Below are 60948 nucleotides of genomic sequence, written 5' to 3'. Positions count from 1 at the left end.
TATTTCTATGTTAAATCACATCCAGGTGAGAACAGTGGGATCTAAATCCCGAGGCCAAATTTTCTTGTACATATGAAGCAGGTGTAAGACGAGGGTGAAAACTATTTTTACTTGAATTCTGCCTTAAATAAAAGGACTGAAATTCTTCAGACTGGCAGGGCATTTTACTCTATCAGCCTTCAGACCACTGTCTGTCAGACCACACACAGGGCAAAATGTCCTCATTAAAGGGCACAAGTTTCCTGTGTTTTCCATGTTTTTCCGCTCAGAAACGCAGCTTTAGAGGAGGTGATGGATGATTTCTCTGCAGGTTCTCACCAGGCTGAATCACAGAATAACATTATGAGTGACTTAAAGGCATCGCGGTTCAGTGCGCCTGTTTGTTTGGACTCTGCGCATTCACCTGGAGGTTCAAGTACTGGACTCCGTGACAGAAACTTTCCGATTCCTGCTGCTCATTTCCCGGCGGCTTGTTATGTTTTTAAAGGACCATTTCTCTGTTTTTTCCCCCTCGATTTATGAAATCTGCCGGAATATCTGTGAGCCTCCAACAACCAGCTGGCCTCAAATTTAAAACATGACATTTCATAGGGGGAAAAAAGGCTCGATATACCAGCATCTCATTTACCTAAACAAAGAATGCGCTATTGTTAAGTTATTTAAATGTTTATGGAGAAAATAATTTCCCTACAGTATGAAAATCACCCGGCTCAAGCTGTAAAACCAGAAACAAACACATGTTGATTCAGTCCTAAAAATAAAAAAACAAAACAGACAACCAGCTGAACCCCCCCCCCCCCTAAAAAAAAACCAAACAAAAAAACAGAGGGATGGTCCTTTAATGTGACTTAATGCTAACGTGGCGGTCGAAGGCAGGGACTGCAGGTTCAGTAGTAATCTTACTGCTGTTTTTGTGCGTGCACACAGTTTGTTTGTGTTTACCGTTGACTCGTGTGCAGATGTTTAGATTTACACTCCTGGTGGAAGAGAACAGAAAGTCTCAGAAACCAGTTTAATCAGTTCAGGCTACTTCACAACAATCAGGAAACCTTCAGGCAAAGGATCACAAACACTTTCAGTCTTTATACGGGGAAAAATTAAACCGAGCTTCAACGCTCTGATTTCATTTCCTTTAAAGACAGCTGATCCAGTATCAGGTGGTGGGTTTTTCAGGCTTTGACCTGAATCTCGTCTGGCTGCTCTCGAAGCGCCAGTTAGTTCTTGTCCCGTTCATTAGCAGATATGCTCTGATGTTTATCACATAATGTCCTCCAAATGTGCAATAAAAGGTCGAACACCACACAGCAGCCAATGTTTGGCCCACACCTGACTCTGAAAATCAGCATCTGTCTCTGTTGTGCCAAAGTTAGCCCAGATTAGGCCCAAACACGCCTGCTGTGTGCTCATTTCATTCCATAAATTTAGAAAGTTTGAGGACAAAAGCTGATTAGTGCCATCCTGCAGGGACAACAGCAGCTTAAAAGAAGGTGGCAATCGTTTTAGAACCAATTCTTAATATTCATGTAAAAGTCCACTTTTTTTTTTTTTACTCCATAAAAACCCCAATCTGCATTTTAAAACTGGTTTTATTTGTATAGTGCATCCAAGTCCAGAATGGAAGCTCATGTCAGGACTGCAACAGTAATTTTTTTTAAATGTTTTTTTTGAGGACTTTTCTACCAGGAGTGTTTTTACACACCGAGCGCTTCGTTAATCTGCTTATCTGAACGGAGCCTTCGAGGACCGCGTGGAGATGTTAAACGACAATTTTCACTCAAAACGACAATACGATCAGTTTCATAGTGGACTATCCCATCACTCTTATTTTGAAAGGTCAGTCACTGCCCCAGCCGTTCCTGTCGTGTTTCCCACAGACTCGCTCAGCTGCTTTCCAGAGACTCCATCACCTCATCTCATATGGATGCCTGCGGATCACCGCTGATGTGGGCAGATGTTCTGAAGCTGCGGTGAGCTGGGAGGTCATTCCACCTTGAACCTGAAGCAGGTTTAGCGAGGTCACCGCGGCTTCAGAGCAAGAGGACAGCCAGCTGCAGTCCGAACAGTGGGATGAGGAACTTCCTGGAAAGGCAGCTGGTTTTCTTACTCTATTATTTAAATATTTATTGATCTAATGAAGAAAGTGTGGTGTTCCCACCCGTGAATTCAGTCTGATCTGTGGGAAACCCCGGAGGAGCTCAGCTGCACGGATCAGCTGACTCAGCTGAATTGCAGAGCATCCGAGCAGGAATGTGGCCGCTTACAGGAGCTCTGAACACTGTGTTTCTTCATCGTGCTGCAATGATTCAACGGCCAGTCTGTGTGTGTGCGGTGCTGACAGGCTTCTCTCTGACAGCGTGAGAACGTGACGCGGTCGCCAGCCTTCTGCGACTAACGCCAACACGTGGTGGCAGCAGGAAGTGGTCGGCGGCTCACTCTGCAGGCTTCGTGTGTGTGCGTGCGTGCGTGAGACTAGTGGTGGTTGGCGAGCAGTTCGTCCAGGTCGGCCATCCACTCCTGCGTGTTCTGTCCTTTCAGCAGCGAGTCCACCAGGTCGCTCTCCGCGGGGAAACTCCCCGACGCCACGTTGTATCCGAATGACACCTGATGCTGCTGCTGACTCACTGTTTGGCTCACCTGGTATCCTTGGTTACACTGTAGTCCCTGGCGACCGTTGCCTTGCGGCTGTCCGAACGCTGCCAGGTTGGGGAGTACGGCCTGGTTCTGGGGGCCCTGCTGCTGATTGGTCATTGGCTGGCCCTGTCTTTGGGGGTTGGGCAGTGCCCTCTGCTGGGGCGCTGCCATGTTTGTCTGCATCATTTGTTGTCCGGGATTCAGACCACCCATCGGACGTCCACCTGGGTTTCCGCCAAAGGGGGCGGAGCCGGATGGCATCTTGGGAATGCAAGGCTGCTGCTGCGGCGGCATGTGGAAGGCATTGGGGGGGCCGCTGAAGGACAGGCCTGCATTACTGGAAGGCGGCTGGTTGACAAGCTGCTGCTGCCAGGCGGTGCTCTGACCGCCCGGCATGCCGCCCCCCATGTTGCCCTGCATGGAGGCTGGGAGACGGGCAGCTCCGGCCACATGAGGCTGCTTCAACATAGCTGCATTGGGCGGCGTCTTCAGGTGCTGCTGCTGAGGCAGGAGGTTGTGCCCGTACGGAGCGCTCATGGTGGTGTTCAGAGACGTCTGGCGCTGCAGACTGGTTTGCTGGGCCAGGTGGTTGGGGTGCATGCTCATGGTGTTGTAGAGGACGTCCACGCCGGCTCCACCCCCCTGACTAATGTCAGCCTGACTCACTGTCGGGGGCGGGGCTACGCCACCTGCTGGACCACCACCCTGACCCATGTTCATGCTCATCATGCCCTGGTTCTGAGGGAACATACGGGACCCGGGGGCGGGGCCTCCCATGGAGCTGACACTGCCCATTGGCTGAGAGGAAGCTAAACAAAACCAGAAGAACAGAAGAAAACAACAATCAGGAAAACGTGCGTCAAAATCTTTTTTCAGAGTGGGCCACATAAGTGCGTCGCCCCAGTGAAGCTCCTTAGTCGCACATTTAATCCCTGAGATCTCGTAATAGAAAACATAAAAAGGATTTTGTTTGTCCCCGTAACTCTAACCCTGCTGGAGCTGAACCGCTGATCTGTTCAGCTACTTTCATTTCCCATTCAAATGAGCGGCATTTACACAGTCAGCCTGAACCCACAGAAACCAAACTCACTCTGGTTTCACTTGTCCAGGTATAAAACACAGCCGCTCGGAAACTTTTAGAACAAACACATTTTTAAAGATATTCACCATAAATCTGTGGTCTCATGTTAAATATGAATGAAGGTGAAACCTGTAAGAACGCAGGCTGTGTTTTTATTTCCATGAGGAAACTCGTCACTTTGGAGACCAGACGGTCACGAAATCCTGAACTTTGATAAAAACTCTGCTGGTTTTACAAGGTCCTGATTCTGGCTTCTCTGTTGGCTCCCTGAACGTTTTAGATGTCATTTTAATATTTAATCTTTTGTGTGCTACGACTTTCTGCAGTAACAGATCATACCATTTTTAACGGGCTTTATCCTAAGGCCGGAAAACAGAACGAACCTCTGCTGTGCGTCTCCATAAACTCTATCATATTGGAAGCTTCAGCCGCCCGAGCTGCAATCTTACGGTCTTTAACTGGTTAAGGTTTATGTTTGATGCCGAATTTGTTTGTTCTGTGTTTTTTTTAACTGGAATTTTCCCATTGGTCAATGATCAACTCTGCATTTTGAACCTTGAAATTATTCTTGAAAAAAAAAGAAGAAGCATGTTTTCAAAACATTTCATGGTCCGATCTTTCGAAGCACACGCACAACTTATACCCAAGTGTCGGCACTTTGATCCTCCTTCCTCCCGCGGATGAGGAAGGATACCAAACCAAAAAGTCCCATACCAATCCCATACCAAAAAGATGCAGAACACACATTCAAATAACTCCTACTTCCTGTTATGATTACTTAAGTGCTTTTTTGGTACTTAATAATTCTGCATTGGAAGGTGTCTGCTTCTTCTTATATTTTGTGGCCTTTGATTTTGTGATTCTGAACTGAATCACAAAGCATTCATTATGAAATAAATAAAGCAAAGTAATAAAAAAAAAAGTCCCAGGAAAGGCTGTGATCCTGCTCAGGAGCGTTTCATCTTTTTCCACCTTTTTCTTTCAAAAAAATTATCACTTTTTTGTCTTCTGTGTATTCTCCCTGAACAACCACATGGGGCAGTAATGAGCTCATTCCACATGTGAAGAAGCAGTGGGCAGTTTTTTAGAGTTGCAGCTCTGTCACAGAGGTATTCATGCCTGAGAGACCTGAGAAATGCATTGTGTGAACACTTCCTGTAGGCGTACCTGTAAACTGGTTGGCCGGCTGCTGTGGGTAAGGGTTCTGACTGGCCGTTGTTCCCGACTGGTCCTGGTACTGTGGAGGAGGTCGGGTCAGGTGTCGCTGCCGCTGCTTCTCCTACACAGACACATGGAGAGGGTTACTGTGTGGGCTTCAGATTTAGGACAGATGCGAGGTGTAACTCATTATCACGTGGCCACTGAAGGTGAGCAGTGCAATGACAATAACGGAATAAACTGACCCTCTCAGTGTTCAAGCAGGTTGGAAATGTTGGAATCACCTGCAGATGAGTCTTACCTGTTCGGCTAAAATCTGCTGCTGCCTCTGAATGTACTGCTGCTGTTTCTGTTGCTCCAGGATCTGCTGCTGATGATGTTGTTGCTGTTGTTTCCTCGCTGCTGCCTCTTTACTGGTCATGTACGCGTTACCGTGGTTACTCGGCATGGCGTTGTTTCCAGGCTTGGCCGTCATGGCGTTTGTGGGCCCCGGGCCGTGTGGAGGAGCGGGGTAGCCGTTCTGATCCTGCAGATGAAGTTTTGTGTTTTGTTACTGAAGAAGAAGCGACACTTTTTTTTCTCTGCTCTAAAAAAGCTTCATGTGACTTTGGTAACAGCGTCAGGCAGTTCTTCATGACTCCAGCGCAGAGCTGCTGTCGAGCAAAAAGTTTAACCAGAGCATCTCATAGGTTACCTGCTGCAGCGTTCTCGTTTAATAACTTCAACCACTTGTTGAGTGATCCTTCCATTCAGAAACTTACCGGTCTTGTCTGTATGAAAACAGACAACTGTTTTTCTTTGTAAAGTTCCTGATTTCAGATCTTTAAAGTGGTGAAGTTATACGGATATTTTTCAGTTGATTAATATTGTGTGTTCATTCGTCTGATTCTATGCTGGGATCATTTAGTGTGTCCTAAAGTCCTCTTGAAAACAATCTTTATATCTGAAATTATGGAACTTGTCTTAAATGATGTTCTTTCCTGACCAGCTGTCCTTGAACAGCACATTTTACTTTCAAGAATGAAATAAAAGCAAAATAAATTAAAATAAACTTCATCTTGGTTAAAACAACATTTACAGATTAAGTGGGACAGCTTTCAAATGTGATGATCAGAGGGTAGTGGTTCTGAAATCCTCACTAACTATAAATGTAATTTTAGTTTTTGACAACACTACTAATTGTTCATTTTTCACTGCACAGAATTTACCTGAAGGCCTGCTAGTGCCCCCTTGAGGCTGAGGAGGGAACTACAGGCTCATGATGGCTGAGAATGCACGGTGCACCCTGAGGGGGGAGCTACAGGAAAGGTTATTCCATTCAGGAAGACGTATCATTGAAATTAGCTGGGAATGTTCATCTTTGAACAAAATGCAGACAGACAGCATCGCAGGAACAGTGTGTCCTGTCTGCTGAGAGGAAAAGTACAGGCAGGAGCGGCTAAATTTAAATACACAGACAAGGACAGAGGGGGGGAGGGTGGGGGTATAAAGTATGAAAGGCTGCTTTGTCATGGCCTCCCTCCCTCCCTCTGTCCGTCCACCCCCCACCCCCCCCGCTCCCATGGGAGGGTTAGCAACCAGCTGCTCGACCCAAACAAACACTAACAAGCTGAACAAAAGGCTGCTGCCCGATTTTACCGCCCCCCCATCCCAATGAGGAATATGGGGGGGATTTAAGTTTTTCTGTCACTGTTGGCTCTAAATCAAGTTCGGATCACGTGTGATGGCTGTGTCTCGTGGGTGCTTCTCACCTGTGGGTGTGGCATATGAGGCCGGTAGGGCTTCTCTTTGCGGCACTGCTGCTGGATGAGTGAAAGCAGGCCCACCTTCTGGTTCTGGTTAGTGGGTCGCGGTGGTCCGGGCCCCGCCTCATAGTGCGACAGAGGTTTGGTGTTGTTGTAGTTCAGCATGACGGCCGGGGCCTGAGCACCTGTTGCCGGCGCGTGGCTGAGAGGCGGCCCTGAAGTCGGGTGACCCAGCATGTTGGGGTGTCCGGCGGAGCCCGGCATGAAGCTGCTGGCACCCGCCTTTGGAGAGGCCTTGTTGGGCTGACTGGATATCACCAGCTGCTTCTGGGCATTGGGATTGAAATCCTGTGAGTAAAGGGAGTTATTTGTGGATTTGTCCATACCAAATGCACTCGCTTGTGAGCTTTGAGAGGTATTGGGCATCTGGGACCATGGAGAGGGGTGGGTGGGGAACTTGGCTCCTGGCTGCTGCTGCTGCATATGTCTGTGGAGGTGCTGGACTCTCTGCTGCCGGACAGCCAGTTCCTGGAGCTGCTGGGCAGGGGACAAGTCTTTGGGCCCCTGAGGGAGGAGGTGGTTGGGTGGAGGCTGGATTTGCCTGGGAGGAGCAGGCTGGGAGGTGGAAAGAGCTGGGGAAGAGGCAGAGGAGGAGGCGACAGGGGAGCTAGTGGGATGAGGAGGAGCAGTCCCGGAAGGCGTGGATCTGACTTGGGGGGAGCCAGTGCGAGAATCCTGCTCGAAGACGGCAGAGGGTGGGGAAAACTCCGCCTTCACGCTCACCAAATCTGGAGGAAGTAAACCCTGGGAAGACTGTCCCCCCCCTCCTGCCCCTCCCCCGACAGCACCACCACCAACCTGAGTGGCTGCCAGTTCCAGAGGGTCTTTGCGGTCCTCAAAGCCATCGTTGAGGATCTCCTGGATGTCTTCGTAGTCCACAGGGAAGTTCAGCTCCTCCATCAGCTCTGTCCACTCCTGTTCGTTCAGTTCAGGGAACAGGCTGTTGTTGCCAACCGGGGGTGGCATGATGGGGAGGATGTCGTCTGGCTCCTGCTTCATCTCTTTCGGATGGAAGTCTGGACCCGGCTCTCTGCCACCGTCTCCCGACTCGCACATGGGCCCGTTAGAGTTGCTGATATCTGGCTTGGAGTCAAGCGGGGAACCGGCGGTAGCGCTGTTGTCCTGGCAGCCTTTCTGGCTCGACGGGAAGCTTTCATAACTGTTGACTTGTCCTCGCAGGTCAGGGGGACTGAGGCTCTCCAGCTTCCTCTTTAGAGTCTCCTGCAGTTGGAACGACAAAAAGAAGCATCAAGAGTTACTCAAAGCAAAACCCCAGACGGTTCAAACCTCAAAGTGAACCTCTGAGTTTAAAAAACAAACAAACACATAATTTACAAAACAAGGATTATTTATATCTGTAAAAAATACATTACTACATTTTATCTGACCCAGACCCAGCATGTTACACAGGGTCTGAATTCTGACCGGCTGACAAATCAAGTTTAAAAAAAAAAAAAAAAAAAAGTGCCACTTTGTTTGGGAAAATAAAACCTAAATCAACGAAAGGCTTTAAATAAAATATTCCAACACAAAGCTGAAAGAGGAGGGCAGGGGTGATTTGGGAATGACCAAGTTACCAAAACCTTTGTTGCACAAAAACAGGATATAACATAAATAATTGTCAATTGTCAAATTGATACTTTGTGGTGCATTAGAAACTGATACCCTGTTCAACTGCTTCTGTTTTTTGTGTAATTTGAATTCTTTCTCACTTTGGTATCATCACCATCAGTAGGCACACGCGCAGCTGAGCTGCAGGGGGTGTGCAGCAGAGAGACAGGTGCTGCTAAAATCACCGGCAGGCCGGCTTACATAAGGATATAAAGGGCAGTCGGCAGGTCTGACGGCTGCGTTCTGTCAGCAGCTCGACTCGCCCGATCGCAGCACGTCAGCTGATCCTCACACTACGCGATTGCCAAACGCTCTGAACACCTGAGGTACCCGTGATGACAAGCAAGCAGGTGGACACAAGCTCCAAAGTGCCTCCTGCTCTGGAAAGTCAAACAACAGTAGCGTCCCTAACAGATTTATTTAAAAAAAAAAAAAAAAAAAAAAAAAAAAAAAAGATCACACTGCTTTTAAAGGGGATTTTCTTCCTACAACAAGTCCTGGATCAAAACTTCACAGATGTAAAAGAGGCAGGGTTTAGCCTGCTCTGCACCCACTGGTCCAGCCTTTGCTTTCAGATGAGCAGCTTTGGCCTTCCTTTTCAAAAAAAAAAACCCCCAAAAACACGTCCTCGCCAAAAAATGCTGAGAATTTCCTGATTAGCCAGAGTGAAGCCAAAGTGGCAGCATCCAAACATTCAGAGCAGCTTATCTCTGACTCCTCAGCTCCTCCCGCGACCCTGACGCTTCTCCCGGAAGCTCTGAAAACAGTCTGAAGGCCTCACGTTCACCTGTGTGGGCATTAGGGCTGCCACGATTAGTCGACTAGTCACGATTACGTCGACTATCAAAATCGTCGACGACTGATTTAATAGTCGAGGCGTCGTTTGAAGCTTTGTAAGATCACAAAAGACGCAGGAATAAGTAGTAGGATTTATGAGTGTAATAACGGATTGAAACAGAAGATGGCAGCACTGCATGTACAAGGATGCCAGCTGCTGTTAAACCCCGAAGAAAAAGAAGCAGCTCTGTCCCAGAATTCATAGCGCAGCCCAGCTCAGTTTCCAACAATGGCGGCAGCTAGTTAGTTTTAATATTACTCTTTTTATTCTTTCTGGGTCACAAAATAAATGTTTAACATATTTTCAGGCGAGAATGCATCTGTGTAAACTTCAAACATCTGTTCAGTTTATCAAGACACCACATATTTTCAAAAGCGCTCCAACGTTTTCGGAGACGTCTGTTACCCACTAGCTCGTTAGCTAGCCGGGGGCAAGGCTCACTAGAGCCGGTGGGAACACCGGACTCCCGGCAAATCGTTTTCAAACCCACCGCCGCCTTTCGCTACTCAGGTTAAACATATACAAATCACTTAGATAACTTACAAATGTTATTTTTTGGATTTTTTTAGTATTTTATTTGTTCCTGAGTAAATCGGTTTGGCTGAGATTAAAGTTATAGTTTTTACACAGCTGAATAAACGTCAAGCAGACAGCTGATTATCAGAAGTGTGAGATGCTCCAGAATATACTCCGTTGTCCTGTTATATTTTAGATAGCAACGAGTTTATTAAACTCCACCGAAACAATCTGCAAATTTGATTAAAATTTAAGAAACTATCATCACGTCTTTAATTTTAGTTAGCACCTTAAACACTTAAAGCTGTAAGCTAATGATAGTTATATAAGAGCAGATGCATGCTGGTGCAATAAGCTGTACGTTTTACGTCCAATGAATGCATGATCTGATTAGTCAACTAATCGCAAAAATAATCGGTGACTAGTCGACTATCAAAACAATCGTTTGTGGCAGCCCTAGTGGGCATGCCAACACTCTCGGTTGGTCATGGCATTTGAGGTGTGTGGCGGCATGTAGGGCTGCTCAATTAATCTAATTTTAATCACGATTACGATCTGGGCTTTCAACGATCATTAAAAATGACTGAGCCGATTATTAGCCCCTCCCTCATTTATCCGCGACACCTTAAAGGCCGGTCCGTGAAAATATTGTCGGGCATAAACCGGTCCGTGGCGCAAAAAAGGTTGGAGACCGCTGATTAAGAGGACCCGAGGGAAGCTCGGAAAGCTAAGCAGAAGTTATTTGGAGAGTGACTGCCGTTGGTTGAAAAGAGAGTTAAAAAAAAAAAAAAAACTTCAGTGGTGTTGCACACTATTTTATATTATTTTTTTAAAGTCATTGTTAACCCTTTAAAGCCGGTCAGAGCAGCATGCTCCGTTTTGCGTAACTATTGTTAAATCCCTGTAGAACCTGAACCGTGTAAGCTAGCGCAATAATTTGTTTTGCATATGAAACCGGAGGAGTTGTACTTACATCTGATGCCATCAGCTTGTCCTCGGTCACGGTTTCGTTCCACATATAGCTTTGCAAAAATTGCATAAAAAGCACTTGCAGGAACAAAAACATAATATTCCAGAAACACGCTTTGCCGTTCCTATCAGCTGTTCGTAACACTTCCCACAGTGAAATGATGCACATGCTGTTTTCTTTGCAAATTTGCATCATAGGATTGTTTTTTGTTTTTCCTGCAGTATATAAAAATTGCTGTATCTCCAAAATAAAACTATGAAGACACTCAAAATAAATTTCCTGTGGTGGGAAACTATTTTTTGCAACTTTATTGTATTTAAAGTTTTGAGGGATAAACCTCTTAAATTTCTCCAAGTAGAAATATATGTAAACAAAACAAAAGCGATTTTCAATTTTTTTTGTAGTTTATTGCACTTTTTTGCAATTTATGTAATTACTATGGACTTAATGCATACATATTATTAAAATATGGGCTATAACAGTTGTATTGATGTATAGCAACTTGAAATGCTCCCACAAATGGCACTACAGCATGTAAAAAAATAATATAAGCTCTGGTGGACTTTGTTCTATAGTAGGTCTTAAAGGGTTAAATAAATATCGTCAAATAATCGTGATCTCAATTTCAGTGAAAATAATCGTGATTATCATTTTTGCCATAATCGAGCAGCCCTAGCGGCATGTGTGTGCATCAGAATCTGAACACAGATAAGTTTCAGTTTCCTTTAGTCACGTTCGCCCACACACTCCCTCTGTTTATAAAACTCATGATGCCTTCACTGGTGTCCGAGTCAGACAGGCTTAACATTTTTTTTTTTTTAAAGGCAACCATTTTCAGTTAATGGTTTTTATTCTTAGATTCTTCTGAGTAACTCTGCATGACCCTCAGTTCATAATAATCCTTCTTTGTCTAACACGAGCCTCTGTGAAGCTCATTAGTCCAAAATAAGATGCTTTAGCCCCTCCCCCTTTGGGAAAACTTCTTCCGTTTGGCAGGTGGGTGAGAGCGTATGCCCTCTCTGACATCATACCAATCAAAGTGTAAAACAAAACAAAACTGAAATCTACTAAACTGATACCTGAACTTCTGAATGACACATTTTGCCTCATTTACAGTTACTCTGCTCTGATCAGCTGACCAAACAAAGCACCTGTCGTACCGCAGGTGTACAAGTTTTTATGTTTCTGATGCTAATAAGATGACCATGTGAACGCCTTTAAAACCTGAAATACAGGTCCCACTCCACCCATGTTGCTATGGTTACAGACCTGGAGTGAGACTAACGAGAGTCCTTTCAATGAGACAGCCTCAACTGTCAGGTAACGGAGTGATATAACAACACATGCTGACATTACAAATAACAGAAAGTCATCATTGTGCTCCTGGGCACAGACTCAAACTGCTTCTTTTAAACACAAATCTACGTCCCACCCTCTGACCTTCGTAACTAACAGTAACACTGCTGAAACTCTTGGGACGGTCATGGCCACTCTGTGCATTTTTTCTGAGAGAAAATGACTGTTTCCAAATATTTACGGGGTGATTCATCCTGGAATTTTTTGACTCAGCCTTTGCCACAAAATTCCGGACTATGGGCCCCATTTCTGTCGGCCTGCAAGTGTTTTAAGGGGAGAAATCCTGACTTCACAGAGTAACCACTTTAAACAGGTTCACTGGAGTTTGGTTTGTCCACAGTCAGCTGTTCATCAGGCTGGCCAACATACTCTAGGTGAAACCATCCACAGCTCGCTTTCTACTTTTAGATCACTGACGATGTGACAGCCCTACAGCTTCTGCTCCATCATCATCATTATTACCATTATTGTTATTATTATTGTTATTATTGCAGATGAATTGCTTTTTTGGGCAAAAAATGCTTGACAATTTTTTTTTTTTTTTTTTTAAATCAGGAGTGGTGAAAAATGTACTTTTTTTAAATGGGTGATATCACTGTGTGATAAACACAGTTTTATTGTTTGGTTTAAATATGACAAAGAGCAACATGACATGCAATTACTGTATGTTCTCTGACACCACATACATGACACAGGAAGGAAGGAGGGAAGGACAACTAAAGGTTTGTGTGACAGCCAATTAGAATACGATGCTCAGAACCCACAGGAAAGGCTTCGAGCACAGAACACTTTCAGGTGCTGCTCCTGCTCGTTAACTGACGGACAGAAAAACGCTCAGAGGATGCGATTACACTGAAACATCAGTTCCTCTCTGACTCAGACTCTTATCAGCCAATGTGTTGTGAAAACACTCAGTTTCACTCAAAACTTCTACACGCACACTCGGTGACATCAGGGGGAGCCAGTTGTAGCCCCGCCTCCTCCCAGCCTTTGCTGAGCGAGGCATTTCCTAACAGCGGGAGTTTCCTCTGTGATGAGTCAGCAGTTGGGGGGGGGGGGGGGGTTCTGCTCACACTGAGTCACCTCTCAGGGCTTTCGGGCCGCCTCACATTAATGTATGAGGAAATATGAGAACACACACCCCGAGCCTCTACCGCAGCGTCACACCTTATTGATCCTGCATGTAAGCGATCAGCTGCAGGAAACTTCTAAGTGACTAAAACCTCCTCTTCATTTCATCTAACCAGAAAACGGCTGACTGACAGGAAAACAAAAACTACACTGCTGTTTGTTCTCAGGAAGCTCATCTGATCTAAACCCTTCAAAAATCTTTCAGAAGAACAAATTTATTCCATCATCCACAGGCATTTTTAATTCAGCTCGAAATTACTGCAGAAAATGCAAATGGTCAAAGGTCAGAGCTGAGAGGTGCCTGGATTTTCAGAGGCACTGAACAGAGAAGTTTGTCAAAGCGACCACAGGCAAACTTAGGGGAAACACGTCACATGACCACACAGCAACGCCACAACACACACACAAACACTCGAGTGCAAGCGGCTTCACTGATCAGCAGCTTTGTCGTGGTCTCATGTTATTGATTTGGAATTTATCAATGGCGGTGATTAGAACAGACTGATTAACTCGGGTATTACACCTAGTGAGTGATTTCAGAGGGGGTGAGGCTTGAAACACTGGCTCATTCTCAGCGCCTTAATCAATAAACTGATCAGCTGGGTATACTGTCTTTCAGCCACACCCGCCCATCATGAAGAAGCAGCTGTTATCCCAAAAGAATGTGTTTCACACCTGTAGGCTTCTTCCAGTTACTTCATTTCACAATAAATGTCCTTGTTTTATGTACTGCTGATTGGCAGATTTCATGATGTAACAAAAAACAAGGTTTCTAAAAGAAAAAATACAGTGAATCATTCATTCATTAAATTTTGGAAACAAGTTCTTTTAAAAAAATCTTACTAAAAAGAGTTGGACTTAACTGCGTTTTTGGTGTTAAACACCAATTAAAATAATGTTTGCAGGGATCTAATGAACATGTCAGGAAGTGATGCAGTCCCTGGCTAACTATGCTTATAAAAACGTGTGGAATGACACTGGTGGATGAATAAAGACTCTTCAGTATCAGTGCTGTTGTCTCTTGTTTGGACCCTCCAGCTGCTTATGTTGATTTTTATGAAACCTGTGGGTGTGCTCACTCACCAGGGTGCTGCTCCTGCTCTGCTCCCCCGTCGTCACCCCGCTCTCCCCGTGCTCCCCGCCGGTTCCTCCTCCGCCTCCGGGCGCTCTCTGCCCGGCCTGATCGCCGCTGGGCTGGTGCTGCCGGTGCTTGTTGGACCGCTTGGCTTTGGACTGCAGGCAGCGCTGGTGCAGGGCGTAGGTCTGTTGCCGGTCCATCTCCTGCCGCTCCATCATCGCGGCCAAGTAGCGCTCCTCGCAGTTGTTGTGATGCTGCCGGAACTGCTCGATCCTCCGGCGGAGCCGCTCCATCACCTCGCTGCGTCGCGGTGTAACAAAATCCGCCATCATCAATAAAGCCTTGCAGTAAACTCCCGGCTCAGGTTTCGTCCATATATTGCTGAATCTGGCGTCTACACCCCCCCTCACTCTTTACAAAGACTCCGGTGCTGGCTCCATGGAGGCGGCCTTTGTGCTGCTAACGGCCTTCAGTCACACTCACTGCCGGAGAGGAGAGGTCAGGTTTTTGGGGGCAGCACCATCCAGCCTCCTCGTCTACCTGGTCTTGTGTACAACAGCTCGTTTAATTAGCTGTGTAAAGCTACCGGAGTCCTGCTAGAGCCTATCTGGTCCTCCCTTTACTCCCCGAGCTGCCCCTGTCCTTTGCTCCTGATCATTTATACCCCAGTCTGAGAGACAGGCTGCTGCCTTCAAACTCACTCCCGCTGGGCTAACTTCGGCTAGCGCATTCCTCCACTCTAAATCAAAGTAGGAGCCTAAAATCCTCCCACCCCACCCCCAGAAAATGAGTTAAGCAGAACCTGGTCTGGAGCTAGCCTCCGTCTCCTCGTCCACCTGCCCGTTACCGGCGGTGCTCCGCTCCCGACAGCCTCCTAACGGCTCCACAACGCCCCTCAAACTTTATTCTCCTCGGCTGATGGAGGTTAGCTCGGGTAGCATGGGATTAGCTGGCTGGCTAACAACTTGTCAGCTAATGGAAATAAAACTTCACGCGCTTGAAAACAAACTGCCAGACTTTCAGGACATCTGAAGCACAGTTAGAGTTAAAGTCACTTACTGTGAGAGTGCTGCTGTCCGCTCTCCTACAGCATCTGTCCCAGCATCTGTCCTCCGAACAGCTGATCCTCCCGCTAGCCGTTAGCCGCTAGCTACTAACGCTGTTTGGGGTTCGGCTAGCTAGCAAGATAGCTAGCCTGAAACGTTTAAATGAACCATCATACTTTAAAACTATCTCCCCAGAGTTACACCCAAGGATAATCTTTCCCTCGGCTGAGCCCACGTCCGAGATGAACTGTTTGGGAGCGAATTCCTGGGAAACAGTGGGATAAGAGTCCCTCTGCGCCTCTTCTATTGTTTTCCAAAGAACAAGTTACACCGCCGCCATCTTGAAAACTTTCTCTTTTTCCCCTCCTTCATCTGCGTTACAGGAATGTCCCCGCCTTTTCCGGTGACGGACAGTAGAAACAGCCAATCAGAAGATGAGACTGAGTGTTTAAATCAATGACTGTAGAACAATACATAACAAACACACACGCGCACAGAGTGTACGATCGGTAAATCTGTTCAAGGGAGGGTTATTGGGTTATTGTACCACAAAAAAACAAACAAAAAGAAATCCAAAACAAATAAACTCAAATAAATTCACTTTTTGAATATTAATTTAACATGAATATAATTTTTTTTTAATTATGAAAACCACTGGCAGCTAATTTTACTGGCAGCAGGTTAAACACTCATCAGCAGTTTGACCGCCACAATAAAGATTATTTGGGGTCATTAGCGGCCCCTGAAGGACACTACTGGGGCCAGTATTCCTGCCTCCCCCCTCAGAAAAAAATTAATTAATTAATTAATTAATTAATTAATAAATCATAGATTAGGAAAAATACAAAAATAAATACATTAATTAATACTATGCAAGAGTTACATAGAAATTAACATAGAAAAAGAAGCCAAAAAATAGAAAAAACCAAGGTTGGACATACAAAAATACATTAAACTATAAATTAGAAAGAATAATATAGATATATAGCCCCCGTGAGAAATGGCACGCAGGGGTAAGTATACTTGTAGAGGGTGTCTGGTTCAGTGGTCATAGGATCTAATCTCTGCTTTTTTGCACATGATGTGATTCTATCAGCTTCATGAAGTGGTATCCCCCAGCTCGCAGCCGTGGAAACGAGAATTAGCGTTATTCAAGAGTAGCTTTGCATGATTTACGGTTCATAATAATCCTTCATCTCATACCAGGACTGCCCTGCAGTTCAGCCTCAGTTTGACACAAACTGACTTTATGATTGGCTGCTTTAAGAGAAGACAAATGTTAGATTCATAAGAAAAAATGGGGCTAAGTTTACATGAAAAAAAGTGGGGGGAAAAGTTAATTTGAGGGGAAAAAGTTAATTTCAAATAGATAAAAATACTGTTAGAGATGGCATGTTTATTTATGAGCTAAAAGAAGAAAAGCACAATAGTAAATAACCACGCTGCTGCCTCTGCTTCTGTTTCCATTTGATGTTTTTATTAATCAAATCGAGTGTTGACCACGTGTCCGCTCACACATAAACACAGAGCAGGCTCCATTATCACAGTATTTCCATTGAAAGCTGGAGCTTCCTGTCAGCAGGTCCACTCAGCGTGGATGTGGGGACGGCGGCCGGGCCAACCGTTAGTACAAACACAGAACAAAATAAAAAGCAGAGTTACAGAGGCAGAGTCTCCCCCGCAGGTACAGTGTTCAGTCTACAGTCTGTTAGCGAGGCAGCTTCAACAACGCCGTGAACAACGTCATCGTGCCTAAACAACAGCATCTTCACGGCCACTACAAGCAGCAGAGCCAGCAAAATCATCCTACGAGGAAGAGGAGATGGTCGCCTGACACAAACTTTCAACACTTGCCATAAACCACCAGGCAATCACAAGCAGCCTGTCCCGACTGAAAAAAGGATCAGGCTCAGGATTCACACTGGAATCATTTTCCACCTGCTGATCGCTTCAGTTTCACCTCAGACGGGAAAAAAAACAAAAGAAAAACAAAAGGTCCTGCAGGAAGATTAGCACATAAACAGGTGATCAAGGGTTTGAGAGCATCAATAAGTTTCACAGATATTTGAAATCATTGTTACCTGCCAGGCACTTTTATTTTGGCAGTGGAAAGGAAAATATAAAAAGAGTGAAGGTTAAAGTCTGTAAAATTCAGATTTGACTGAATGAACAATAACGATTTATAATCAGAATAGTCAAAAATTACAGCAAATGATTTGATTTGAAGCATTATTAGTGAGAAAATAAATCCGGGTTGTTCTGTGATTCCCATTGATCCACCCAAACTCTGATAATCACACAAACCAAAGATGGAGTTTCTCCTTCTTTATGAAGTTTGATTTTCCACCAACAGCATTACCTCTGACACCTGCTTCATATAAGATGACTTCAGGCTCAAAAGAGAATCAAGTTAGAAAATGAAAAACAACTTTTAAATTTATTGATTTTGTGGCCCACCAGAGGGCTGCAGACGGGACACTGTAACAGCGCGTTACACGACCAGTCTATATGCTGATCACTGGTTTTACCAGTTTAAGAACGATGGTTGTTTTTTGGTAAGTTATCGCAGACAGATGAAAAATAAGTCTCACTCTATGAATAAATAACTTTTTTGCGCTACACGGCAGGACTTAAAACTGTTGGTTGGACGGCCACCAGGCATTTTCCCAGCCTGATGCTGAGGTCACGTGATTATCTTCCAGGGGTATTGGTTCTGAATTTGGCCCCACCTGTGTTCACACATGGCAACTGCTTCAGCTCACAAGATCCACTTACTCACACCACCTGACCTTTGAGCCACGCCTATGCTCCACACCCTGAAAACGACCACCAGGCGGGTTGACTCTACAGGTGGACAGCTGAGGTGTTAAGTACCTCATTGTGGTAGTGTTTTTGTGTTGTCCAAATGTTCAGAGAGCGCAAATTGTTATAACAAAAAAACAAACAAAAAAAAAAACAACTTAATTTTAAAGATTTTTTGTGTGTGTATGAGCTGAACCTTCATTCACACAACGATCATACCCGAGATCAGCTGACTGTTGCACGTACGTGACCTTTGACCTTTTTAAAAAAAAAAATTAGACGAGCTAACATATGCTAACATTTACATAAGAAAAACAAAGACGAAAAATGGAAGAAAAGGTGTTACCAGTTTATTATTTCAGACGTTAGCATGACTGATAGCTAATCAATGAACTCCACAAGCTGTTAGCAGCTAGCTGCTGTAAGCATTGGTGGGCTGACTGTGTTATAGCGCCACACAGTTCACTAGCTTTACTAGCACCTAGCTAACACCAGGTTTGAGGAGGGTGAAGAAACAGCCTAGTAGTTTCTGAATAACATCCCCAGCTCGACCGATTAGCCAGCAGGAAACTGTGGTTGTTAGTAGGATAACCACCAACAGGCTGATTTACTGTAATAAACAAGCTGTTAGCTTATAAGTTTGCTAACACGGGTACGGTTGCTAAGTTTCTTGTAGCATTCATTAGCAGCCTGGTGGATCAAATTTAAAAACAAAACCCGAGCAATGATGGCAAGCTGATCCCAAAGCTAATTAGCAGCATGTTGGTAAGCTAATTGGGCTTTTTCGATGCTTACTCACTGACTGTTGGTAACGGTTAGTCTAGCTAGCAAGTTACATTGTGTTAGCTAGATGACGACATATTGGATTAGCCAACTGTTTATAAGCTCTTTAAGGAATGAGGAAGACTTCCGGTTGGTCAAAAGATTTTAAAGTCATCCTGACTGTTGGTGTCGTGTCAGCAGGTGCTTTCACCCAGACTGCCACGACACAAGGCAGCAGGATCACGGTGGCTCAAGCAGGATGATGCTGGGCTAAGCCCGTCCAGGGACCGATTTAGAGTGTTCTCATTGGCTGTTTAACACCCTGGTTACCTGGAGACTGTTTGACCTGACTTATGTTTTGGCTGCTGGAAGGCTAGAGACTGCTGGAAGCTCAACAAAAACAGCGTCAAGCGGGCTCTGAGGGTGGCAATGGCGGTGGACAGGATGTTGGTCCTGCAGGTTCGAGTGTTCAGGTGTTGTGAAGGAATGACGCAGCAAGTTTTAGTAAATCTCTTTGAAAAACAAAAATCCTTTGAATCTAACTCGGTACTGTTCATACACATAATCATTATTATCATCATCATCATCAGGTGTCCATGTTGGAGGTCTTGATTAGTTTCCCGTTGCTGCTTCCACTGGTTCCATTCAGGCCTCATCGCCTCAGAGTGGACGGGAAGAAGAATGAGGAGGAGGAGGAAGGGGAGTGGGGATGAAGGGGGTGAGCTGTTGAGGTCAGGGCTGCAGTCAGATTTCACTCCTTCCTGGGCTTCCTGCTCCTTGGAGATCTCCGCAGAACATCGTCCTCGAGCTTCTGCAGAGGAAACGAAGGCAAGATGACGAGTCAGTTTAAGTCAGAGAAGAAGCTCGATGTTACTCGCTCAAATCAAATCATCTGAAACAGACTGCACAGCCTCAGACGGAAAATTCGATTCAGTTTTATTCATACAGCGCCAAATCACAACAACCGTCACTTCAAGGCGTTTTATACTGTAAAAACCCTACAACAGGGGTGTCAAACATACGGCCTGTGGGCCACAGTCAGCCCAGGAAAGAAAAATGAGGGTTTTAAATGTTTTGCAGCTTCACCTACTGATAAAGACCTCTCTCCACCCCCCATGACCATTCATACTACAGCAAAGTAATTACGTAATAGATGATCAATGACATGACAGAAAAGCTGTGTTTACAATCTACTGTAGAAAATTCAGGGTTTTTTTCCCCCAAAATCTACAGGTTAAAATAGAAAAAGGCTATTTTCTGTTAACAAGAACCCCTTTATTAAAAAAATTTTTTTACACACCATTTAAAATGTAAATAATTTATTTACTACAGCAGCACCTGTTAATCATGTAGAAAAACTAAGAAATACTCATCAAATTGCTCCTCTTTTTCTAATATTCTGATATCTGACGGATTAAATGTGTAGTTAAACTTCTTTATAATAACACCTGTTTGGATCTCTCTCTCCCTCTCTCTCTCTCCCCCAAATATCGGGCAAATCAACTTGTGCGTAAAATGTTTTCAGCTGGGCGTCGTGTAAAGCCAGTTCTAACGTTTGAGTCTAAGGTTTATTTTGTGCACCTGACGGCTCTTTTTTGCGTCTCACCCGTAAACTCTCTCCACACACCGTCACATGATTCTTGTGTAGGTGGTAGAAGAGGTTTGTTGTGTTTGAGTCTGTGGTGGGGACTGGACTGCATTATACGGTTTCTGGTCAGTGTCAGACTTTTCATAACCAAACCATGTCCATGCTACAGGGGTAGCCCCTCGTTTAGGAATAAGGTCCTGGATTTGCTTTGACTGGTCTTTCTGTTTGTCATCATTTAGGTTTATTTGGACAAATCTCAACAGGATATTGAGCTTTATTGTGAAAAGTTTATGTGGAAAATAAACAAACGGACAGTGGAGCCACACGTTGGGTTTATCGTTATTGTTGCTAACGACAACAGGTAAAAACAGTTGCTTGTCTGTCCGTAGTGTGGTTATTTTAAATATAAGAGAACTTTATGAAATTAATATAGCCAATACAGTGACCCTCAAAACCATGAAACAAATATTGCAGTAAGCAGTTTATTTTGCCACACCATGAAACAAACAATAGTGTAATATGAAACGATAGACATTTTCATATCGCCATCCAATATATATACAGTGGGGCAAAAAAGTATTTAGTCAGCCACCAATTGTGCAAGTTCCCCCACTTAAAATGATGACAGAGGTCAGTAATTTGCACCAGAGGTACACTTCAACTGTGAGAGACAGAATGTGAAAAAAAAAAATCCATGAATCCACATGGTAGGATTTGTAAAGAATTTATTCGTAAATCAGGGTGGAAAATAAGTATTTGGTCAATAACAAAAATACAACTCAATACTTTGTAACATAACCTTTGTTGGCAATAACAGAGGTCAAACGTTTACTATAGGTCTTTACCAGGTTTGCACACACAGTAGCTGGTATTTTGGCCCATTCCTCCATGCAGATCTTCTCGAGAGCAGTGATGTTTTGGGGCTGTCGCCGAGCAACACGGACTTTCAACTCCCGCCACAGATTTTCTATGGGGTTGAGGTCTGGAGACTGGCTAGGCCACTCCAGGACTTTCAAATGCTTTTTACGGAGCCACTCCTTTGTTGCCCGGGCGGTGTGTTTTGGATCATTGTCATGTTGGGAGACCCAGCCTCGTTTCATCTTCAAAGTTCTCACTGATGGAAGGAGGTTTTGGCTCAAAATCTCACGATACATGGCCCCATTCATTCTGTCCTTAACACGGATCAGTCGTCCTGTCCCCTTGGCAGAAAAACAGCCCCATAGCATGATGTTTCCACCCCCATGCTTCACAGTAGGTATGGTGTTCTTGGGATGCAACTCAGTATTCTTCGTCCTCCAAACACGACGAGTTGAGTTTATACCAAAAAGTTCTACTTTGGTTTCATCTGACCACATGACATTCTCCCAATCCTCTGCTGTATCATCCATGTGCTCTCTGGCAAACTTCAGACGGGCCTGGACATGCACTGGCTTCAGCAGCGGAACACGTCTGGCACTGCGGGATTTGATTCCCTGCCGTTGTAGTGTGTTACTGATGGTGACCTTTGTTACTTTGGTCCCAGCTCTCTGCAGGTCATTCACCAGGTCCCCCCGTGTGGTTCTGGGATCTTTGCTCACCGTTCTCATGATCATTTTGACCCCACGGGATGAGATCTTGCGTGGAGCCCCAGATCGAGGGAGATTATCAGTGGTCTTGTATGTCTTCCATTTTCTGATGATTGCTCCCACAGTTGATTTTTTCACACCAAGCTGCTTGCCTATTGTAGATTCACTCTTCCCAGTCTGGTGCAGGTCTACAATACTTTTCCTGGTGTCCTTCGAAAGCTCTTTGGTCTTGGCCATGGTGGAGTTTGGAGTCTGACTGTTTGAGGCTGTGGACAGGTGTCTTTTATACAGATGATGAGTTCAAACAGGTGCCATTCATACAGGTAACGAGTGGGGACAGAAAAGCTTCTTACAGAAGACGTTACAGGTCTGTGAGAGCCAGAGATTTTCCTTGTTTGAGCTGACCAAATACTTATTTTCCACCCTGATTTACGAATAAATTCTTTACAAATCCTACCATGTGGATTCATGGATTTTTTTTTCACATTCTGTCTCTCACAGTTGAAGTGTACCACAGGTGCAAATTACTGACCTCTGTCATCATTTTAAGTGGGGGAACTTGCACAATCGGTGGCTGACTAAATACTTTTTTGCCCCACTGTATATATCATTATATCGGACAGCCCTACGTCAAAGTGGGTTGTATGGAGTCCACAATGTAAAACCAGTCTGACATCCTTGCCCTATGACTATGCAGAGCAAAGCCAAAAATCAGAGGACCCCATCTGAGCAAGCACTTGGTAGCAATAGGAAGAAAAAACTCCCTTTTAATATGAAGACACGTCAGAATATGAAGTCACCAGACTCCGTGAGGGGCAGCCATCTGCTGAGGCTGGTCAGGGGTTTCAACTCTCCTGGAAAGCAGCAGATGTTACACCTGCAGCACATTTACAGCACTCTGCAGACTGAGCTATTCCCACATTTTTACTGAATTGAAGCTTTTTCAAGTTTTCTACATTTTATGTTTCAGACTCCTTCAAAACAAATCTGAGAAAATAAAATGAAATTAAAGTTTATCTTTGCAACAAGCTTTAAAGACCGGTGTGAAGACATTTAGAAAAACAAAAAACTTATTTTTCTTGTAAAATATAAATGACTAAAAATACAAAATGAACCTTCATTTATTTATTAATTTTTACATCTTTTCAAAAGTTAAAGGAGCAGAAAAGTCACGATTGAATCTGCTGTGATGAAACTTTGCCTCACCTCATCAGCTGTGTTCTCTTTTTCTTCATCCTCCTCTTCCTCTGCAGGTTCTTCATCTTCACTCTTTTCTGTGTCTGAAAAGCAAAGATGAATCAGATTAAGAAACAGCTGCAAACTCAAAAGAAACAAACAGATTCAATTTGAAGATCTCAGTAACCTGGGCTGCTCTTCTCAGCCTTCGGAGCCTCCTCGGCTTCCTCCTCCTCTTCCTCCTCCTCCTCCTTCACATCAGGCTGAGGTTCGTCGGTCTTCTTGTACTCTGCCGGCGACGCCGAACTCTTCTTCTGCAGAAGGAAACGAGTCAGTTCAAAGCGCTCCTGTGGTGGATGCTCATACTAAACAAAGTTTGTAATAATGAATTCACTGTATTTAAAATAATCCCCTGAGCTCAGTTTATCACAGTTTTTGATGTCATACAGACAGGATATCCCAGATATGGTCACCTGAGAGGTTTGTGAGGGGCAGCCAATTAGAAGAAAGAGTGAGGTTTGCCAAATTTACATTACTTGTGGTGGTTTGCTAGTGATAGTTTTAAAATAGCATTATCTAAACTCTTGGGTAACATGCTGATCCTGGACCAGCGCTACGATGACGCAGGAACAGCAACACGATGATTTCAGGTTCCCTCAGCTGAGGATCTAAGACTGATACAAATACATAAAGGCACAGTCACATTTATGAATGGACGGTTTTACTTTTGCAGTCAAGTCACACTGCAGTTCACACCCGCAACAGTAATTTACTGTTATTACCAAACTGCCTTCTCCATGAACAAGCCAGCATGCCACAGTGGAAACAGCTGAGACGGCCAGATATGTGACATGTTCATAGGAAACAGGATTTATAGGCCAAAGTACTGGGTCACACCTCTTAACCTTTGAACTCAAACGTTCTCAGTCCTAGTCCTGCAGCACCTAGCCAGGCAGTCCAAACCTCCTCTGGCATTAACATCAGCACAGACAGTGTGTTGCCGGGAGCTTCGGTTTCCACGGCTGAGCAGCTGCTGCAGGTGTGACGTGAAGGTGGCCTGGGACTTTGGTCCATGTAGTGCAAGTTAAACAGCAGCACCGCCTTCTCAGATCCATCATTCACAAACACATCACTGCCTTTCACTCACGATTTTCGCCTATGTTTGATAAAGGGCGCCCTTTCAGACGAGCATTTTCAGAATGTGTTGGCCAATAGGAGAACAGAGTTGTGCCACCAGCAGGTCTGCTGCAAAGGATTTCACCTGATTTTCCAATATTCAGAACACCAACAAACCAATCATGAATTCTCAGTTATAATCAGTGTCAGAATTACAACCAATGAGTGACAAGGTTTAATGAAACACACAAAGACTGCACTGCAGCACCACAGACGCACACAAGCAGCACAAACACAACAACATGACATGAAGCTATGCTAGCAGCAGTATCAGTCACCGGGCCGGAGGAGGTGGTGGCAGCGCGGTTAGGGCATCCAGCGTCATTAAACTCTTTCTGCAAGCTGGTGAGACTCAAGTGACCCTGAGCTGATCCTGACGACCTCTGTGGACATTAATCAGTGTGATACAACTTAAACCATTAAATGAAACCTCTGGGTTTACAACGTGTGGGTTTGACAACAGGCAAGAGAGGATGCCCTGAGGATCAGACTGCAGGACGGACAGATTTTCTCATGTCCAATTAAAACCTTAAAACAATTATCAATAACAGTTAAAAATACAGCTTGAATTATAACAACAGTTTATATTGATTCATTTCCACCAATCACAAGAGTCCACCTGTGAGGAAATCCTCCACGACAGCATTACACTGAGCTGCCCTCTTATTCCTGACAGGGTCACCATAGCAGATGGATCTGTGTGGTTGATTTGGCACAGACTTCCATTGATCCGGGCCTGAGAACGGCACCAGGAGTATGCACGCTTGTGCCCCACAAGGCTGGGTTTGCAGCATCGAACTGTGGCTCTTTGAACTGCTGAATTTTAACTTTTAAATATCAAGTTTCATATTTTCACTACAGAAAGTCTGACAGTTAATAGGAGCTTCTCAGCTGACTGAGGCATAAACATAAAGTCATGCATTGTTACTACCAGCAGAATGTAAATGAATGAGTAACAGAGTAACACTCAGTGGGGGAAAATGTCGAACTCTCCGTGCTCTGAAGAGGCAACAGCTTCACTTTTACTTCAAACAAGACAGAAACTCGACTTTCAAATGAGGAAACTTCAGTTTGATGCTGCAGAGGCGCAGACCCTGTGTGTGTCTGTGTGTGTGTTTTACCTTTCCAGTGCAGCAGAAGACAAAGATAAGGATGAGCGGCAGAGCCACGGTGAGCACGTAGACGACCCAGAGCCACGGACGCTCCTCTGCAGCACTTAGCATCTGAGCTGCCAGCCCAGGCTGCACGACCACAAAGGAGAGGGGGGGGGGGGGGGGGGGGGGGGGGGATTTAAAAACAAAACAAAACACACACACGGGGCTCCCGTTAACCCAGACTTCAATAAATCCACTTAACACATTTTTCCTTAAATGATCAGTAACAATATCAGAGTTGAACACCAAATCTCTCCCAGTCACGCTAATAAGTATGAAACGCATGTCTATTAAAGGATATCCACTAGCTCGGAGACATTTAGAGGGATCCTTTTATTTTTGATGACTTTGGCTAAGAGCTCATGAAACTCAGTAATCCGGTTTCTCAAATGATCAGAATATTTCCTAAAATGAATCAAATCTCCTCATGAGCCATAATCATCAAATTAACACAAAAGCAGACTTGATACATTTCACTTCATACTGAAAAATATATTCAAGTTAACCTTTCAGAATAAAATTATGGGAAAAGGATTTTGTCCTTAATATTCAATTGATTTGTGAAACATTAGTAAGGAAACGTAATTTTCTTTCAATTCTGTTGCTCAAAAATAAAATTTTAACGTGTTTGATGCTCCACCGTGAAGCTGCGCTGAGGTGTGTGAGGTCACCCTGAGCATTTGAAACATGAGGCGGTGACTGTGTCACTTCACTTTTTAAACTTTAATCATGGCACACACTTGATTTTAAAAAAGGAAAAAAAACTCCCAAAACAAATCACAGATCTGATTTATCCCAGAAGACTGAATTTAATCTGATCTAATAACATGGACCAACCTCAGCGGCGCCCTCTGCTGCCTTCTTCAGCCCCCAGCTATCAGATGCCCAGCGTTCGGCAGCGTTGCGGTCATTGGTGATGAAGAAGTTGTCAAAGAAGATGTCAGGGGTCATGGACCAGAGTTCAAGCCCCAGGGCGCTGAACGGTGACATCTTGTAGGGGTGAAGGTCCTCAAAGTACGCCGGGTTGGGGATCTTCCTCGGCTTCCAGACGCCCTGAAAACACGAAGGGTCGGAGGTGAGGAGAGCCTCCAAAAGACTCCACCCCTCCATCTAATGATCACCTCACACTGAAGTCAGACTCACCTGATAGTTGGGGTTATCAATCATGGGGGGCTTCCATTTGCCCTTGTAGTTGGGGTTGTCAATCATTGGCCGTTTCCAGGTGCCGCAGCCGGGGGCGGTCTCACAGGCGGGGTTAGGGATCTGAGGGGCCTCCCACTCTCCATCCATGTCCTCATCCCTGACAGGCACGAAGAGTACTCTGTTATCTTCTTTATACTGGAATACAGGTTTTACTGGGACTATTTTCAGCAGTGGATTAATCCACGGGCTTTGTCAGGAAAGCTGTTCACAGTGAAAAGAAAATCTGTACTCTGTTTGCTTTAGACATTTCTTTCCTTCCACCTGCTCCGGGCCGACAGGCAGGTGTAACTCACCAGTCTTCAGGTTTGATGGCGTCAGGGTCTCCGATATACTCGGGCTCATCGTCCAGCCAGCCGTCGGGTTTCACTGCAGATTCATCTGGAATCTGAGCCGGAGCGTCTTCATCCCTGCAAACACACAACAACCCAAGTCTGCTGTCACAGAGTGGCAAACATGGAAGCACCAAACCTGCAGTTCCTCTAACATCCAGCAGAGGCTCCAGCAGTGAGTCAGTCCCAATGACAGGTGGACTGTGACACAGGAGCTGCCTCCTAGGGTTCCCCTCAGCTAATTGGAGTCTGAACTGAACCTCTGCACGGTTTTTGTGCCTTTGGAGCATTTTTAATGACATCATCTGACCAATAATATAGCTGCTGTGAGGTCACTGTACTTAAAGGGAAACATGAAGTAAGCCTTTGATTTTTAAATAGACATGGATTGTGTTTTTAATACATTCTGAATCTGTTACTGAAGTGTATGGTAAGAAGCAGCACAATCTCCAGATTTACTTTATTTTCCCCCTTTTAAATAAATTGTAAATAAATAATTTTTCCCCTTTTTAAAACTTACTTAAAATTTTAAGATCTTCAATTCAGGAAAAGTAAACGATCTCAGAAATAGCTGAGCAACATAATCAGCTGTGTCTCTCTGCCATCTTTAGCCGGTATTCCTCGTTCTGAACTAGATCGGACTGTCCACTTATAAATAGAGACTGACCCCGTGACGCTTTTACTGCAAACAGGTTTACTTCAGTTCCAGTCGTGCAGCCATGGCTCAGTTTGTTTTCTTTAGGTCAAACGCCTGGATGAAAGTTTGAGCAAACTAAAAATGAAACCCTTGTACTGACCAGTCCTCGGGTTTGACGGAGTCCGGGTCCTGGATCTTGGCCCTCTCATCCCAGTCCTCAGGTTTGTGGTCATCAGGGTCCTCGATCTCAGCGGTGGGGTTCACAGCGGGGGTCATGTCCGTCAGCAGGTTGCCGCTGTTCACGACCGTCTGATCCACCAACACCTCAAAGCTGTTGTCAGAGTTCACCACTGTTGGGGGCAACAGAGACAAGTTAGGCACTCAAAGAAAAAATAATAATCAAAGTCTGCAGTTCCTCTAACGTCCAGCAGAGGCCAGGGTCCACAGAATCCCTTGTTAACATTTACAGCAGAAATAAACACGTTTGCAGCCTGTGCGTCTCACCCAGCGTGTACAGGTGAGTCTTCTTGTCGGTGAAGTATGTCCTCAGGTCGGCGTCGGGTTTCTTAGCGTGTTTCTCTTCGTACTCTCCGGTTTTGGGGTTTTTGTGTCTGAAGATGAAGTGCAGCTTGTAGTCTTCTCCACATTTGTCGGGTCCAAACATGATAGTGTACGGAGTTTTATCCACAAACTGGTCCTGCAGACACACACGGACATGTTACAGTGCTTACCTGCCTCGTAGCCTGCAGGTGTTTTTATCAGTCACTTATTAGAGTGATCAATAAGAACATTTCATAGAAATATCATAGATTTGCCTCTTTGGCTCATGACAGGAAGATGAGTTAGTGAGTTAGATCACGAGTCGAACAACATTTAAAACCTTTTTAAGTCACTGTCCTGCTTTTCTTTTGGAAGCGGCATCATTAATAAACTGAATTAACGTGTGTGGGAATCGCACTGACCAGGTCGAGGTCGGGCGTCTCAGTCAGCAGCTTTACGTAGGCGCCACCGCAGTCGATACCCGACTGGAAGTTCACCTCATACCTGAACACAGACAGATCACACTGCTGATCAGTACCTTTCAGACTGAGAACACCTAGGTGTTCACACCCATCTACCAATCAGAGTTTCAAATGTGAATCAGACATCAAAGCTGTCCTTACTGGATGACAAGGGGCATGGTTTCAAAGGTGAAAGGTCGCAGCAGGTGGGCTGAGATGGCATGATGTTTGGCTCGAGACTTCAGGACCAGACCTTTGTCGCCAGGCAGCTTACTGTCCTTCATCTCCTCCACAGCCCATTTACCTGTTAACATCGTCATCATCATCATCATCATCAGAGACAAACACTAAAACAAGGCGGTAATCTTCGGTACAGTGGCCTTTTTAGGACATCCCAGGCTCAGCTGATGTAATATCTAATGTAAAAAACTGCTCATGCACGTCATCATGTACACAATGAGGTTACAGATGTGCACTCACCGTCGTACTTTGCGATCTCTTCGTCTGCGTCATCCTTCTTGGCGTTGGACAGAATCCACCTGAAACAGCACACAGAGGGTTACGACTCCGCCGGAGCTCTGAGGTTTACAGGTAGATGTACACGTGTGCACTGACTCCTCGGCAGCATTTTTCACAGATCAAACACCGAGGCTTTTCTTTGATGAAACTGATGATCAAATTAAACCATATGACTGTTTCACTAATCGATTGTCTTGATAACTGCTGGGAGAATAACTTCAGCTAATTGTTCTAAACTCTGGGCTGATCTGATAGGTTTAAATCAGCTAATGTTACAAACAAACCATCACTAGGTTACAGCAAGCTGGTTCTGCGCCAGTGAGGGGGTGTCCTTAAATCCTTAACTGACCAGTTGGCATGCATTAGTGTGATGCTAGCACGTGTAATAAGCTTTAAAGTAAGAAAAAGAAAACATGTAAGGGAAGGTTATGATTCATGCGTGTGTGGTGCTCACCCATCCAGTGTCCCCTTATCAAAAGACTCTGCAATGAAGTGTTCCCCCTTCGGCTCAGGAGCTTTGTAGGTCACCTGAGTGAAGAAATGAAAGTAAGTTATAACATCCTCATGTGCAGGTTAACCAACACATTTGTTTGGTTCGTCCTCGTCTTCCTATCTCAGATTGAGCTCAAAGCCTTTCAGGTGTGTTCACTTTACCTCAGCTCCACTCTGAATAACCAGTCAGACTGGAAGTGAAGCAAACATGATCAAAACTGTGGAAATGATTCACGAGCAGGTTTCTGTCTAAAACCTGCCGACTCCAGGAAAATTCACCCGTTAAATCATTAGACTGAATTATTCTGAGGTCCGACTCTTAGTCCGGTCTGTGTCTGTAGAGAGAATGCAGGTCAGTAGATCAGCAGGGCAGATCACTACTCTCTCATCAGACCCACTTCCTGACCTGATTGGTTAATGGGTAACAGACACTTCTGGGTTAAACATTCAAAACCTCAGAATGAGCCAAAATAAATGCTGAGAGCACAACAGTTATAATCCTCACAGGTAAAAACTTCAATAGAGTTAACTTTATTCATACAACCAAAAACTTAGACAAACAATTTGAAAAGCTTTCAGAAAAACAAGAAACAAGTAACTTTTTAAAAACCTTTTTAACACGTCGGTAAATAAAAACGAAGACGTCACTGATGGAAAATCTGGACCTGGAGATGGTTTCTGGCTGATTTAGTTTGGTGCCCCCTAGTGTGCAGACCCATGTAACTACAGCTTCTACTGAAAATAAACTTTAACGACTTTATGAAACTAAAAAAAAAAAAAAAAAAAAAAAGATTTTCCACCATCTGCAAATTTATCATTAACAAGAATTCCAAAAAAAACTATTTTTTTAAATTAATAATAAAATAAAAATAAATAAAGCTGTCTTACCTGTGGACTGGGAGGGGTTTTAGGAGCAGGTGGAGCTTCATCTTGCACGTCGTCCTCCAGATCCTCGTCCTCAGCCAAGCTCAGGTCCATTTCGTCCTCCACGTCGGCATCCAGACCGTCTTCGACCAGATCGTCAGCCCGAGAGACGGGGCCTAAACTGAGGCAGAGGAGGCCCGCCGCCAGGAGAACAAACAAACCGACCCGCTGATTCATAGTCTGCACAGAGAGGAGCAGAAAACCCGTCAAATCTGGAGAGCAAGCAGGGCCGGGCCAAAAACCAGTGATCTTAGTTATACAGAGATTTCTCTCATTTTATTGTTTTTATTTTAAATTTTATAAACAACAACAAAAATCGACACAGTCGTGTTCTCCCATCATTAACAGACTGCCAACCTGTGTTTCATCTATCACCATGGTGACCAACCACAGAGCGCCCACAGGACGTGCTCCTCGGCTCCTTTTAACCCTAATGAGATTACACCCCGAGGGATTACAGCAGCACCCCGGTACAAGCAGAAATGCACACGCACACACACTACCTTAGCTGTTTTACGGGTTATTTAACATGAGATGGTGTGTCATGACTGACTTCCTGTCGTCTTTCAGTGCAGCAATGCCGTGATTACACAACTAACGTTAAGCTGCTGTGTTCAGTGACCATCAGAATAATCAGGCCCAAAAAGGTTCTGTGTTCCTGAACCACATCAAACAACAAAAATTAAGACTTTACAACATCAGCAGGTAAAAATCTGGCAAAAAGATTTGTCTCATCAGGGCTCAGCAACCCCAACTGCTACTTGGGTTTACAGTTGTTCTTACATTGATGCTTGCCACTAATGACAGTAAAAGAATTTTAGCCTGACAAGAAAGTGATAAAGATAATCAGGGACATCGCCACTTACACTGGAAAAAAGTAAAACCAATACTCGGAACGTCTGATAAAATCACTGACGGCCGAGCTTGGTCTCCTAAACTAAACAAGCTCACTGAAATCAGTCAGCAGAAGCTGTAGCCTGCCTTCTTAAAGCTACAAATATAATCACACTACATATACACTCTGTGTATACATACATACATACTCTGTAATTCAAATATTTGCAGAAGAAGAATGTGTGCAGACGCCCAAACAGAGAACCTAAATCTGGAGGAAACCAGGGAATGATGGATCTGGAGTTGATTTTGCATCTGATAGATATTAATGGAAGTGGTGCAGTGCAGGTGCAGCCACAGGCGGAGCAGTCTCAAGTAGTGATAAGACTGGTGATGTATTTAAATGAGAAAGAAAATTTAGACTGGCTGACTAATCTAAAGACAAAGTTCTCCATCATTCATCATCCTCCGTTAAATCTGAGGAGGATAAGATTCATGATCCAGATCACCACATGACAGGAAGTGCAAAACCTTCTGACCTCAAGTGTCTCTATTAATATTTATTCCAGCAGATTTGTCTCATCTGAGCTGATTCTAAAAGGTAATCAAATTACCGATCAGTCTGATTGGTGCCAAGTAAAAACAAAACAATCTGGTCACATGACAGGAAGTGTATTAAGATTAAGAAAGGCAAGAAAAGTGGATCCTGAAGTTAAGCACATCTCACTCAGCAGACTGCCAGCTAATCAGATTAGCCTTTCAGACAGATTAGCATACGTGCCAGCACTAGTCGTTAGCTTAGCATCAAAGGCGTTTTGTGGGGTCTGAAGGAGCCCGAACTTTAAAACATTTCTGTCCTTAATTCTAGTCAGGTTAGTTTTGTTTCTGTGCACGGGAGGGTCATCTGCCAGGCTGTCACTTAAATGTGTAAAATGGATATGCATACACCTTACTTTCCAAAATAAAAGGACAAAAATTTTACTTTAAGCCTTTCTTTCAGTTCCCTGCTGCACAAACAATGCTGAACTTCACTGGTGAGTTCACAAACTCACACTGCAGTTTTCCAGCTGCCTGTGGGCAGTAATAAGCTCTTAGGTGGCCTCTGATTGGCTGATAAAACAGCAGCTTACAATCCTAATCAGCTGAGTGAAACCAGCTGAAGTGGCTGTTATCCACCCAGACTGAAGGCTCCAGTTGACATTAGTAACTTAATCTGATCTCAGAGCTGAAGGACATCTGCTGCTCCTCACACCTACCAGTTTCTAATAATTCATCAATAATGCCACGAATTACAGAAATGTGTCAGCTTTTTCTACTCTTGGGTTTTTGTGATGTTATTAGATGGCGACATCTGCATTCAGTCATCTCAGTTGCACTGAGGCCCGGTGTCACATAAATAAGGAACTGTGAATCATGCAAAGCTGCTCTAACAGAACAAACGGTGGAGCTCAAGACTGATGCAGGTGTTCAGGTTGTGTACAGTTAAACAGCATGTGTCAGTTAAATTGTACCCAAACCGGATGGACTGGTTAGCATTTAGGCTGAACAATGAACCCGAAAAACTGAATAAATCAAGAACAAGCCCAACTCACTCAGTCTGTGGTCGTGACTTCAAAAAACAGTTTGAATTAACGTTATGATGCGTTTTGAAAACCAGAGAGCAGAAATAAGATTAAAATCCCAAATCCTGTTACTGCCGTGTCTGAATTTAAACGTGGTCAAGTTGTTTTGGCTCAATTTGTTTCTAATTTATGATTTTTTTTCCCCCCTGTGACACACTGTGCAGGGTGTACACCACTGGGATAGGCAGAAGCCCCACTACGAAGTGGATATGCAGAAGAGAATGGAATTATTTATGTTCTGTTAAGGATCAGTGATAAGGTTTTTATTTGTCAGGTAATTTTATCAATTAAAGAGTCACTGCGTGTAAGCCCTCATATTCTCACCAAAGATTGCCCCTGTAATCTAAGCGAGATGATGAGATGATCATATATTCCTTCAGTAAGCAAGCATGCATATGATACTTTTAAATGTGGGAACAGAAACCATCGCAGATTATGCGCCTAACAGATCTCGGGCCAGTTCGCTTTGTTCTTGCTAACTTAAGACAGACTAACTACTCAGACAATTCTTGTACCCTTTCATTTTTTCACAGTCTTGTTTAAAGAAAAAAAATCTACAGAGAGACTCTGATGTCTTTGCAGCTGCCCTTACAGTGATGTTGATCTACAGGAAGTAAAAGTCAAAGATTTCTGCAGATTAACATGTCTATATCGCCACCTGCAGACATCCTGGAGTAAACGCTACGGACAGCGGCCCTTTGAGCCAGATGTTACAATGAAAAACAGCTACTAACTTATACCAGACAGCCCAGTGTTTCCCTTTTTAATATTAACATTCTGATCTTACTTTACATATACACCTGAAAAAAGCAGAGAAAATAATTATAGCTCGGTAAGCATCAAATGTTTAGTTAATGAAGAAATGTCTTAAAACAATCCAGATGTTAATCCTGATCAATGTGATCGTGATCATTTCACAATCATGGAGCAATTCAACTTTAACATAAGACTGAGCTTTACAGCATCACCGTTTTGGTTTTTTGAACCCAGGTGTGATCTGAGAGGGGTGGATATGACAGTAAGCTGTCAATGATGAAGGAGCACCGCCCATAGTCCCCCCCAACTTCCTAGGGTTCTTTCTGACCATAAAAAATATACTTTTGGCTACTCAGTTACCCCACAGGTAACGGGAAATTAACCAGCAACCTTTCGTTTGCAAACGTGTAAATGACACCAAACATCATGCTTAACTCAGTATCGAGCTCTGGTTTTACTTTAAAATGAGAGGAGTCGCCCCCTACTGGTAATTCTAAGTCATACTGGTAAAAACCTGTGCTTAATACCGCCTAGGATCAGCTCATTTCCATCCACTTTTTCACCGTGATAGTCTGCCAAGTTCGACCACAATGGTCACTGAATCTGCAGGGTCTACCTCTAATGATGCTAACACACCTGTGACAGCGGACAGGTGAATGGAGGTCAGTCATGAAAGCGCGTAGCTTATGATTAACTTTGTTTTCATACACCCATTTTTTTTTTTTGCCAGCCTCCTGCAGGCTTTGCTACCCGGATCCTAAAGCCTTCTCTGGACAGTTTAACAGCTGATCCTAAACCCTTCAAAGACCCTAAAAAACACCGCCCACCTCCTCCAGATCCCTGCTTAGCCCAATGTTAGCATAGCACCTTACGGAACACCCGACTTTGAATGAAGCAGTCGGACCAATTTTAGTTTCGCTGTGAGAAAAAACCCGACTGTAATGCATGTTAATCAAACCAGATCACCGGGACAAGACTCGGGTTTAAGGTTTATTAACCGCTAACGGAGGCCACGGCAGCGGGCTAACGGCTAGCTGGGTTCACCTGCGGTTAATTAGCCATCAGCCCGGTGCTAACTGCCCGCAGGAGCCGCGGAGAGGAGATTTAACGGATAGAAACCGACAGCATGTAAATAACTACAGCCCGGGCGACGTGAACGGAACACCACCTGTCAGAAAACAGTTGTATTCGGCTGAGCTACCCTTTAAAATTCTCATTTATTGGCGTTTTCGCTCACCTCAAGCTCACCCGTGCGCCGCCTGGGAACTACTGAGGAGGATCACGTGGGGTCCTGGAGGGCACTAACCGCCTTCCCCCGTCGCCGATTGGTTATCCAGCGCGTAACTTTGACGTTTCCTGTCAACTGTCAGGAGCTGATTGGTCAACAGAAACTCTCGCTCGACCCGCCCATATGGAGCTGCACCTCGTGGACAGCGATGATTGGCTGAGCTGCCAGGGGAAGTGTGCCCTCATTGGCTGCAGTCATGCTTATGAAAAGGCTTAAGAATTCGGGATGAGATTGAAACTGATTTTTGTAGATTTTGATTCATAAACTGATTTAATTCGGTTCTAACCTATTAAAGACATGAAACCGGTCATTATTTCGCATATTTGCTTTATTGGATAAAACATTCTGAATTTCCAAAGCTATTTATTTAATAACTTAGTTTAATTATGACTTTTTTTTTTAAATTTATGCTAACTGTAACCAAATCATACAGTCTCTGGGGAACAGTTTTATTCAGAGCAGAAACAAAGGTCAAATGTATTGTAAAAAGTATTTATTACATGTATTTCTAATCTAACAGCACCTGAAATACACATTTGGTACACAAATATGAGATAAAAAAAAAAGTTACCTTTACTTTAATGAGAAACAAAAATGAATTTTCAACTGTTTTTGTGCACACAGTAAACATGCACACCGGTCTGCACTAAAAGACTGTTTGATAAAGTCTAGGGGGGGGGGGGGAGCATGTGTGTGTTGTTTACCTGGGAAATCACAATTTAAATGCGTGTGTAGTTTCTGTGTTTGAGGGTCCCTTGATCTGTGAAGTGGTGTTGTTGTTAGTGTGATCATCACACAAACAACAGCCAATCAAGGCATGCTGACATAGCTTTGATTAACAGTTGACAACTGAGCGGGCTCAGCTTCTTCTTTGATGCTAAAGCGAGACCTCCAGGCCTGAAAAATTAGTCCAGCTCTGAAGAGCTGGACTAATTTCAAACCCCACAAGGCTGCCCGCTGGGATTGAAATGATGGGACGAGGCGTGAGTTTCTCAAAATGGGCTCATTGAGTGCAGCATGGAGAAGATCTTGGAGAACGCACGGCTGCCGTGAATACTCAGAACAAGACCTCTGAGTGGAAAAACTGGATTACATCTGGAGGGGCTAGCTCAAATAACACCTTTGAGCGCAAATTCGATCACATCTTGGGGAAGTGCACTGCGGTCGTGAGTTCTCAGAACCTGCTCTTTGAGCAAAAAGAATGACAACATCACAGAACCTAAGTTTGGATAACACCATAGAAAGCTCACGGCTCTCCAACGGGAGATTGAGAGACCAGTGTTGGACTGTTAGAACAGCTTTGAAATTCATATGAGTTGTTCGCACTAAAGTAAAAAGCACCATCACTTAATGCGGATACCCTCTCGGCGCCAGCTGCGGTCGCAAGGCTGGAGCTGAACAAAAAACACCCGGATAACGACTGTGTTTAGACTGTTCCTTCCCATTCCATGCAAGGCCACCTGGGTTGGCTGGAAGACTGTATACTTAGCCTGGCAGGGCGAAGGACACTGTCTCAGCTGAACTCTGGACACACACACACATACATATACACTGATATGCACACACTCATCCTAGAGCTGGGCGATATGAGATTTTTTCATATCACGATATGTTTTTTTCATTTCAGGCGATAACGATATCTATCACGATATAAGCCAAATAACTATATTTGTAAGATTTAAATGTGCCGTTGCTCACAAGTAAAATGTGAAATAATCAGCAGCTTGTTTTTATTTAAATATTTATTTCCCATAATAAGTTCAACAGGGTAGAAGCCGGAGTACCCGGAGAGAACCCACGCAAACACGGGGAGAACATGCAAACTCCACACAGAAAGGCACCGGCCTGATGTTGGAATTGAACTCAGGACCTTCTTGCTGTGCGGCAACAGTGCTAACCACCGTGCCGGTGCCGTTACCCTTCTAAACCAAAACTCAGTTCTCTTCCAGAGTTGGTTGTTAAAGGTACCCATCCACCTGCTGAATTATTTGTGACTTTTAAAGTGATCGTAATTAAAAGAGTTAATTTCTTTAGTGTCTTCATAAGACCCTTATGAAAAGGACATCGAGGGAACAGTTTACCCTGCCCGGGATAGGGTTACCGGGGCCCCGCCCTGGAGCCAGGCCCGGGGAGGGTGCCCGAGGGCGAGCGTCTGGTGGCCGGGCCTTAGTCCATGGGGCCCGGCCGGGCACAGCCCGAAGAGGAGACATGGGCCCATCCTCCCGCAGGCCCACCACCCGCAGGAGGCGCCATAGGGGTCGGGTGCATTGTGTGCCGGGTGGCGGCCAGGAGCGGAGGCCCTGGCGGACTGACCCCCGGCTGCCAAGACTGGCAATAGGGACATGGAATGTCACCTCTCTGGTGGGGAAGGAGCCCGAGTTAGTGCGTGAGGTTGAGAGGTACCGGCTAGATATAGTCGGGCTCACCTCTACGCATGGCTTGGGCTCTGGAACCAGTCTCCTGGAGAGGGGCTGGACTCTGTCTCAGTCTGGAGTTGCCCCTGGTGAGAGGCGGCGGGCTGGGGTGGGTATCCTAATATCCCCTCGGCTTGCTGCCGGTACGTTGGGGTTTTTCCCGGTGGACGAGAGGGTTTGTTCCCTGCGCCTTAGGGTCGGGGAACGGGTCCTGACTGTCATCTGCGCTTATGCGCCGAGTGGCAGTTCAGAGTACCCAGCCTTCTTAGAGTCCCTGGGGGGGGTGCTGGAAGGTGCTCCACCTGGAGACTCTGTTGTCCTGCTGGGAGACTTCAATGCTCACGTGGGTAACGACAGCGAGACCTGGAGGGGCGTGATTGGGAGGAACGGCCTCCCTGATCTGAACCCGAGCGGTGCTCTGTTATTGGACTTCTGTGCTAATCACAGTTTGGCCATAACGAACACCCTGTTCGAACATAAGAGTGTCCATAAGTGCACGTGGCACCAGGATGCTCTAGGCCGTAGGTCGATGATCGATTTTGTAATCATATCAGCAGACCTGCGACCATATGTTCTGGACACTCGGGTAAAGAGAGGGGCTGAGCTGTCAACTGATCACCACCTGGTGGTGAGTTGGATCAGGTGGCGGGGGAAGACGCTGGACAGACCTGGTGCACCTAAACGCGTAGTGAGGGTGTGCTGGGAACGTCTAGCAGAGGCCCCAGTCCGCGAGATCTTCAACGCACACCTCCGGCAGAGCTTCAACAGCATTCCGAGGGAGACTGGGGACATTGAGTCCGAATGGACCATGTTCAGCGTCTCCATTGCCGAAGCTGCTGCATTGAGCTGCGGCCGCAAGGTGGTTGGTGCCTGCCGTGGTGGTAATCCCCGAACCAAATGGTGGACACCAGAGGTGAAGGGAGCCACCAGGCTGCCTCCGGAGTCCTATCGGGCTTGGTTAGCCTGTGGGACTCCGGAGGCAGCCGACAGGTATCGACAGGCCAAGCGGAATGCGGCTCGGGCAGTGGCTGAAGCAAAAACTCGGGTGTGGGAGGAGTTCGGAGAGGCCATGGAAAAAGACTTTCGGGCTGCCTCGAAGAGATTCTGGCAAACCGTCAGACATCTCAGGAGGGGAAAGCGGTGCTCTACCTGCACTGTGTATAGTGCTGGCAGAGCGCTGCTGACGTCGACTGAGAAAATTGTCAGGCGGTGGAAGGAATACTTCGAGGACCTCCTTAATCCCACTGACACGTCTTCCGAGGAGGAAGCAGAGTCTGGGGATGAGGGGAATGACCCGCCAATTTCCGGGGGCGAGGTCACTGAGGCAGTTAAACAACTCCTTGGTGGCAGAGCCCCTGGTGTTGATGAGGTCCGCCCCGAGTTCCTGAAGGCTCTGGACGTTGTAGGGCTGTCCTGGTTGACACGCCTCTGCAATGTTGCGTGGAGATCAGGGGCAGTACCTGTGGACTGGCAGACCGGGGTGGTGGTCCCCATCTTCAAGAAAGGGGACCGGAGGGTGTGTTCCAACTACAGGGGGATCACACTCCTCAGCCTCCCTGGGAAAGTCTATGCCAGGGTGCTGGAAAGGAGAGTTCGTCCGTTAGTCGAACCTCGGATACAGGAGGAACAATGCGGTTTTAGAGTGTGAAGCAGCGGGAATGAGGATCAGCACCTCCAAATCTGAGGCCATGGTTCTCAGCCGGAAAAGGGTGGAGTGCCCACTCCGGGTCGGGGATGAGTTCCTGCCCCAAGTGGAGGAGTTCAAGTATCTCGGGGTCTTGTTCGCGAGTGATGGGAGAAGGAAGCCGGAGATCGACAGACGGATTGGGGCTGCAGCTGCAGTAATGCGGACGCTGCACCGGTCCGTCGTGGTGAAGAGGGAGCTGAGTGTAAAAGCAAAGCTCTCAATTTACCGGTCGATCTACGTCCCTACCCTCACCTATGGCCACGAGCTGTGGGTAGTGACCGAAAGAACGAGATTGCGGATACAAGCGGCAGAAATGAGCTTCCTCCGAAGGGTGGCTGGCCTCTCCCTTAGAGATAGGGTGAGAAGTTCGGCCATCCGGGAGGGGCTCAGAGTAGAGCAGCTGCTGCTCCACATCGAAAGGAGCCAGCTGAGGTGGTTTGGGCATCTGACAAGGATGCCCCCTGGGCGCCTCCTGGGTGAGGTGTTCCAGGCATGTCCCACCGGGAGGAGGCCCCGGGGCAGACCCAGGACACGCTGGAGAGATTATATCTCTCGGCTGGCCTGGGAACGCCTTGGTATTCCCCCGGATAAGCTGGAGGAGGTGGCTGGGGAGAGGGAGGTCTGGGCCTCTTTGCTTAGGCTGCTGCCCCCGCGACCCGGCCCCGGACAAAGCGGATGAAAATGGATGGATGGATGAATTTCTTTAGTCTTCAGCACTTCTTGTCACCTGACTTTTTTCAGATTGAGTTGGACATAAACACACTTTTAAATTCAAATCAATTCAGTTTGATTTAGATTAGGCTCATAAAAAATCCAAAGCACATCATATTGTAAGGTAAAGACCTTACCTACAAGACTATAGACAAACATTCAGTTCTCCACCTGAAATGAAGATCATAGAGTCTGTGTGATGAAGCAGCTCCTGCAAAAAACAATGAGTGATGCTGCCATTTCATCATTTTTGTGATGAAACGAAGTTTCCAGAAAACTACTCGCCTCTTCCACATCACCCACCTGACAACTATACAGCCAAATATGCGCATACCTCAAGTCCTTACTGACATTTGGAACAACCAAATGTCATTAATTTCATTCATAGAATCATTTATAATTACTGCAGTATTAAAATGTTCAAAAGTGATGAAAAACCCTATTTTCACTCTATTTTATGACTGAAGTGTAAAAGTAAATAAAGTAAGTAGAAAAAGATGCTTTTTAACACTTAACCTCATAACAGCACTCCTGTGTCATATGTATGTATGTTTTTTTGTCCTGTTGTAGTACAGATACAACTGTTGTTGGATAGTTTCGATGGAAACAGCTCTGCTGACGAAGTTACTCTTCATCCCATTTATCAATCAGTTCATTTAAGAGCAGAACCACAGCACGATGATCGAGTTATCACCCTGACTGAAATTCACATTGATGATGATGACGAGCAGTTTGTGCTTCACATTCTGGTCTGTGAATCTGTTTCTTCACCTTTACAATAAATACTGGTGTACCAAAAGGCTCAGAATAAGGACCTGTGTTTTTTACTGAATCTGCTCAGAATGCTCAGTTCCTTGGAAAATGTCAGTTTACATGCAGATGATGCACTGATTTATTTTCCTAATTAATCCTACAGTTTCCTTATTTGACTCACACTTGAACGTACAAACATACAATGAATTTTCCATCATGAGAAGCCAGATGATGTCAGATACACCCCTGGAAAATGTCAGCTTTCATCTGAAAAGAGTAGCCAAGACCTTTTTAATATATTCTGTAAATATTTTCACAAAACGTTCCTCCATACCTTCTCCTTTTTTCATGTCTCTATGTCAAAGTGAAGTTTAGTTTTCGTGACAGTGTGAAGTAAATTTTTTGAATGTGAATTCCTCTTCATTCATAAAGCCTGTCAATTCACCTCATTACAGAAACGTCAGTATGAATGCATTAATCTGATCAGAAAATGACAAAAACGAGCAAACATTAATTATTTAGGAAGCTTTTTGCTCAGTTTTAACAAACCTCACGGGGGGTGGAATCTGGAAAAAGAAAGACTTTCCTGCATTAGAAGAGATGCTGAAATTAAAAGACACGAGGAAACCACTTAAATTTCTGTCTTTATTACAATTCACAGATTGGATAGAAGTTTAAGCTCATTTAAATAGAGTTTATCTAAAGGATACAAAAGACACATACAAGATGATAGCAATGCATTCCAGTGCATCTTTCAAAGAAAATAAAAAAAAATAAAATCCTGGGATGTTTCCTGAAGTTTAGCCTAATATCACTGATCAGCTGACTTCACATCTGAAAATCTGAACTAGTGACAGTCTGTACAGGAAAGAGAGACACATCTTAATGCAGGAGAGTCTCGATAAACTGTTCCCGTGGTTCATTTACCTCCTTTACTTCACTTAGCCTGTTCCTGTGGATTTCTGTGAGCAGATTATAGACGTCAAAGCTACATCCTGTGGTGTTTCTGCATATTAGCAAGCCAATTTGTACTGTGTGAGCAGCTAGAATCAAAGAGGAATGTGATGCTATTCCTCTTGAAAAATTCCAGCAGCCGCTCTCCTCAGTGCCCAGATGTTTACAGACTGTTGTTCAAAGAAGAGGAGATGCTGCACAGAGGGAAATGTGGCCCTTTTTAGAGACGTGTTACCGCGTTTTCTGTGTTTTACTGTGAATAAAATACGGTTTCATGTTTCAGCTTCACTTCACTGTTGTTGTGTGTATTTGAAGACATAATTAGTACAATAATAATGGAAACAAATTAGAATTACTGGGTATGTTTTGTTGTTTCTTATGAGCGACTGCACTGAGTGCAAAGGCAGTGCACTTCAACACATCCACTGGAAGCTGCCCAGTATAACCGCAGCGTGACAGGCATCAAAGCAATAACCTTCGAGCCACACTCGCACTTCATAACATGGTTTAAAGCTCCCAGAAGTGCAGAAATAACGGGTGAAATTAAGTTAAAACAGCATTAAATGTTACAGAAGGAACAACACACTAAAACACTCTTTTGTCCTACATTTGTGTTTTAAAGGCAGATGACAGCACTTAGAACACCACATATTTACTCATTGTTAAACCACAGAACCACTAGAGAAGGAGAGAGCCTCTGGACGGCCCCTCGCTCTTCACTTTAGTCCAGTTCAAGACCTCAAAATGTCCAGAACCCAGGAGATTAATCAGAGCCCTGGCCATTATCCACCTCGAAAACCCAAGAACGTAAGTCCTTAAAAGTGATTCTGGAGTTTTAATAAACTTTGACAGGATGTTCATTTCGCTCTCGGTCTTTCAGAGAGGTAATGTGGCCCCTAAATCTGACAAATGTGCTCATAAATCAGTCGATCCAACATGAAGTCAATTAAATTCAGTCGGTCCAAAGTTAGACGCACAAAAGAAACAATGATAATGTCATGAATTACGTCACTTTAAGGCAGCTGTTCGGGGAACAGATTAAAATCTGCAAACGAGGGAACAATTTATCACAAACTTCTCTCCTGTAAGACGACACTGACACCGTCGCTCAGCGCGAGACAAAGAGCCGAAGGACGACGGCGTCTGCTCAGAAAAACTAAAAATCGACCTGTGGAGAAGACACAAGAAGGAAAAGTACCCAAGTGGTACAACAGAGTACATCAGAGTACTACAAAATACATCAGAGTACTGCAAAGTATCTCAGATTAGTCCATAATATCTCAGAGTCCCTCTGAGGGACGGTTCTCTGATTATTTTTCAATACTCTCTGCAGTACCCTGATTACCCCAGTGTTCTGAGGCACACTGTAGTAGTACTGCATAGTACTGTGGAATACCTCACAGTACTGCGAAGTATTTAAGAGTACTGCAGAGTAAGACCAATGCAGAGTAATCAGGGGACTGTTGAGTACTTCAAAGTACTGTGGAGTGTACCTCAAAGTATTAAAAAAAAACAAACCCTCAAAGTACTCCATGGTACCTCAGGAGACTGTGGAATACCTCAAAGCATTTTACAGTCTTCTGAGGAATTCAGAGTACTGTGGAATATTTTTGAGTACTCTAGACTATTTTAATGTAATTAGAGTACTGAATAACAGTCAAAGTGATGTGGAATATCTCAGGATACAGTGGCGTATTTCAGAGTACTAATGAGGAACCACAGAGTACCAAAGACTCTCAGAATACAATGGAGTATTGCAGAGTAATCAGAGTACTGCAAAACACAGAGGAATACCTCAGAGTACACTGGAGTATGTCAGAGTAATCAGAGTATTACACAGTAATCAGAGTACTGCATGGTACTGAGGAATACCTCAGAGCACAGTGGAGTACAGCAGAGTAATCAGAGTACTGCATGGTACTGAGGAATACCTCAGAGCACAGTGGAGTACAGCAGAGTAATCAGAGTACTACATGGTACTGAGGAATGCCTCAGGGTACAGTGGTGTACTGCAGAGTAATCAGAGTAATCAGGACACAGAGCAGTCAGTGTGAAGGCCTCGGTAACTTAAAGATGTGGTCATGAACAGAAACTCGTCGGCGTCTTCGTCAGTAGTTTGAAACCACGATAACGGGAAGAAGGTCCGAGGCTGCAGCAGAGGATTCTGGGTATTTGTGGACGCTACATGTTGGGAGGCGGGGCCTGTTTGAAGTGACTCTGCTCTTTGTTAAGGCAAATTGAAGGAGGGGAAACGCCTGCAGCACACACATCACCACACGCAGCGAGTGGATGCACATACACGGGTACTGTGGGCGGGGCAGGAAGGTCCCGTCTGCAGACAGGAAGTCCCAAAGCAGCAGATCAATCATCAGAGGTGGCTCGCCGCTCTTGCCACAGCCTCCGTGATTACCAGTGTTTCAACATTGAGCTTACTGTATGTACACATAAATACAGGATGAGGAGTAATGACATCACTCCTCTGGGTGGAGACAGGTGAGCCCACCTGTCGCTGTGTCTCAGTCTCTGATCTGTTCAGTCCTGCAGCGCCGAGGTCCTGCCAGGCGGCGGCGCTGTGGCACCGCGGTGGGGATCTGGTGAGCGGGACGAGGCAGGACGGGAGCAGAGGAGCTTCCGGTCAGCTCGTCTGAACGCCGCTGAGGTAACTTCGAGGGGGCGGAGCTTTACTCGGCTTTCTTTATGAAGATCTGAGAGAGGAGAGACGGCCAAGGCGTGAGTCACAGAGAATCACTAAAATAATAACGAGACAAACCCGCCTGACCTGCTCAGCATCAGCTGCTTTGCACGATCACACAGGAAGTATGGTGGGGGTCCAAACCTGCCGCTTTTCACTTATATAGCCTATCTGACCCCTCGTAACTCCAAATACAGGGGATATTCAGAAGATATGATAGATTTATTAAAGTTTGAATAAACTTTAATGAGAGGAGCAGAAACAAGCGCGGTAACCTGGATGTTTGATCAGTTTCTGAAAAAGCAGGTGGCTGCTCAGAAAAAGTGAGAGCATTCATCACAAGCTGTGCCCAGTTTCACGTGTGGCCCTGCATCTATAAATCCAATCATTATCGAGACTGATGCGTCTGCAGCTTTGCTTCACAGCTGATGGGCGAGCTGCAGCACGGATTCAAGCTGTTTTTATTTTCAGCCACGCTCTAATTATCGTTCCATCTGGAGACTCACAGGTTGCTTTCCCGGTGTGTTGGCCGCATTACTACAGGAGAGCTTTCAGTTAATATTCACTGTGCTGTCATCGTTTGTGCGTGGATCTTATCTAAGCTCTGATAAGACATGACAACTGTCGGCCTAATAGTCAACTTTACTGCAGTCTGTCACTAACTGGAGCTACTGTAGCTGATTCAGGGCACAGCTCTGCTTCCTGAACTATCAGTCCAATGAAATAAAATACAATAAATTTTTTTTTTTTTTTAAAGAAATCTTTCAGAAAACCTGCTGGACACTGACATCAGTGGTACCAACTTTCTGTCTCTTTCTGGTGAATATACCTGAAATTAGTTCTTAGATTGGGCACTGGGACCACATTCACTGAAAAGGACTTAATATACTGGACCAGTTTGTACAGACAGAGTAAAGAAAGGATTACAGAATACTTTATTTATTTATTTATTTAACCTTTATTTAACCAGGAATGTCCCGTTGAGATCAAAGACCTCTTTTTCAAGGGAGTCCTGGCCAAGAGGCAGCACATTATACCCCGGAGACTTCAGAATCCTCTCCAAGGACTTCTTCTGTCAATACTCAGCAGTAAGTGTGGATAAATGTCTCAACAGAACACTGTCTTTTGGTTAGTTTTAGTTTGATTTAACTCTGAGGCGATCTCACCTCGCTGAGGATCACCCAGACTGGTGAGTCCGTGATCACTGAGAGACGCATGGCCTCCAGGGGCCCGAAGCTGGGGTCCACCTCCCCCTCTGCGATGCCATTATGGAACGTTCCTGGAAAAGATGAAGATCAACAGGCTCAATAACCTGACAGGAGAAGTGAGGATGGTTTCAAACAGAAGTGCACTGTGACAGCTTTTTAAATTTACAGAGATTTCTACTGTCATTTTATTTAATCTGCCAGCGACCAAAGTAAACACAAGGCAGTTAATGGTGCAGCATCCTCTTTGCGATCTATTTCATCCATTTAAATACAGCAGCCTGCAACCACATGCCAACTGCTCAAGGGATACACATTTTTCCCCGGTGACCTCCCTGCCTAGGTTTTCTAAAGTCTTGTTCTTTGCTGTTTCCTGTTATTTTGGACATGTCACTTTGGTGATTTTACTTCCTGTGTTGTCCCTCTGTTATGACTGTCTGCTCTGCCCTCATTGGCTTCACCTTATTATTCTGGACCCTGCACTATGAAATGAGATCCACATATCCACAGTATTTTTCTTTTATCTGGATTCATTTACTCTAACATCAGTAATCAGGATAAATGGTCACATGAACATGGCAAGTTAATCCACGGTTTCACTCATAGTTATAGATAAATGTACTGACAGCAGACAACTAAGTATTTCCAAACAATAACAATAATAGCAGATAAAAACATAATAAATGGTTTAGTCCATGTGTAAATTTTATATAAGTTCAAATAGCTGCTCTGTTTTAAGATGAGACATTAAATCTTATACAACAATAAAATGACTGTAGAGTTGTTTGGAGGGAATAAAGTTACTGATCATCAGGGAAATGCGAATACAACAGAGCTGTACTCATTTTACATTTAAAGCCCACTTTGATCTTAAAACCCAGACCTAACCCAAAAGTTACCCGGGTCAGAGGAACACATACTTCTGTTCTTCATTATGTACTTTCAGTCTTTGTCAGGCTTCTTCTTCACTTGATTTGGGTGTGCTTTATTCTATTTTGTCTTTCTGTACCCTTGAATAGAATAAAACTCACTTTTTGTTTTGGTCACTAATTTTTGTGCCTGTGTTTGGCTCCTGCATGACAAAGAACATGCTTCACAAAAATACTGGCGGTGGGCAGTGCTCACCTCCAGCCTCATAGTACATGCACCTGTGGTATAAATGTGGTATAACTCCTTTTTGAGATATTGCGCCTGAAAGCTTTTCACTGAGATTTTACTAGAAACACCTATAGTATAGACTTTAAAATCCTACATTGCCTCGCTCTGAAGTTATTGTGTTCACAAATTGTTCACACAATTGCATCACCCCGCCCAGCCGCCCTGGTGGGACGAAAATACCCCAAGATTTTCACACTGAGGGGTAAAAACTGACCTCTTGATATACCTACTTTTGGCTCAGATAAAACATCTTATCTTTAACGAAGGTTTATTTGAATCTTTAACCTGCTTTTTTAGCATTTTAAAAGGGATTTTGAAGTAATTAAGGGATTGTTATGCTTTCTGTGCAGATTTACAGGGTTATTAAGACCCATTACGTGTTCCCACCATCCATTTATTGACCCCTGTGGTTCCAGCTTTCTCTGAGCCTGACTATCAGGAAAAAAGCCTCAGTCTCCATCAGACCCTCTCTGGCGTCCTGCCGGTATCGGGTCTTCCAGCAGAGGTTGGTTTCAGGGCAACTGAACCTCAACAGAGCAATAATCCCTCAGAGGATTTATTTACTAGGATTATCATGCTGGCAGTGATGCTTCCAGGTAGCGACTGTAATCCTGACAGAGAACAGCATCTGGGGAGCGTGTTATTGTTTATCACAGGGAATTATCTGATATTATTGTGGGTATTATGGTTTTCACTCAGTATCCAGACTCGTGTATACGGCTGTCTGAGAGCTGTCCCCAGAAACACAGATCACACAAAGGCTCAGAACATAGAGAATAAAAAATAATCAGACGGCAGTTCTTGGGCTGACATGGGAGCTTTCTTTTTGTTTCTCCTACAATAAACGCTGACAGAGGCGGGAAACAAATCTTTTAAGAGGATGACATTTTACACTTTCAGGCAACAAACAGCAGACTTCAGGTCCACTTCAAGTCTAGATTAAAGCACAGGAAGCAGAAAGGAGGACGAATAGAAATACTCGGGTATGAATTCTCCAGAATTCTTGAGCTTGATTAAATGAACTGAACCAAAGTCCATCCCAATCGTCTGATGGGTGATTACATTTTTAACTGAAACAATGCGAGCCTCGTGGTGGTGCTAGAGGAAAAGTGAAAACATCCAAGTTCCCATGCTTCCCCCTCAGGACTGATCTCTTTGTGAAGGAATTTTCCACAAAAATTCAAAGCGTGTTTAAGATGCCGAGCTTCTCAAAAATAAATTTATACAAAATAAAGTTTGAAGCGCCTAACAGTTTCTGTAAACTTTTGATTTCTGTGGAAGTGACGGGAACATTGACCTTTCCAGGACAGAACCACGTGTTTGGGCTCTTTCAGGCTCGATGCTGGGACATGACAGACTGGAGGAGGAACCTGAACTTCACTGAAATGAAGTTCCCTCCTTTCTGTAGCCCACCCTCCTTCAAACATGCCGTTTAGTCCTGACTCTCTCAGACGGTTAATTCTCACACAGAAGATCTCACACACTGAAATTGGATGCAGGTCTCCTGAAGGCAGCACGATGAAATGAATAGAGTGAAGGAGCGCGGCTGGATCGATCCGCCGACTCATCTGAAAAATTGATGAAGGGGATAAAGAGCTGCTGGTAATTTATGATGTCAGCCCACACTGGCGCTCCTTCCACCTGCTGTAGGCCAGTATCTTCTTTCCCTCTGAAGTCCTGATTCCTTCAGGTGGATTCAAACATGCACAAAACAACGTCTTTCATGCAAATAATGAGAAAGACAAAAAGACGACTGTGGTCCAGAATAATCTAAAAGAGTAGATGAGCTAAATAGGCCAGAAGCTTCAATGTTTGCATTCATATAATAGAAACTGACCAAGGATGCTCGGTGCTCCCGATGCAAAGAACAAATGAGCAGATTAATTTTGTTCTGTTGGTTTTATTTCAGTTTTTATTTATTTTAAGTCAAATAACTTCACACAGCATGTCAGGGCACCTTAATTTATTTACTGAAGGTTCCAGTTAATCCTGCTGAAATCAGCCCAGCTGGAGAAAAAACAAATTCCAGTAATGAAAAGATAAATCTGACAGTCTGCCAATGTGTGTGAAACCCCGAGGCTACACTGAAAATCCAACCTGTGACATGAAATCTATTCCCGGCGAGTTTATTGATCGATTGACTGAACGCACCTACACACAGTCTCTAACTTTTTCTGCTTATTCTTTCATCTGATCATTTTTACTTATAAATAAAGTTTACATTTTTACGAGCATCATCCTGCAAGGCCGGATTTCTACCAGATGGAAAGCGGACTGATGTAAGATCTCAGCACGATACCTGCCTCTTTACCTTCTCACATCCACAGCGGAACCAAGTTTTGGCCTTCAGCCTGTCAGTTTTTACAATCTAATGCAAAGTTTTCATAACAAAAGTTGTTGTTCAGCTCTTAAAGTTTGGAAAACACCAAACCTGTCAGGCTGCGTGCTGGTTAAAGATGTGCAGAACATCACTGTTAAATTATTCAATATACAAAAATAAAGGAGGAGAAGTTTGTGGGTTTTCGCCTTGTGAATCACGAAACCTCCACGAGCTGAAAAAATACACCAAATAAAAGCGCAGCGCCAAAGCCCGCAGTTCCTCTACTGTCCACCAGAGACTCCAGCAGTCAGCCAGACCCCATAGACCACCATGTTAAAACTTTACAGCAGAAATAAACATGTTTAGAGCCTCATACAAAAATGGTTTTGGTCTCTGTAGATAATTTAATCCTTCAAAGCAACGGTACAGTTATAAGTCACCTGTTAAAATATTATATAGGGTTAAATTATTATGCTTTGTTAGGGGTGTGGCTTCTTTGACTGAAAGGTGGATGGAGACACAGGTGACTGTAGCTGCTAGCTGTCACCTCAGATCACTGGAGTCCCTGAAGTGGACCTCTTTGTGCTGTTGGAGCATCTTTAATAACATCATCTGACCAATAATATGGCTGCTGTGAGATTACTGTACTAACTGACTGTCTGAGATTCCAGTTTTTTTTTTAAATTTATTTTATTTGGATGTGACTGAGCGCTAATTATCAGATGTGTCCGTGTGTGTGATATGCCCACAGGATTTAAAATGGAAAGACTACAAAGCAGCGAGTGAACAGTCTATGGTCACAAACACAGATCATTCCTGAGAAAACAACTCAAAATATAATCAAAAATCAAATTAATGTGACTTTTTAGCGCACAGGGCTCAGATATTTGAAAGATCAGCTGTTCCAAGGTGCTTTCTTTACAATAATCCTTGCTGGGAGGTGAAATATTCAGCACTGAGCTCTGCTGATTGGCAGTTTTGTGGAGCTGCTTACAAGTACAGGTTCTTAAAATGGAGAACAGCCGAACTCGATCAGCTGTAAAGACTGCGTGTCGAAGTTCACTCCACAGCTCAGGAAGATAAAAGAGTAAAAGGAGCGTTTTCCCTCCCGGCAGATGTAAACTGTGACAGCTCATGTGCAGGGAAAGAGCTCATTACAGCTCCTCAAATGTCAGTCGCACGTCCTCAGCTGCTGCTACACCCATCACTTTATGATGATCGAGGAAACTCGGTGAAGCTGCACACAGCTGTCTGCTGTCTGTGTGCCATCACTCACCGATTCTGATGAAGCCGTCCTCGGTCCGGTGGTACTTTGGCGTTTTCTCCTTCCCTTCTATCAAGGCCTCTTTCTCTGCCTGGATATTCTGGAAGCAAACGAAACACCAGCCGATCAGTTAATCAATTAGATTATTTGACTCTGTGTTTGTATCGTTAGTGTGTCAGAAAGAAAACGCCTCATCATTCAATTAGAAATCTAATCTAAGGCCATTCATTGAAAGCTGGAGAGTCTCAATTATAGTTATAATAAGGAGAAAACTCATTTTTATCATGGATCAGTTACATGTGCAATAAAAGCAATAAAAAAAACCCCAGCTCCTCTCCTCCAGCTATGTTTAACTTTTCTATTTAGATTCAGAACTTGTGTTTTCTGCAGCTTTGGGCTCATTTTACACACTAAAAGTTTAATAACTTCTCATATAATGGGGAAGGGATAGCTCAGTAGGTAGAGTGGTGGCCCCGTGACCGGAAGGTCGGGGGTTGAATCCACTGAACGGCTACCCTGAGGTACCTCTGAACAAGGTACCATCCCTACAAACTGCTCCCCAGGCGCCCAATGGCTGCCCACTGCTTCACTGAGTGAATGGATTAAATGCAGAGAGGAATTTCCCCACAGGGATCAATAGAGTATACATTATTATTATTATTATTATTATTATTATTATTATGAATACAACAGCACCACGGTTAAAGCATCACACTATACTTGTAACATTAAATCAGGATTTTACTTGAAATAATGCAACACTGAGTACCCTTTTCTGAAAAACTTTCACTTTTTTCAGAACCTCATTTACCTCCTTAAACAATCAAAGCACTGTGGGGTGCATGTGACACACCTCAGGTCAACTGGATTTGTTTAACTTTAAAAAAACTACCAAAACTCTCCATTCTGACAGGAATAACAAAGCAAGGGTGTCACACATCCCTGAGGATAGCTCGTTTCCTCGTTCCTGGTAAAAAGCACAGTTAAATTCTAAGGTATTATGCAGAAGGGTTTCCAGGAGAAAGTCTTTTCTCTGTAAAAAGAAATTGCAGCACGGTTTAGATTTGCAAAGCTGCTTCTGAATAAACAACAAGACTTCTGGAAATCTGTCCCACAGCTAAAGCTCAGACCAAACTGGGTCATTAACAGGACAATGATCCAGAGCAGCGCAGCAAATCTGCAATGGTCCACTCAGAGTCCAGACCTCAACCGACTGAGATGTTGTGATGGGACCTTCAGAGACCTGTGCATGAATGAATACCGCAAACCTCAATGAACTGAAGTAACGCAGTATAGTGAGAAACTTATAGAGTCACACAGAAAATGATTGTTTCAGGTTACTGGAAGGACGTTCTGCTGAATCACAGGATCTGTCTGAAGAAGCAACAAGAACGGAAACACAAACGCGAGTCGTTGACGAGACACAGGCGGAAACACTCAGAAGACAGACAGGAAATTTGTGGGAGCCAAGTTAAGATAGTTCATATGTTTTAGTATTTATATTTCGCTGTTGTTAAGCTTGTTTGTGTAATTAATAATTTAGGAAGTAAATGCATGTTTATGGTGGAACTAAAATTATTTTATTGCTGTGTTGGTTTGGTTACGTAGTACCATGAATACATGTGCCTTAAAGACTCGTGTTTATAGTAAAATCCGGGCATCACGGATGTATGCAAATTAGCGCATGCGGTGCGGGAGGGGGGAGAGAGAAAAAGAGTTAATACGGCATAAACTATACGCGGCAGCAGGGTAGAACAGAGCCACACGGTTTTCCTACCGTAGTAGGTTATTTTGTTGAGGATAAGTTAAACCTGACCACTCCTGTAAGATGCAAACTGTGAAATAAATTTTTTGTTACATCTTTTCACATCAGAGTCCCGTGGAGTTCTTTTTCCTCTTCAAACTGACGTACGCGAGTGAAGCACGGGAAAACTGGTCTCACGGCTTATACAAAATGAATGTATAGGCGACACAAGAAAGAGCAACATTAGGAATTAAAGAGGATATTTTTTTAAAAACTGCACAGCTAAACTGAGACTGCAGTGCCGTTTGTGTCGCTGTTAGTGAAATACGACTGTGTATCTGATCAGCACTGCCACCGAAAGCCCGAACGCATCACCCCTCTGCACTTTATACATGTGTTTCACACCTGTTACCATGGTGATCTAGCCAGGTAAAAGAAGCTAAAGGGAGATCCACCAGTGAAAACTCTGACTTTAAGCTGCTCACTCATTAACATTGCTGCTGTTTCTCGTGCTTCCTGTGCCGGAGTAACAGTACTCATAAAGGCTCTGGAGCTTTCCCATGTGCGCACACACCTGCACTGTTTCCTGTCCTCGCACAGACTGAGACGCTGTCCCGGCTGCTGATCAACTTCTGAATGGAGACGCTGCCTAAAGATGCACTCTGACATTTAAACCAACATCATTTTACCTGCTCTCAGCTGTCACAGCGATTATTCACACCTACAGCCTCAAAAAATCCAAACAATACCGCCGGTTCAACATAACGGTTTAAATGATCACATTACATACATATTAATATGATAATTCAATGACCTTTTCACCTAAAATTAATTCTTTTCAGCTCACCTCCATCATCCTCTTATCAGAACAGCTCAATTACTGACGGCTCCACTGACACATTCACATCATGTTTGAATCACAAATGAAAAAAGAGATAAGTGTGAATGAGAGGGAGGCAGGTGAGTGTAAATACGTGGGGTCAACCATCCAAACCATGAGAGGTGAAGAAAAGAAGGGGGTGGAACGGGTGGAGATGAGCATATACGGATATACTGATGGAGCTGCCAGGTAGGGGGACCTCAGAAAGGATGTTGTGAAGGAGGTCATGCAGAGGGTTGGTGTGACAGAGGGGGATGCTGGGATAGGAGGAGATGGAGGCAGAAGAAGACTGATCATTTTTGGACTCTTCTCAGGCGATGATCTGATGATAAAACTCGACTGCAGGTTTTCTGGGCGTTACTAACTCGATACACAGAAAAGCCGAAGCCCTTTGATGCCTTTACAACAACAGACATATGAGCTTCATATGAACTAAACCGATTTAACTCCACAAACCACACTTTGACATGTTTCGGCCCCGGGAGCAGCCGCAGCATGGACGATGAAATTTCTAACAAATTTAGCATTAATCGTGTTTTGTGCAGCCACGTTTTCTGGCGTGTACCTGCAGTTTTTAGGGCCATCATCCAGTCCCACCCCCTCCTTCTCCTCCTCCCTTCCTGCTCTTGGTCAGCATTACTGCAGCAACCGCCTCCCTCCTCCAGCTCTGGTCTGCACGTGTCTGTGTGCTCAGCTTCCTGTAAGCGCGTACCGATTCTTCTCCTCGTTTTATCTCTCCTGTTGATCTCGGTAGGAGCTCCTCTTCCTCTCAGCCCACCTCTCTCTGCCCCGCTGAGGCTCTCGGCTTCATTCAGCCTTTGTTTTACAGTCGACCACAAACAGAAAGTGGCAGTGATCCATCACTCTGCCTCCTTTTCCACACACCACAAACTGAATCTGTTCTCACTTATAGCAGGCACTCATGGCAGAGTCCGATATGGTCTCCTGCTATAGATGGAAATTAATCTCTCGGTTAGGGGCTTCCTGGATTACTCCGGTTTGTTTCAGCCTGCCTGCCTCGTCCTTGATGTTTCTAAAGGCTATGTTAACTTTGCACTCTCATCCTTTGCTGTCATTGTGATGGATACTGGGTCAAAAAGCAGAAATTTCACCCATCTATCCATTAAATGAAAACCTCATCCAATTCAGTGCAGGAGCCTATCCCGGCCGTCACAGGCTAACAGAGACAAAGACCAAATTAAACTGAACCTCACGCATGTCTTTGAACTGTGCTGGAGGAAGCACATGGAGAACAACCTCCTCACAGAAAGGCCTTAGCCTGGATTCAAACCCTGGACCTTCTCGAGGAGAGGTGATGCTGCTAGCCACCACACGAGTGGGCGAAGATTGTTCTCAGTTGACCCTCTGCTGGACCGCACCGAAATGATCTTTTAAGAAAGTAAGCACATCTAAAAGATTTTAAACTTCTATACTTTTACCCAAAACAGCTAGCAAAGAAGCATGTGGACACTTTAAGGCTTCCCAGGATGCCCCACCCATTAAAACTGTATCTGAACACTCACATCGAAAGGCAGAACTTCCACCGACGTGTTGAAAAGTTTGTCTCCTGGATGTTCGATGTTTCCGCTCCGGAAGAAAAACCTGAGAGAAAGAGAGAGAGGTGATATTTCAGTAAGAGGAGCAGGGACGGAGGGAAGACTCTAACCTGTGGTACTCCCCCTATCCCGTCCTTCGTTACTGACCTTTCGATGCGAACAGGTGTGAAGAATCGTATCCGTATGAAATCCCCCGCCACCGGGGTGAAGGCCCAGAAGAAGTCCTCACCCAAGTAGGCCTTCTCCAGGGTGAAGTGCTGGTAGGTCTTCAGACTGGTCGTCACCTCCGCCAGCGGGTTGGCGTGACCCTTATGGAGAGTCTGTTTCCCAAAGTCCTTATCCTAAAAAATCCCCCAAACAAACAGACATCACATGACTAAATCATTTCTTCAGTCTGAAGTCACGCCTTGCTGGATGCTTCTGCAGCTGCACGTCTGAATCACTGCACAGCTGACGCCACTGTGCAGTAACCAGAAGATAATTCGAACCGCTGGTATCATCGCCAGACGCGCTCGCTGTCCTTGATGACTAATCCACTTTCGCTTCAGTGCAGAAACCCTTCCGAAGAGCAACAGAAGCATGATGTCATGCTATTCTGGTGCACTTACAGAGACTTTTCGTATTCTGGATATCATTCAACAGCAGCACTGAGTGACCACACACCGACCTCTGAACCTAAACTCATAACGCAAGACTGCCGCCAACAAAACGAGAATGTGATAGGATTTTAACTGCACAGACACAAACAGCAAGAAAACAGACTCAGTCCATCAGGATCTAATTCAATCCGAAGCCTTTATTAGATCACAATATGCTGTAAAAATCCAGCCATGCCACTCTGCTACCATACCACCTCGTCGTGGATGAAACATGAAATATTCACAAAACCTTTTCCACCTTTAGATTATTAATGAGAGCATTTCCCTAGTAGAAATAATAAGATTCATCTAATGAAGAAGAATAAACACCTCTGTTAGTTTTGGAGTTTAAAGAATGAAGGCGACAAAGCAGTTAAACCTGCATTCTCATCAAATGATGTGGCATCCTTTCACTAACACCTTGCCGAGCCCATATCAGTACAGATATGATATTCTTCCTCATAGTTTTACAAAGGCATCACGTCAGCGTGGATACAGCGTCTATGTCGTTGATGCAGTTTGTTAACAGAATAAGTTCAGTGTGAGCAGGCACCGTGTCTGTTATGCTTCTACACTGCAATAACGTTACTCTCTGTGATAAACATGCACTGGGAGGCACAGCGCCCTTTGTGGTCAACATTTCATTACCAAATATTTGTGTTACAGGTGAAATGACAGCAGCAGCTGCAGTTCTGACTCCTGTCAGCAGTGGCGGTCCTAGCCCGTTTGGCGCCCTGGGCGAACACTCCCTCTAATTGTTATTGATCCCTTTACCCCTGGTCCTAAAGAGTATATTTATTTATTTTCTTACCTTTCTTATACTTATTGTTTGTTTACTTGCACTGCTGTAACTGGAGCCTCGTCCTCTCGTCTCTCTATATACTGGACCTATATAGCGGAGATGACAAAGTTTACTTTGACTTCAGCAGCGAGCACAGAGGGCTCTCACGCTCACTTTTCACGTATAGAATTTCGAAAAAACATTGGTGCAAATTATAAGTCTGTATCATAATGTCTGGCGTTTTCGTGTTTGGTGGTTTGTTTTTATTTTGCCAGTTGGTTATTAGATGCTGCTCCAGCCAGCCAGAGAACCCCCGCTGCCCCGCCCTCTCCTCTCTGTGTCGCAAGCACAGTGTTGGGAAGGTTACTTTTAAAATGTATTCCACTACAGATTACAGAATACATGCCCCAAAATGTATTTTGTAACGTATTCCGTTACGTTACTCAATGAGAGTAACACATTCTGAATACTTTGGATTATTTAATATATTATCATGCTGTTTACAACTACATGAATGTACTATTGCTGTGTGATTTATTACGATTACTGAAGGTCCGCGGCTCCCAGCTGTGGTAAAGGGACCTCTGGCTAATAGTCGGTCCCGTGTCGGCTTGTAGCCGAAAACTAGCTTTACTTTGTTGTCTGGGTCAAGTTTGCTAGTGAGAGACAGAGAGAGGTGTTGAAAGGCTGCTCCAACGGAACTTATTATTTCGGAGAAAAACACAAACACTGTGTACAGTCGAGTCTTAATAGCTTACTTACAACTGGGCTCGTCAGGCACTCTTCTTGGCTGCAGTGGTTATTATTATATTTACATGCTTCCAGCTCCCGTTTCTGTTCGATGACAACTTGTACTTTTCCACTTTTCTCCCTCCTCACGCTCACAGACACATAACGGGTATGGCGGTCCATTCTCCCTGCAGCACGGGCTACACTGCCCATGAGGCTACGTTCTTTAGGGCTATGCCTGTAGCATTCTGCCTATTAGCTTAGCACAACAACAACAACAATAAAAAGGCGCTCTCTCACCCAGGAAACACAGAGAGAGAGCGTCACCCTGTAACCATGGCAACCGTAACGCTGCTGCCTGGAACAACAAAACAACAGCACAAGCAAAACCCAAACAGTCCTGACCCCTGACAATACGAAACAGGAAAATACCGCTGTGTAATCCATTTATTTCAACAAAGTAACTGTAATGGAATACAGTTACTCATATTTTGTATTTTGTAACGGCGGTACGTGTGTTCCGTTACTCCCCAACACTGCGCAAGCAGCCGGCGCACGTCGCAAACGGAGGGCGCCCTTACTCCCAGCAAATGGGCGATAGAAAACCGATCGGTGCTTATGCCATTCCCACTATGCGCTGGCATGACTTGGGGCCGCATGAGTATGAGCGTGTTTTTTTTGCCGATGCCCGTGATGCCGCCCCGGGCGATTGCCGCCCGTATCAAAAACCGCTACTGCCTGTCGGGATCAGTAATGAGGAACAGGCAGGCAGAGCAACTGCTCCTCAGGTTTGCACAACTTTGTAAATCCTGCTGGTCACCTTCACAAAGCTGGAGCAGGTGTGATCTGCTTTTTTAATGTTACCTGCAGGGGAGCATTGGCGTTGTCCAGGTCCTTCATCCTTAGCTGCCACAGTAACCACTGTAATGTCACTCAGTACTTTGTCGATCATACCTCAATGTCACCGTTTTTACCACCACCATGTTGAGTTTGTAGAACCAGAAGTGGTGCTAAGCTATCAGCTAATCCAGCTAACCTGGTTAGGAAGCTCTCCACATCCACAGTCACAGATTTCTAATTAGCTAATTAGCAGTCAGTAGCATCCAAATAAAATCCTAAAACTGGAGCGTAGACTTCTCGGACAGTCTGTTACTACAATAACCTCACAGCATCCATATTGGTCAGATAATGTTTTTTTTAAAAGGCTCCAACAGCACAAACAGACGCCAAGTTCAGGGGCAACGATTAGCTGAGGTATAAGCTAGCAGACAGCTAGCAGCTACAGCCGCCAACAGAGGCCACGCCCCTAACAAAATAAGGCTTAATACAATTTAAAGTGGTGAGTTATAATTAAACTCACACCTGTGGTGTGTGGAAGAGTTAAATTATCACAGACCCCAACTTAGTTTGTGTTTTAGGGTGTTAACATGTTAACATGTTCCAACTATTTATTTATGAGTGACTTATGTATGTATGTATGTATATATATGTATATATTGTACTATTCTTAGTTAGTGTATTGTCTGTCTTGTCTTAATGTTGGTTTAAAATGGAGCACTGTAACAAAAAATAATTTCCCCCAGGGATCAATAAAGTATTCAGATTCTGATTCTGCTGTAAAGTTTTAACTTGGGAGTCTATGGGGACTGACTCGCTGCTGGAATCTCTGTTGGACGTTAGAGGAACTGCAGCTTTTGGTGCTTCATCACTGGTTTCACCTCCAGAGGCTGATGCATTTGTGTAACAGTTGTGTGACTTTGTCTTGTTGTGGTCCTGTTTATGAAACTTGGTTCTCTCAGACATTGTAGAGTACAGATGTTAAAACACATCCCATTCAGTTTGCTGTTTGTGATGTGCGAAATGTTTTGGCTTTGTTCATCCGCTGAATGTTCTGTCAGAATATTTTTATCGTTTATTCTGCTTGATTTGAGGTTTTCTGTCTGAGCTCTGCCTTTCTGACCCTACCTGTCACATTTCTGTGAGGAGGATTTTATAACGTTTCTGTTGTTTGTGAACAAATAATAAAAGAGAAACTCAAATCTGAAGCTTTTCCCTTTTATAAACTTTTGCAGCTCAGCATCATATCAGGTTTTAAAAGAGCAAGTGATTGGTGATGTCTGAGACTCTCTTATAAGAAGCTCCTATTTTCAGATCTTAAAGTGGACCCGCTCTGCTTCTCAGTACTTCCCCATACGGAAAAGAAATAGTAAAAACTTATATGTGATTACTCATGAAAGTGGCCACTTTCATGAGTAAATCATATAAGGCTTACATGATTTACTCATGAAAGTGGCCACTTTCGCATTACTTTCATACATTGTTTTAGTAAGTATCCAAAACATACAAGTTTCATTATATAATTTTTCAAGGGATCTTATATCTGTTTTCACACTTATATGCTTTTCATACAAGTTTCACACAAGACAGATACAAACTTTATAAGATTTATATATATCTTTTCCATATGGGTCCTGTCATAGATCTGCTGTTCTAGCAGAAGATGTTCACATTAAACACGGACAAAGTTTATAATAATGAGGTCAGAGGTCAGGCTTTACTGTGCTTTAAATGCTCAGCTTCAGCAATTTTTTTCTGGCTGTGTGTGAGGGTAACCAATCAGACGAAGATCTCCTTAAAGGGGTGGAGCTAAACCAGTTTGTTTCAGACAGTGAGGAGCTGCAGCAAGTCTGGTGTGAGATACAGAAGGATGATTCTGAACTGTGAATCATGCAAAGCTGCTCGGGTGGAGCTCCAGACTAAAAGAAGTGTCTGAAGATAAAACTGAGGGGATGAAAAGAGGATGATTATGAGTTTAAACTCCGGTTAAAGGAACGGTTTGGCCTTAGAAATAATTCAGTCGTTCTCGCTGACAGTCAGTGAACAGATATTTGTTCAGTGATGAGTCCTTATACAGCAAACCAGCAAACTCAAACACCGTTACAGCTGAGTGTTAAAGTCTCTGCAAGCAGAGGTCAGGGGTTAACTCAAGACATTTAATGACTTTGGAGAAATAAAACTCTGAATCAGTTTTGTTATTTTCACTCCGTCCATGAACAAGTCTCCAGACTTAATTTTCCCTCTTAATTACATGACTCTACAGTCGAATAAATCCGACGTCCACTTCAATTCCTCCCATTATGACTTTAATTTTAAAACTCTGGGATGATTTTCTCTCTGAAGTGGTGAACAGTTCAGGCTGGAGGGTAATAGCGGAGTTAGCCTCCATAGTTACACGGCCCCATGCAGCCGGCCTCTGCGCTTCAATCCCCACAGCGAGGAGGCTCTGGGACGGGGCGGCCGGATCGATATCCAATTGATTAGAGCAGATTGCAGCACCAGTCAGCGGGCTAATATCCACCGCGCTTAACACAGTAATCAGAGGCATTAAACGGAGGCGCTCGGGCCGAGCTGCTGGCAGGAAGCGAAGCTGCGAACGACTGCAGAGGCTTTCAATCTTCATCTCTCCAGAGACGCTGGACTGAACTCGGACTGAACCTCACCCCGCTTCAAGCTCAGGAAACTCACACTGAGGCCGTCCGGGTCAGAGCTGAGCTTTAGAACAGAAGAATAATCTCTAAAATAATCTGAAATGACACCACGGGTGGCCACGCTGCCTCATTATAGCTTAAATTATAAAGAATCTTTAACTAAAACACGACTGAAAGATGTCGCCTGCCCCTTGGAAACAGATGAAATAAGCACCATTTGTCCACCAGCTCCACAGCGTGGCTGTGAGTCTTAAATAGATAACTATCATATCTGATATCATATCTCACAGTACAATAATATTGAATGGGTTGCATTGTTGTATTTTGTCATGTTTCTCAGGTCTTTGTCTGAATTTCTACGAACATTATTGCTAAGGATTGTCTTATTGCATTGGAGTCACACTGGGTTAAATATGTACACTTGGGTTTTAAGGGGTATTTATTATTTTCTTCTTTTTTGGGGTTGTATGGAAGCCCCAAACGCAATTTCATTGTTCTTGACAATGACAATAAATAAATAAATACTAAATACTAAAATACTAAATACTGAGTCTACCTGAGATTCCCCAAAACAGACGTGACAACAAATCAAAGATCAACATTCACAGGACGTTTGTGCCAAACTCTTCTTAAAGGGTCAGCTGGTGCACTGCAGCAGACTGCAGCAGACTGCAGGCACAACGGGATTCGATTGTTTTGTTTTGATTTATTGACTTATTTCTGTCCTTTTTGAGACGAATCCTTTATTCGAAAATAAATATTTTAAGAAATTTGGATGGGGCTGGAAATTAGGTTGTAGCTCAATTCCAGTAAAGTTATGAGTTGATTCGGGAATAAGAGCAAAATCAGGATGTTAACCATGCTGCAAAAAGGACAAAAAGAAATCATTGGGACGCTCGACTGGTTGCCAGCTGGTTGTTTTCTG

At 44.4% G+C, this 60948-nt stretch overlaps 3 protein-coding genes and 1 non-coding gene across 7 annotated transcripts in view; all 4 read right to left on the bottom strand.

Moving 5' to 3' along the window:
* Positions 1–1642: 1642 nt before the first annotated feature.
* maml1 (mastermind-like transcriptional coactivator 1) lies at positions 1643–15573 on the bottom strand. 3 transcript variants are annotated; one of them, XM_085417696.1, is made up of 6 exons: positions 15235–15573; positions 14181–14657; positions 6622–7896; positions 5172–5396; positions 4880–4991; positions 1643–3440 (listed from the first exon to the last, which is right to left on the bottom strand). In XM_085417696.1, the coding sequence occupies exons 2-6, from the start codon at positions 14505–14507 to the stop codon at positions 2470–2472; spliced, it is 2910 nt and encodes a 969-aa protein (XP_085273822.1). In that variant the 5' UTR covers positions 14508–14657; positions 15235–15573; the 3' UTR covers positions 1643–2469. The 3 variants fall into 3 exon arrangements, with proteins under 3 accessions (XP_085273822.1, XP_085273832.1, XP_085273812.1); XM_085417706.1 differs by having other exon boundaries at positions 14181–14475; XM_085417686.1 differs by lacking the exon at positions 15235–15573 and having other exon boundaries at positions 14181–15225.
* Positions 13254–13330, bottom strand: LOC146677015 (small nucleolar RNA SNORD36). Its single transcript, XR_014907873.1, has one exon. It is a non-coding gene; the product is annotated as a small nucleolar RNA SNORD36 (small nucleolar RNA).
* A 2778-nt stretch (positions 15574–18351) lies between the features above and the next one.
* On the bottom strand, positions 18352–35143 carry canx (calnexin). Of its 2 annotated transcripts, XM_085417666.1 has the most exons (16): positions 34999–35143; positions 30514–30729; positions 29588–29661; positions 29095–29153; positions 28777–28918; positions 28576–28657; positions 28118–28310; positions 27774–27963; positions 26941–27054; positions 26588–26744; positions 26282–26497; positions 25412–25531; positions 24569–24673; positions 23302–23428; positions 23145–23218; positions 18352–19596 (listed from the first exon to the last, which is right to left on the bottom strand). In XM_085417666.1, the coding sequence occupies exons 2-16, from the start codon at positions 30724–30726 to the stop codon at positions 19537–19539; spliced, it is 1926 nt and encodes a 641-aa protein (XP_085273792.1). In that variant the 5' UTR covers positions 30727–30729; positions 34999–35143; the 3' UTR covers positions 18352–19536. The 2 variants fall into 2 exon arrangements, with proteins under 2 accessions (XP_085273792.1, XP_085273801.1); XM_085417675.1 differs by lacking the exon at positions 24569–24673.
* Positions 35144–41258: 6115 nt separating this feature from the next.
* The window catches only part of mgat4b (alpha-1,3-mannosyl-glycoprotein 4-beta-N-acetylglucosaminyltransferase B), a 125146-nt gene continuing 105456 nt past the window's right edge, over positions 41259–60948 (bottom strand). The window contains exons 11-15 of the mRNA XM_085417645.1: positions 54535–54728; positions 54355–54433; positions 50220–50307; positions 45427–45539; positions 41259–44273 (exon numbers count right to left, since the gene is read on the bottom strand). Coding sequence (XP_085273771.1) covers positions 44250–44273; positions 45427–45539; positions 50220–50307; positions 54355–54433; positions 54535–54728 — 498 coding nt within the window. The 3' untranslated portion in view covers positions 41259–44249. The remainder of the gene's footprint in view (positions 44274–45426; positions 45540–50219; positions 50308–54354; positions 54434–54534; positions 54729–60948) is intronic.

The sequence above is a fragment of the Rhamphochromis longiceps genome, linkage group LG2 (assembly GCF_057381845.1).
Source record: "Rhamphochromis longiceps isolate RC_006_pf linkage group LG2, R_longiceps_female_GT1.1, whole genome shotgun sequence".
NCBI classification, from domain to species: Eukaryota; Metazoa; Chordata; class Actinopteri; order Cichliformes; family Cichlidae; genus Rhamphochromis; species Rhamphochromis longiceps.
This window is presented reverse-complemented; position numbering and strand designations above follow the sequence as displayed.

Bases quoted from the DNA above. Each gene is read 5' to 3' on its own strand.
- maml1 (XM_085417696.1), bottom strand. From the start codon at position 14,507: ATGATGGCGGATTTTGTTACACCGCGACGCAGCGAGGTGATGGAGCGG. The intron at 7,897-14,180 runs GTGAGTGAGCAC...TTCCAACTGCAG, and splicing joins AGAGCAGGAGCAGCACCCTG to GAGACTCTAAAGAGGAAGCT. The intron at 3,441-4,879 runs GTACGCCTACAG...GGTTTTGTTTAG, and splicing joins GCCGGCCAACCAGTTTACAG to CTTCCTCTCAGCCAATGGGC.
- canx (XM_085417666.1), bottom strand. From the start codon at position 30,726: ATGAATCAGCGGGTCGGTTTGTTTGTTCTCCTGGCGGCGGGCCTCCTC. The intron at 29,662-30,513 runs GTAAGACAGCTT...TTCTTCACTCAG, and splicing joins AAACCCCTCCCAGTCCACAG to GTGACCTACAAAGCTCCTGA. The intron at 19,597-23,144 runs GTGAGGCAAAGT...TTTCCTCTGCAG, and splicing joins AAGAGAACACAGCTGATGAG to AAGCTCGAGGACGATGTTCT.